General features: G+C 40.3%; 1 long non-coding RNA gene across 1 annotated transcript; it reads left to right on the top strand.

Annotated features, from left to right (window-relative positions):
- Positions 1-26481: 26481 nt before the first annotated feature.
- On the top strand, positions 26482-56373 carry LOC134471268 (uncharacterized). Its single transcript, XR_010040567.1, has 2 exons — positions 26482-26614; positions 52109-56373. It is a non-coding gene; the product is annotated as an uncharacterized LOC134471268 (long non-coding RNA).
- Positions 56374-72089: the final 15716 nt, after the last annotated feature.

Here is a 72089-nt window from a genome sequence, read left to right as displayed (position 1 = left end):
GCTAAATACAGTGATGCATTTAAGGTGCTTTGGAATGATAAAGGGAATGCAAGTTTTGTTACTGTTTTGTTCTTGAAATGTATTGACACAGACCATTATTCCTAGAAGGAAGTCAGAGTGCTTCAGTGCCTTACCCAAGATGATTTAGCAGAAGGATGCAATGTGTCTTAGGGGTGCTGTGGGACTCCCACTCACCCCCCTGCAGCATGTGTATCTGATTGTTTTCTCATCAGGAACAGGCATCTGCCTTTAGTTTGTAGGTTTTTTTGTCTACTTAGTGGAACTGTGAGGATCTGGGCTCTGTGTTGGATTTGGTGTCTTCCATGTTTAATAACAGATTAATTTGTGACTCAAATGATTAGCCCTGTCTCAGAGTAAATTTTGAAAATAAAGACAACTAAATGACTAAAGTTAAAATTACTTTTTGTGGCATTTCTACTATGGATTACAATCATGATTATGTGCACAGACTCCTGGATCAGATTGCTTGAGTGTAACTCATAGCTTTGACACTGATTATGAAATCATTTAATCTCTTTAAGCCCTCACTTTTCTCATCTATAAAATGAGGACTGTAATAGTAAATTAGTGTTTTTGGAAGGATTAAATAGCTTAGTAATGTAAAGAGCTTCAAAATGTATCAGGTTTATGTGGGTACTCTGTAGGTGTTAGCACCTAGTAGTTAGACATGTTCTTTTGAATGAAAGACTTCTACAATATAAATCAATGCAGAAATGTTTGACAACCTTTGGTTCCTGTTTTTCTTTAGTATTTTCCTTCAGGTCACTGGCAAGTTGAAAACTGGCCAAGCACTAGCACTCTGTGTATAGGTGGAGAAAATAGTGTTTACAGCTAAATCCTCCTAATAACAATCCTTCTCAAATCATCTCTTCCTAGACCCTAAAAACCAAATTTATACTTATGTGAACTTAAAAGGGGGGGGGAAAAAAGGACTTTTAAAGGACAGGAAACACATCCAATAATTTGTTCTTATAGCCTCACAATTGAGGTCTCTGTCCACGGTCTAGCACAGATGGCCAAGCTTGTCTACAAAGTTGACCAGATGCTTCTACATTTTGTTTATAAGGCGCTTGCTTTTTATGTGCTGAGAGAGTTGCTGTCCCTCCTGTAAGCTGTTCTTTCAATTGTAATGGAAGTAAGCAACTTCTTATTTTTTAAACTGGGAGCCTGAGACCATAGATGGGTTTATTGATCATCTTCACTACTGGTATCAATAACTGTTGTGTGGTAGGGATAATTTTGGATACTTGATACATAGGGATCCTGCTTGAAGGAACTTTGGAAGGTTTCCTGGGAAGTATGTTGGCCTGGTTTAGGAAGGTTCAGTTGTCCATTGTGACTGTTTTCAAGAAAATTCAACTTATGAGACTTTTCCGGCCATAGCACCATCCAATGAATACCAATGTTTTTGCAATTGGACACAGAATATTCACTTTAGATTCCTTTGGTTCTGGCTCTGCATATCTTATCTGAGCCCAGAAAGATGTAGAACAGACTCAGGTGAGTAGGACACCAGGGACTCTCTCCCTGTGTGACTGCTGGCTGAGTTACAGAACTACGGGAATGTGTCCTGGGAAGTTTGTGTCTGATGGGCAAGAAGATTCCCAAGAAAGATTTTCATTGTCCTAGCCTCTCTCTTAGAACTGTTTTTAGGACTCTTCATAAAGAAAATAAGGGACTTGTTTGTTTATTTCCCTTTCCAAACAAAAAGGAAAATTTGCCTGATTGACTTCAACACTCCGGACCAAAGGGGAGGGGAATGTCGTCCTGCTCACTTCTCACTGGCATCTTTTAGTTGAGGCAAGGTGGGTGTTCCCAGTAGGCCTAGAACATTATTCTTGGAGACTGTGGGAACACTGGGGCTAGGGCATGGCATTTCAGCTCCAGGAGCGATGTCAGCATTGGGATGGTGGCATTCTCCCATGGTTCACTCAGCAAACCTCATCTCTCTTGATATTCGCTCTACATCCTTTGTAGAAGAGGTGCTATTTTCTGAGAGGATGTTTTGAAACATCCGAGGAACTTACTCGCCCTGCTGCTGAGACAGTGTTGGCTGCTGTGATTCACAGCTGGATTTGCTTCAGAACCTACTCCGGCAGGAGGAAGCTGCCTCACCCAATCTCATGCTCCTCCAGGAGCAACCTACATCCAACGAGCTGGTGTGAGAGTAGGAAACATGGCTCCTTTCCTTCACTATAGCCAGTTCAGAGGAGCCTCTGCTCCTCAGTACTCCCCTTGGGGCTGGCCCAAACCTTTGGGGCTCACCTCTGACTCCCACCTCAACTGCTGTCCCCTCTTACAGCTGATGTTCCTGAGAATTCACCCCACTCAGTTTACTCTAGTGGGACATTAAAGTAGCAGCAGAAGAGGCTGGAGGGCTAGGGTGGGTGTTTGCTAAGGAGAGCTGGGCAAACCCTCGCCTCTCCTGCTTCCCACCGTTTGCTGTTTGGGGCTCAGCCAGGTTAATGAATTTGGTTATACAAGGCAGACCTAATGTAAATTTCAGACAGTCATCAATGAAATAAATGGTTTATGTACTTTAAATAAGCTTCTAAAATAAATATATTCCCAGAGGTCAAATGCTACAGTGCAGTATTGCCATGATCAATAGATGTGGATAAAAAGAGGTTACTTTGCTTTGGGGGGCTGTTTTCCAAACTATGTTTAGAGGAACCCTAAGCCCAAAAGCTGTTGCTTTGAAAGGTAGCTGTGTATGCGTATGTGTGTGCATATGTGTGTATGTTTTTATGTTGTCTACTTGTTTGGAAATTATGCATACAAATTTAGGCAAAGGAGGCTATGAAAATAAATTCTTAAATAGGTGAGAATAAATAATAAATTATATGGTTATTAAAAGCACTGAAAAATGCCACAAATATGACAAAATCTGGAAAATGAATGTAATATTTTTACTTATTGGGTACTTGACACATTTCTATCATATCTTTCTTCCTATATTTTGTAACTGTATTCTTATTTTACCTCTTCATATGATGACAATTTTGTAACATTTTCTTTCTTTCTTTCTTTCTTTCTTTTTTTTTGGTCTTTTTCCTTTTTATCGGTACCAGGGATCGAACTCACGACTGCCTGCTTCCAAGGCAGGCGCTTATGCCGCTGAGCTAAATCTCCAGCCCCAATTTTGTAACATTTTCTATAGACAGGATAGTTAGTCTTTATCTAACATGGTTGATAGAAATTTGCCTTTTATCATGGATAATTAAGAATATATCTTGCTTTTGACTAATAATATCATGTAAGTTTTTAGGATTGTTGACAAATTCAAAAAACTTTGACCCAAATTTCCTTTATGTATGAACTGTAAATTTTCAGGATGTTGCGAGCTTCTGGGTACAGAATTAATCTTTCTCTCCTTAAACTGATGATGCTCATTCACCAAACCTTGAAAGGACCTCACCTAGTAGGGGCCCTTGATATTTAAACTTTATTTCCTTCAAGGTAAATTTGCCCCTGTAGAAGGCCTTCCCTTCTATTCCTAAAGTATTTATTTAGAGAAATTCCAAGCCTGAGGAAAAGTTGAAATGAGCACTTGCAGACCATTAGCTAACATTTACCAATGAACATTTTGTTACACATGCTTCACTTCTGTCTTTCTCAATCTCTTTCTCTTCTCCTCCCCTCTCTTCCATCTAAACACACACACACACACACACACACACACACACACACACACACACACACTGTTACACTCATACACACGTGCTGATTATTGGTTTGGGAATCAAGGACATTTCCCAAATAGTCACAACACTATTATGAGGCCTCATAAATTTAATATCAATATAGCAATATTATGTAATATACACTCCAGACTAAGTTCCCAATTCCCAACTGTCATCAAAAGTTTCTATGTATTCCAATACTCTGGCAGGCTGATGCACAGGAATTACAAGTTTAAGACCAAAAAAGAAAAAGGAAAAAAGAAAGAAAAAACAATAAACAAACTAACAAGAATAAGTTTAAGGATAGCCTGTGCATCGTAGTGAGGCCTTGCTTCAAGGAAGAAAGAAAGAAAGAAAGACAGACAGACAGACCAGGGAGGTAGACCAGTGTGGAGGCTCTTGGGTCAAAGCAAAAACTTCTTGGAGATGTTGGGATGTCATGTTCAGCGGGCAAACATTATCCTGTTAAATTTAGATCATTGTTCTGCCCTCCTTTGTGAATTCAGTCATTAGGTTGGTGTTTAGGTTCCAGGGATGCTGGTGACACCTGCAGATTTTTTGTCGAGTACTTAAGAACTGTAGTTTGCTTTGGAAAAAGCCTCAGTTTGCACGTTCCCAGCTTTCTCTTGTCTCCTCCTCCTGTGGGTGGGTGAGTGGATGAGGAGAGAGTAGACCCTAGAGGCAGGCTAGAGGGAAGGGGGAGGCAATTTCTGAAGCTTTTCATGTTCAAACATTTCCCTGCCCCATACAATGGCTAAGCCGTGGTTTAGGGTCCAAGTCAGTGTCATTTCTTAATGCACTGGTGTCCCGTGTTTATGTAGCTAGGGGGCCATCGTATCTGTGTCTCTGGGCCAATTGTAAGAGCCCATGAAGAACAACTTGAAGCTTTGCCAAGGCTTTCAGCCATGAATTTGGACTTTTTCCTGGAAGAGCAGAAAGTTTCCCCTTTCTGCCCTTGGGAGAACCACCTTGGAGACTGAAGAACACAATCCAAAGAAGAATCAGAAGGCCTGGGCCCTAAGGGGGCAACTAAGCATGGCAACCCGGACTCTTTGCTCCGACCTGCTTCCCTGGAGTCACTGTAGAGTCATTAATAAGTTTCTTTTGAGAACTGTCCTTTGAAAGTGGAGGGAGTCTATTCTGTAAATATGTTGCTACTGGAAACCACCAGGCCAAGCAAGCTGGCAGAGGAGCTGTGGTGCTCCCGGGGACAACACTCTGGGTGCTATCGGTATGCTCCAGGAGAGGCCCTACGTGGACAGTGATGAGGTGGAACTGGAGGTGGCCACTCCTGAGAACTTCCTGTTTGATGAGGACAAAAGAAGGCACTCTTAGATGCTGTCACAGGGAGAAGCTTACACTGACACCCAGGAGTGTGGCACAGTCTTTCCATTAGAGACAGAATTTCCCATCTTTCTTTTTTTTTTTCCATCTTTCTTGATAGAGGCAGTTAGAAAGTCAGTTAAACTTCAGTGTGATCTCTTTACTTATAAACTAAGAGGTCAGAGGGCCAGTTTTCATGCTCTTGTCTTTTTTTCAAATAAGCAAATGGAACCCTTCTGTGGAAGCCCAGGTAGGCAGAAGTGTGGTTGCTTCCCTTGAAGAGTAAACAGGGGCCCTCAAACCTTCTGAGAAGCTCCCTCCCACCTTCCTCCACCTCTCAGTGGCCCTAGAAATAAGCCTGCTTTTCTACAAACAGATATCATCTGGGATAATAGACAAAGGTGTAAAAAGTTCATTTTAAACATGCACACTAAGGCAGAAAATAGATTATTTGAAATCTTGTGTGGACCATGCTTTTGAGTGCTGGGAATAAAACTCACGAAAGCCTTTGGAACTGTATATTTGTATGGCTTTGAGGAGAGCTGTAGAGGGATCCTGGAGTCATTAGGGCTCTGGGCTCTGACCAGGGCTAAGAGGAGCAGGTGCACCTGTGTTCTGTGGCTGGGGGAAGTCGATGGAGTCACAGAGTCCAAGTCTGGAAACATCTCCCTTCGACAATCTTCACTGTTTCTGTCCTGTTGCAGGTCCATGTCAATCCCACATACTGAGTGTGGTGATAGACTTCCTAGAAAATACAAGTCATTCTGGAGCTTTTGGAAAACTATCTTCTATCCAATTCTTATTTTAGAACAAGATCCACTTGTTCTATTTTTTCACAAGATCCATAAGGAATATAAGAATACTAAATAGGACTTTACATTTTGGAATGCTTTAATTTTCAGAGACTATCCCCAACCTCATTTGATTCTCTCAAATGAGAAAAACAGGTTGGTAGGCATTAGAGTCATTTTTCAGAAGCCTAAGAGAAGGCAGTCACCTTGTTCATATAGGTCAGCATTTGTAAAGCTGGAGCTAGATTTTCTGATTCTATTAAGCTCTAGCTACACTGTCCCTTTTAGATAGGGTATCAAACACAGGTACTTACAGAAAGGCTTCATCATTGTGGCTTCTGTGGGGAAAGTTACCCATAGGCGTTGCTGAAGGAGGAATTGTGACCCCTTACCAATTCCACCAGTGCCTGTTCCAGATTCCAAACTGCCCTGCACAGCTTAGAATCCACTGGAAAGAGCAGTACACATCCCCTTTCACTCCAAGTTCCAGTTGTTGTAATAACACTACTTGTAGATCCCTGGGGCAGCAGGGTGTAAAAATACGTGCCCCTGAATGTTCTCCTAAACTCTGCTGCCAATAGATTATGTGTCCTGCAACTTCATGCAGTCTCAGTGGTACCGGACTATATCAGTGTCTCCCAAAGTGTTATAATGCGACCATCTGTGACAGAGTCACATGTATGCACAAGCGTGCATGTATAGGCATGTATATATATGTTTCTAGGTTTCTCCTCAGCGACCGCATCGAGGTCTCGGGCTGGGTTATCATGCTATGTTGTGACTGAGAGACACTCAAGGTTGACCATCACTAAACTAGAGACTCTTTAGCCCGGACCCCCTTTCAGCAATAACCCCGACCCTTGATTGGGTCAGACTGAGGTTTCTTTAGGGAGAGCTGGCAGTTGATTTAACTGTGAATTTATAAAGCAGTTTCAGACAAAGACTTACAAACACCAGAGGGTTCAAGGGGGATGTTACAGAGGTAGAACAGGTCGGAGTGAGGAGTGGGAAGGTGGCCTATGTGCTTGTTTTGGAAATGATGTCTGCTGTCTAGCTCTGCTCATGCCTAGCAAATGTATGTGGATGGTTTTTGCCTCTTATTAAAGACAGACTGAGTAATTCTCCCAGAGAGATGCCTGTTTCCTTTCTTGTTCTCTGTCTGATTCTCCACGACTTAAGTGTTGTCTAGATCTTTCAGTCAAATGAAGAGCTCAGACTTCTATTTCCTCACCCAGAACACAACTAAAACAGCTTACACTATCCACCAAAGAAGTGGAGGAAAAAAGCACTGAGATGAGAAAGAGGCCAGAAAGAGTCACATTTTAAAATACTATGCGTGGTGCTTATAATTGTTCTGTGCAGTCCTGTGGTGTTTTAAAAGATTTCACGCTTTATAAGATCTAACTTCCAAATGGAATATGATATTGTCTTGTACTCAGGTTGCCTATAAAGGTAGCTGTGACATTCTAAAGAGCTAGTATTAGGGTCAGATTCACAGGTCATTGTTAGGTATTTTATGCTTATCTTGAATTTGGGTATTTTAATATACCAGGTTCCATAAAGTCATTAAATGTGTCATGGTAGGAGGCTAATTACTAAGAGGAAGTCACTGTTTTTTAAAATTATTAGCATTTATCACTATGTGGGAACATCAGTTCTGCTTACTCAAGACTATAGAGTAGGTGGCTTTTGTTACAGGAATGTGTGACTTGACAAATTTAATGTGAAGTACAGTGTAGCCAAGTAAGTGAGACATTGTGGGGTAAATGTTTGGTTATACAAGTCCTCCTTGTTAACTATTCAGGTTCGGTTGTTAACCAATGCCTAAATTTTTGCCAGCTGCCACACTTTTCTCTGTGGAATCCAAAGGCAGTAACTAGGAATTGGGTTCTCATAAAGAAGTGAGCATGATCCCCTTAAATAACGAGGGCCCTCTGTGGAACAAGGAAAAGAAATTGCACCTCTCTGTCTGTATTTTAAAAACTTCTTCTGAATGCACATTAGATATACATATTAATGAGTTTCAGTGTGATATTTCCACACATGCATGCAGATCATTAGTAGGTATTTGTAAGGCGGTAATCAATGAATAAATGTTGGGAAATAGCCTAATATGTTTGAAAAGTTAAATGACTTGGGTGGATAACTTATCTTTAGGTTATAGGTTATTGCACTTAGTTCTATTGCAGTTGTAAAGCTGATAACTGTTACTGTAAGGGCCAAAAGTTGCAGGTAGGCCAGTATGGTTATTTAGTAAATACTTGTAGGTGGAGGACTATTTGAAATAAAGAATCTTAGGAAGATACTGCCAATTGCTAAATGTTTAACAGAGTTAACCAAAATGGGTTTTTTTTCCACTATGATTGGTGAGAAAATAAATTGAGGGCTACCTAATAAGACAAAGAAAACGATACGTGTGCTCTAGATAGCTGCTAAGGGTGTAGAGATAAGGGGGAGGAGTAAGGCTCAGGCGTTGGTGTACAGTGTGGTGGTGGTTTCAATGATCAGGTCGTTAGCATAAAATCCTGTGAGAAATGGTACGCCCATGAGGTACACTGATCAAATTCAACCCTCCTTTTTCAACCCTTTTTGCAATCTCTAGAAAGTGATTTTACTTTCATGCAGACTTTTTTAAGCTTCCACAGATGAGAGAGAACGTGGGACACTTGACTTTCTGTGTCTGGCTTATTTTGCTTAATGCAAGGTCTTTCAGTTTCACCCCTTTTGCTGCTGAGGACAAGACTTCATTCTTCTTCATGGCTGAATAATACTCTGATGTGTTTATGCATACCATGTTTTCTTTATCCATTCATCTGTTGATGGACATCTAGTCTGACTCCATATCTCAGCTGTCATGCACCTCCCTACACACACACACACACACACACACACACACACACAATGTTCTGATTCTCTTACTCTCATTCTTGATTCTTCAAAGAGCACACATATTGAGTTTAATGCCAAAGCAGCAAGCTGTCTCAGAGTCCTGGGATCTTATGGAGCTGAACTGAGAAATTCAAGTTTATTTTAAATGCTAAGACTTATTATTCCTGGCTCCTTATCTCTTCTACATGGCTATTCTAAGGTCTACCCATAAACAGAGCCCCTGCAGCCCGATCTAAGAGCCAGACATTTGGACAACCTGCCTGTGTGGCTGGCAGGTGCTGACATTCCAGCTCTGCGTTTCTGCTGGTGCTGCTTCCTCCACCTGGTGATTCGGAAATAAACCGTTCAGGTGAAGTGAAAGTGTCCAGAAAGAGCCCTGGAGCTCCAAGACAATGCACGTCTGCAGAAAGGGAACTGGTGTGGCATGTGCCCTGGCAGCAGCGCACTTGGGGGGGACGCATCTTCCTACGGGGGGTGCTGTCGCTACTCAGAGCATCTTAATTTGGGCTGGCTATAGATAGAATACTTTGCATATTACTGTTCTTTATTTCAAGATTGTAACTAGCTTAACAATACTAATTCTTTAAAAAGTTGCTGGGCTTTCCACTGGTTTCTTGTTTTATAACAAAACATGTAGCATTATTGATAGCTTGAGAAATAAAGATAACAGACATCTTTATATGCTTTGTGCTACATAATCCCTAGCACCATTATTATTTTGCTTATTCACTTCCAGATTCTTTTTTTTTTAATTTAAGGAGAAAAAGAAACAAACAGAAAAAGGGTACAAGTAATACAAAATTTAAAAAAATAAACAGTAGGAAATCACTAGTTAATAGATTACATATTCTCATCTAAGAAATAGTTGTTCAAGTTACAAAATTGAAGCATATAAAGTGGACTTTCAAATAGTGAGAGTGCAAACAGTTTTGTTCAATGATCCAAAAAAACCTCAGTAATATGGTTATTTATCTTATACACTTAAACATATATGCAATTGTAACCTTTAGAGCACTTTCTTTTCTTTTCTTTTGTACAATGACAATTACACATTTTGGGTTTTATTACTCCCACAGTTCTTATTACTTTTTTTTGAAGAGAGTAAAACCAAATGTGACATAACAGAACAGAGTCAGTCAAATCAAAAGGATGGACATAATAGATAATGTAAAAACACAATACAAGGTGATCAACAATGGTTACCATACTGCCTCTTGCTATTTTAAGAAGAATTGCCAGTTATAATAAAATTGAACAAAACAGTAAAGAATAAAACCAAAACATTGGAGACATTACAGGACTTTGAAAGAAGATAATAGTCAACCAGAATGGGCGTCATAATGAATCTTATTGTCTTCACCGTTGTTGCCTATACTTTCGAACTGGGTACTATCAAGCAAAGCAGAATAGGGGAAAATCAATCAAAACAAGATGGTGAGGGCAATACAGGAGTTCAAATCAAGTTAATAGGAAATCAAAGTAGGTTACTATAATATATCCTGCTATTTAAAATTTATTTTTCCCTTAATTAAAAAGATAAAAAGAAAGTAAATAATTAAAAAAGGGGGATTGAGATAAAAGAGGGCATAACAACAGAACAGCGCAGGTCAAAACATAACCATTTAAGCAACATAGTGTTTCACCACAAGATATCCTGACATAAAAACAATTACCATAGTGTCTCTTTCCTTGAAATCTTTGAGTATAACTTCGTATACTGTAGCACCAGACATATCAAGACACTATAAAATCATTCAAGAGAATGACATTATTACAGGGTATTTAGAATCAATTAACAGAAAATGAACAATGGTTTCTGTATAATCTCCTTGTCTATAAAAGTTTTTACTTATATTATTATATGTAATAAAATCCAATAAGATACAACCTTTTAAGACTGATGGAGACAGAAGAATACAGGTTTGATGGGACTTCAAAACAAGATGATACTAAATCAGCACTAGCTATTATGATGTCTTGTTTTCTCCAAAATAGCTGTTCCTACCATCCAATCTTCTCTGCCTCATTTCTGTTGAGATCTTTTTCTGTCATTTGTTGTCAGTTTGTCTTCTTCATTTCACTTTCTGCTCCATTCATTGTGGCCTCTCTGCCACTATTTCTGAATTCTTGGTATTTTCCTTTTTTAGAATATCCTGCAGTATTCTCTGTAGAGTTGAATTGGTGGTTGCAAATTTCCCTAGTTCCTCTTTATCCTGGAAGCACCTTGTTTTTCCATCAATTTCTAGAGACAGTTGTGCAGGATATATCAATCTTGGCTGGAGGTTATTATCTTTCAAAGCTTGAATTATTTCCCCCCATGTTCTTCGTGATTTGATGGTTTGTGCCGAGAAATCTTCTGTAATTCTGATGGGTGTTCCCTTGTAAGTGATCTTGTAAGTTTCCCTTGTAAGTTTCTTGTCTCTGATGGCTTTTAATATTCTGTTCTTATATTGTATTTCTGGAATTTTGATTATTATATGCCTGGGTGTGACTCTGTTTGGGTTGTAGGTGGCTTGGGTCCTGTATGCCTCTTACATCTGAGTATCTTTACCATTTGCTAAATTAGGGAAATTCTCTTGGATTATTTCCGTGAATAGCTTTTGTAGTCCATTGTTTGTGTGTCCCTACTTCTTCTTTTATGTTCTTAATTCTTAAGTTATAGATCCTCTTATCATCTTGTAGCCTTTTGTACTGTTGCTGTTTGTTTTTTTGTTATTTTTAAGAAGTTTTTCATTTCATGCTCACATATTACAAATCTGTCCTCCAGTTCAGATAATCTATCCTTAGTTTGTTTCAGGCTGTTATGCCAGTTTTCAATAGAGTTTTTAGTTTCCTGGTAATCTCTTTGAACCTGCTTCACGTATTCTATGTTTTCTCTATTTTCTCCATCAAACAATTCTCCTCTTTTTTTCTGTTCTTCCATTCCACCATCTGTTTTTTCTCGGATGGTGTTTAGCATTTCTCTAACTATTCTACTTATATCTTGCTTCAGGTCGTTAATAACTTCATTCCTGAACTTGTCTATGAGGCTCTGGAGATAGTGCTTTATGTCTATTGGTGCTGTGTCTGATATTGCATGTTTCTCAGGATTGGGGGCCGAGGACCCTTTCTTGTTTCTCCCTCTTCCCATATTTTTTGTTCCTTTTATACAAGCGAATATAGGAGGCCCAATTTCTTTCTTTGTCAGTTACAGTTTGTTTGAATTGTGCTGGCTAGGTGTTCCTGCCCACTGCAGTGTACTAGGGAGACAGAGACCTGGGCAGCCTCTCCTGGGTCCACCTCTCCAGGTCAACCTACTGAAGGCTTCACTGCTAGGGTGCACCTCCAGGCGCTGGGACCTGGTTTGGGCTAGCCTACTGGGTCTTAGTCAGCAGCATCACGCAGGCCAGGCACTCCCCACCAATCCCGCTTGAGAGGGGAATATGTGACTGAAATCACTGCAACAACCTGTTCCAGCTAGTCTGCCCAGTCCCAGTATGTCCTTTGCTGAAGCCTCCTACTCTATGGAAGGGTCCCCAATCTGCTCACTCACCGCAGGTCGATGCAGGGCTCCGGGCCAGTCCCGCTCTCAACTCCATTCACCGCTTCCCATTCTCAGAGCTTTCACACCTCTCTCCTTGCTGTGCCGATTGGGATGCAGCAGTGGCTGCAGGAAATTCAAATCGCAGCTTCCAGTGGCGAGAGGTCCAGCTTCTGCGCTGAGACCTTATCTGTTCCTGTTAGATCACCGGGATTGCGTTTCCAGTTGGTTTCTCTTAGTTTAGTTCATTCCTGGGTTGGCAAAGTATATCTCTCCTTGCTTAGGATTTCTCACCCTGCACCATTCCTGGATTTTAAGTGCAGTTTCTCAGAGAACCTCCAAAGCTGCTGGTGTCTATCTACCATGTTCTCCTGGAAAGTCCTCCCCTTCCAGATTCTTTAAAGTACATTACAGTGCAATGTAATTTCCAGTTTTCTTCCCACTTAGCATGTGCCATTTGCAGTTTTCCATGTTGTTACATGATCTTTATCTTTCTAGTGACAGTGTGAGAGCCTATCGCTATGTATCATAATTTACTTAATTATTTACCTTCTGTTATCATTTCTATTGTTTCCAACTACCCATTGATATAAATTTTATTTTATATCATATTTGTGCTTTTCCCCTATATTTGCATTATTTGTTAAATGTTTAAAAAGATGTCATTTAGGACCTAAAATTTTGCTCAATAGTGAGTATTACATTGGAAGAAATGGGGAAATGGAGCATTAATAACTACAATGGGAAAATGGAACATTATTTTGCAATTTGATGGACATTTTTAAATAGAAAAAATTGCATATTGCATAAATGGAGTGGAAAATATAGCACTAAGGTATTAGCCCTCTCATAGATGTTTGGACACCTTAAAATTCTCTCTGATTCAGGCTGGGGTCTTGGAGTGTTGTCAGGGTTTTTATGCCCTTAGGAATATGAGTAAGTGCTTTGGACTGGTCTCCATTGCTTTATCTCAATTTCAGTGCTACTTGCAAATGTGTAAGGTACTATGTGCAAAGGTATAAAACCAGAAAGTCAGTATGTTCTTTGGTTAGAATCATCTAGGAAGGATATCAATGAAAAACTTGAGTATTTGCCTGGATTCACCTAAGATGCTGGTTTTGTGCCTGTAATAACACCACCATTCTGGTGTCTGTCTGTGTCAGTAATATGGTGCTTAATGACCAAAGTGAGGCTATGATCCTTTGCTTAATATTCCCAAGGCACTGATATGCTGGTCATCACATGCCACATACAGTCTTGTAACTACAATGACTTCTTTCATTTTTTTAAGGTTGCAAAGGTTTTATGTAATGAAACATGCTTAGACCAACTAGAATACCTTTCTATCTCTGTTGCTATTTCTTCCTCAACCGGATTTCATTCCCCCAGTGTAAAATTGAAAGGGTAAGTCTGGGATCAGGAACTAGGGTATCTAGCAGTGGATCTCTGTGAGCTAATAGCAGGGAAGAAAAATAAGCATTGCATTTTTTAAATGGGGGAAAAATCAGGAAAAAGGCATGCATAAAGGATTTATCCTTTCCATGAAAACATTGATTAATGAAATCTAGTATGAACGGGTGTCATGCCCTTTAAATATTAGATTTCATTATTTAGTGAATGGTAGGCTTCTGAAAGGGGATACTCTGTCTCTGCCGTCTCTTTACGGACACAAATGTTTCATGCCCTTGCGGTGATCAAAGATGCAAATGCCTTCAGTAACTGAATCACTGGACAGGGTGAAACATTGTGCTGGACAGATGTGTTGTCATGAAAGGGCTTTTGCTGATAAAAGGGACAGCTGCCCTCCGAGTGGGGGTGGGGAAGAGGGAAGGAAGTATGCAAGGGAAGGTGACCCAACCACACGGAGCCAGACCCTTGGGCCCCCAGGAGGGAAACTCCGCCAGCTTACTAGCTCTTTCGGTTCTAGCAGAGATGGCCAGACATCTGGCTTCTGTTCTAATTAAAGTGGGCAACCAGTTTGGTGACTCTGATGAAGAAAACGGCAGTGAAATCTTGATGGCTACAGAGTCGTAATAAGGCTTTATGTAACTCTTCAGACCTGAGGCTTTGCCAAATTATTTCCATCTCCTAAGGGCCGTTCAGTTCTACTCTACTTAGATTTATAGAGTGCCAGCTATATACAAAGCCCAGGCCCAGGCCCTCAGGAAACCCGTATCTAGTGGGGAACACAGACAGGAGACATCTGACTCTAGACTGAGTTAAAAAGTTCTATAGGATTGTGGCGAAGTAGCTTATTCTGATTGACACGATCTGGGAAGGCTTCTTGGTGAAGTTGACATTTGCTCTGAACCTTGAATCTTGGTCAAGTTCTAAACAAACATTCTGCAGGATCAACATGAGCAGAGAAACACAGTCTGAAATGAAATTTCTTCTTGGCATTCTCTCTTCTCCTTAAGGATAGAGGAAAGAAGCTCCTTGTAATGATAGTCACAGAATTTCCCACTTGGATGGGTGGCAGCTCAGCTCCTGTGGCTTCTAAGACCAGGAATTATACAGATGGAGCAAGCCAGGAGCCTGGCTTTTCACTGGACTTGAATGGTTGGAGAAGGATTAGTTTGGCCCCTGGGTAGTTAGCTTCTGTTCATGGTCCAATGGTGCATATGGTAACCTGTTTCTATCAGGAGCAATTAAGCCTCAATCTACCCAAGTTATCTCCTGCTAGGTAGTTAACCTGCACTTGGCACTATTGGTGGCATTGGCTACAGGCAAGGGAGAGCCCCTCTTCATGTAAATGAGCCAGCTGGAGCTTTTTGTCAACCATTTTCTTTCCATTCAGAGGTGCTCTGATGTCCCTCCTCCAGCTCCTCCTCTGTAAGGCCTCTCCAAGTGCCACATGATTGGCTGATAACTCTGGGCTAGAGACTGGAAAAACCTTGATTTTATTTTTATTTTTTTTAACTGAATGCAAAAGTGATCTCTTTCATTTACAAGAAAATGTGTTTTGTTTGTAGTTTTGTTGACAGCCTTTCCTCTCTGCCCCCTAATAAGCTCATGTCAGAGTTTGGAAGGAAGTTTGCCATAATGGTAGCCTAAAGGACATATTTTGTAAAAATGAAAAATGAACATATTATTTATGTATCAATAGTGTACAAAGCATTGATCAGGGCAAGCAAAGCCTGCTGTTTCGCGTCCATGTTTCTCTCCCTTGCCTTCTCCTGTGTCTCCTTCCCTTTTTGCCCCAGGTGTCTGCTCTACACTCCCACCTTTTAGAAAGAGAGTTCTGGTCTGTCCTGGTCAGTTTATGCAGGGATTTGGTCTTTAATATGGAGCCTTCAACGGCTGAGCTTCCAAAGTGACTCTCTGACAGCCAGCCATTAATTACCATCATCCGAGTCTAATTCATTCATCCCTCTCCCTCTCGTGTAGAGGGACAGCGAGGGCTGAGGGCACTCAGGGAAATGCAGGCACGATTCCATGTTCTTTATGCAGAGAGGGCTGCCGGAGACTTTGTTGGATGCAGGGGCTTTAATTGAATTGGCTTGCCAATAAAGCTGTTGTCATTCAGTGAGTGAATTTGTTGTACTACTCGAACCACAGCTGCTGCTGACAGCCCGGAATTTCCTGAAGGCAAGCCAGGGCCTCGGCTTGCCTGGGTTCAGCCTTCTCAACGGATCCCTGAGGCCAGGCAGAGGGTTTCCCTTCACGGCTTGGTTCTGGCACCCATTTGGATGCCAGTGAGTGGTAGCAGCAGACTGAGATTCAGCAGGAGCCTTGTGAGCCAGCGGGTGTGACTTCAGGGGACCTGGTGGGGAAGGGAACCCATAGAAAGTTAGGGCTGGTACCTGGTGGTGTTTCTTTCCATTTCTAGACAGGCGCTGCACGTGGCTCCATGAAAATAGTCTTAAGAGAATATCGCTTCCCATTGTAAAAAAAAGAAATGGAGACTATGACAGTTAATATATTTGTAGAACCTTGTTTAAGAGGTCGAGTAGTATTGAGAAAATACAGCAGCATTAGAACTGGCATTTGTTACCGGGAGATCGTTGGGGCAGGAACGCTCTACCTCTCCCCACAGTTTATAAAACACGGCAAGATTGGCAGGTTGTGTGATTTACGATGGCTTTAAAGTAACATCAAGATTAAGGAAAGTTTTTCAAGCAACTGCAGGGCAATTTTTATTTTCTGCCTCTAAGCACATGAGTGTAGTAGGCTCCAGTGAGTGAGGGCAGGACTGGGAGGCAGATTTGCAGAGTTTGGGTGTCTGCACTTTGAATAAATGGGAATCTCATTGAGTTCTTTGTTTAAGGAGCGCCCCCCTGATGCATATCTGACCTGCACTCACACCTTTTGGGGGAGCCTCCTCAGCAATTGTGCATAAAGTTCATGGAACAGTAGGATATCTGGTCTGTTTTCAATTATTCAAGGGTGGAGGATTTGCCAGCCCTTGACACCTGCTCTCCGTGGTCTACTGACCTTTTGGCTATGTTGTTGTTACCTTTACCAGTGAGGTAGAGAACAAAAGAAAGGCTCTGCAGGTCAAATATAGTTTATGTTTGAATCCTGGAGTTCTGACAATTCGGAAACTCTCTAAATTAGGGCTTTGTTATATTGTCTTTGCATTTGACTTGACAAGTGAGAGTCGAATTGATCCATCACACATGAGGCTCTACGTTTATAAAGCAGTATGGTGGGAACACAGGGAAGGAGGCTGGGCTGCCTTGTAGACTGTTCCCACAAGGCAAATCATGACCAAAGATGTAACCAAGGAAATACACTACTGTTTGGTTTCAAGAAGTGAAATGAATCACAATTCAAGTTGAAGGTCTATTTTCTGGCATTTCAAGCTTGGATTGTTTTTTTTTTTTTATCCTCCCAGTTTGTTCACTTTTAAAGTCCTGGCCAAATTTAAATTGCAGGAGTTGAAAGTGAGATCTTTTTCACTCCCGTCAAATGAGAAGTTGGTCTGTCTAAGCCACAGGTTTCTGAAATAGCAAGAAAAGAAAAAGAAACTCAAAAAACTAAGTGAAAACTGTTCCTCTCAGTGGCACAAGCATATGCCTCCAGTGTGGAGGATTTTGGTAGCTGACCTCCCTCCTGCTCCTCAAATCTGTCCTCTTTCTGTGCTTCCTCTTGTCCTTCTAAGCTTTGCATTCTTGCCGTGACCTCTTCCTCCTCCTCCCATGCAGAGCTCATTAGCTCCTTTCTCCTCTATCTAAACTCATTTTCCTGGTCTCATCTCCCGGTACATCAGATGCCATGATAATCATACCCACTGTAAAACTGTCTTTACACTCACGATTTCCTTAACCCGCTTCCTCAGGGAATGATTCTTCATGTTGGCACAGTGTGCAGGTGTGGCCTGGTAAAGAGGCTCCAGGACATGCTTTGTTTTGGGTTTCTGCTTTCCAAAATGCGTGCCTTTCTGTACTTTCCTTCCATAAGTAGAATTAATGTCTCCAAAAGGCTGAGTTGATGGCAGTGCCTGGAGGATTTTATGTCTTGCTCTGACACCTTTGGTGACTTCAGAGTTTAGGCATATTAAAGGATCAGGAGTTGGGATTATGTGTATGAAGTTCTCAAGGTGTTCTGAGAGCCTGTTCCTAAGCCAAGATTCCGAGGGTCCCCAGGGGAGGAAACTTTTCACACACAAAATGAGCACTGCTCAGGGTGAAAGCTCATGACAAGCCGGCACAATACTTTAATCGTTTTCTAGCAGTGGCGTGGTGGTTATGGAATATGGGTTATGGAAAATGTACAGTTGGTATCCATTTTCTTGTTTTGACTCTTCTTACTTGGTATCATTTTCATTAGTTTTTCCATATCCAGAATTCCACTTAGGTTCTTTTCTTTGCTTTCTTTTATTTTATATTCTCTCTCTCTCTCTCTCTCTCTCTCTCTCTCTCTCTCTCTCCAAGGTCTCTCTATATCATTCAGGCTGCCCTTGAGCTCCCTTTGTAGACCTCAAATTGGAGACAATCCTTCTAGCTCAGTCTCCTGAGTACTGCTGTCACAGGCATGCACCATCACATCCAGCTTACTTAGATATTCTTACTGTGTTTCTTTTCAAATTGAGGTCTTGATAGTATGCTGGAGGCACCCTGGGGTCTTTGGATAATGTTTCAGTATTCTTGGAGTGTTTATTTTATTTGAGTGTTTTTTTTGTACCGGGAATTGAACTCAGGATTTCGTACTTGCTAGGCAGGCACTTGTGCTGCTGAGCTAGATCCCTGGCCTATTTAAGGATTTTTGAGGAAAATTTAATGAACGTGAAGATCATTATTACATTATAAAGGTGAGTATAAAATTGTACTAATTTTAAATATAATTAGGAAACGTCAATCCTCTGATGTCAAATTCAGTCTTCCCTAATAATAGACACTGGCAGTTGTATTTTCTGCAACATACCATAGGGAGGACAAAGCTCTTCTGGTTTGTGAAGATGTTTAGATGCGTACAGAGTCATCTCACAGTCATGTGGAGATACATCATTTATGTATGGATTATTTCAGCTTCTTATTGCCTTAATTTCTAATCTACTTTCAGGCTTTTTTCCACTGATCAGGTGATTTGTGATGAATTAGAAAGTTATTTAACTTGCCTACGGCCATACCACCCTGAATGTGCCTGATCTCGTCTGATCTCGGAAGCTAAGCAGGGGTTGGGCCTGGTTAGTACTTGGGAGAAAGTTATTCAGTTAGGATCCCAAAAGCCAAATTCTTTGTTGGGATTAAGGGGAAAAAGCAGAGTGCGAACTTTTGGTAAGGCATTTTACTGTTGTCCCATTCCCAAGATGACACTCCTGTCCCTGCTGGACTCTGTGGCACCAAGCCTGGGTCATCAGGGCTCTGAAAGGCCCTGCTGCAAAGCATTCTACTGGTGCTCTCAGTCTTGCAGCCTAACACTGATTTCTGCCTCTCACACTTTCCTTTCTGAGATCAAAACAAGCCCAGATCCTACCGAAAGATCAGGCAAACGGGAAATTTCTTTTCACGGCCAAAGTAGAGTGGGCCTAAGATGCCCAGGCCTGGCCACCCACAGACGTGCTGGTTCTTGGCTCCTCCATCATGCCACTGAGTGCTATGGGTGGGGTGGACCGAAGAGCTGCGCCCCTGCCCTGGCACCTGTACTTTTCACCCTCACTCTTGGCATGGAGAAACTTAGGTGGGACAGGAGAGGGTTAAGGGAGGGGCAGTTAGGGAGAAGGAAAGTTAATGGCAGGGGTCAGGGTGCTCCTGAGGCTGCAGTGTGGACAGACACTTTGCCTCCTTACAAAAGTAGGCCATAGCTACAAAGAAGGGACACTGATTCCACACACAGCACCTCTGGCTTGTTTGTTTGTTTTGGTTCTGTTTTAGATTCTTGGGCATGGTACAGTGCCTGTGGGTGGTGGGAGCTGAGTTCTCGGCTCAAGGTATCCAAGCATTGATTGCCTGTGCACTTCCTGACACGGAGTCTGGAGCTGATGTTTGCCTGAGAGGTTTGCTCAGCAAATTAACAGTGTGAACAAGACTGCAGGAGGGATGTTTATCTACCTGAGAATAAACTGTTTTCTAGCACTTGAAGCATCATCACTTAAATACAATTTTAATGTGCTAATGGCAAGCGATTATTATCTAGTTAGTAAATCTACTTGAAAGAAATAAAATAGCCTTTACTGTCCCTTGGATGAGCCATCTCACTAAGCCAAGCTTGCCGGGTGCAGAGGTGTGACCAGAATGTTTGCTGGGATTTTTGTCCTGAGTGTATATACCAGCAGGCTGCCTTTGCTTCAGAAGAAAAATAAATGGTAACATTCTGATTTGGGTCTTGAAACTGCATGACTGAGATCATAAAAGTGAAAACTGTGATATGTTTTTTTTAATGAGGGCAGAAATGTCAAGAGAAACCAGCCTTCTAGGAACAAAACAATACTCTGTCAGGTACAATGGACTTAAGACCTTTTCTTGTCTTGGAATAATGTCCTCAAAAACAACCAAGATTTCCATTCAATAGAAAAATGTTCATACCTTCCACCCCATCAATATGAATTGTTGTCATTGAGTATGGGGCACTAGGAAGCCACACTGATTTTGGAAATTAAAATGGGAATGTTCAAGAACGTTTCCAAAGAATTATATGGGATTTTAGCCATCAGAATGGCTTTCTTTTTAGGGTCAGTGAGAGTATTCTTGCTAAAATGTAGCCCATTTCTTTGGAAATAGTTTCCTTAATGTCTTTCCTGTTGCCCCTGCTGGGGCTTTGCAGGAAATGTAAACCAACATACAATATGTGTGTTTATTGTCATGCCCCATTTTATGGGAAATTGGATGGGATATTCCACTGAGGCTCCGGCTATGATCTGTTGACTACAGAAGAGAAGTGGGGCAGACTACTGCTGAAGAAATTTGCAGGGGTCCAAGAGGGTTCTGTGACTTGCGAGAGCTGGGGAGAAGACCCGGTCTGCTTGTAGGAGTTTTTTACTTGAGGGCCTGGGAGGAGGTGGTCCATGATGGAACCTGCTGGTGAGCTGCTCCATTAAATGACACCTTCACTAGCACAGTAGGTCTGATGTGCCTCACCTCATCTTGTGGGTTGTTACGATGGACACTGTGTGGTCTTCCTGCCTCTGCTGATCACACGAAACTCAAGATACCCAACACCCAATCACAGCCAATCAAGGATCATTAACAGAGTAGATGGCAGAGTTACCCCCACGACCCCTGCAGGACTGGGGAGGCAATAGATTGTCAGACCAGACATATCCTGGCCATGTGCAGGTGGCTGAGTTAAACTCAGTCTTTTCCTGGGATCCTACTGGAAAAGCAATTTAAAAAGTATAGCATGGGGCCTGAACAGTGTGTGTGTGTGTGTGTGTGTGTGTGTGTGTGTGTGTGTTTCCTGTAGGAAGTTTGAAATCTCAGCCTTAGGCCCATGTAAGACGTAGGTATAAGTGAGTTTTTTCCTGCAGAAGAAAGGAGTTAGGATGTTTGCATTGTAAGCTCATAAACAGCTGCAGCCTGAACCATGCCTGCAAGCGCACTGGGGCTGGAGGTGCTGAGGGCTGCTGCTGGCCAGTGCTGTGCCTGGTCTCCAAGTCGCAGCTTGAAACACTGTATAAACTTCCAATTTGATTAGAGCTTCGCTTCATGTTTCTAAACAAGGAAATTGAAGAGTGTCAAATTAATTTTGTTGTCCTGGTCACTTTTTAATTCCAGTTGGCCATCCCAGCCTAGATTTGTACAAATCCAGATTCCAGCAAAAACTCGAAGTATTAAACTTGGTAAATAAATGTGTTTATTTTACAAATGGATTCAAGATGAAACACCCAGTGCTTCTCCAGGGCATTTCTGTCCTGCCTGTTCATTTTAGCAGCTTGACCAAACTAATTCTCTTCCTTTCGTGTAATATTTAAATGGACTTCTGGCGTCTGAGGCATTGCCTGCTGCTCCAATTCCCTAAGAGAGTCATTTAAATAGATTTTGACTATCTTGCATCTACTATGAAAGCCAATCAACTAAAAATCCTGGTCACTTCTCTCTAATTTTAGATGAGCCATGTGGAATTATTGGCTTTTCAGAAAACTCATCTTATCAGAGCTGAAAGTTTTGGATTTAATTTTTAACAGTCTTTTTTTTTCTTTTCCAGCAAGAAAAATGAACAAAAAGACAATTAAGAGAAGGTTGTCACGACAAGTTAGTAAGCTGTCAATGGAGATATCGCTACTAAATGAAACTCCACGTTAGCTTCCCTTCTAAGGTCCAACCTGCCCTTCTCTGTGAGGAAGGAAGAGAAGCTTCGAGAATGTTCTGCCCTCCAGGAATTTGCAGTCTTGTAGAGGACACGCGCGCCACCCTCGGAGGGGAAAGAATTATGGGGAGAAAGGGGTTGTACGTGAAAGGTAGGAAACTTAATATTCAGAGCCATTTTCTGCCACGGGAAGGTGGCTACTAACGCAGTGCTGGCTCGCACCTTGGTAGTCAAGATGTGTACATAAAAATACATTTGGCCTCCTAATTTACTTCCTGTTTCTTTTTTTCTTGTTTAAAATAGTAATTGATGCTTTAAAAAAACAGATGTTCTCATGTCTTAACACATTCAGGGGTTGCAGAGCATGTGTGGGGCGACAGCTGGTAATAATACTCTTATTTTTTATTTTCTAGTGTGGGCTAAATTAGGATCAGGATTTAGAAATGAGGAAGCTGTGGCTTGAGGTCTTGCATCCTGACATCTTACATACGTCTCAGGTAGCCGGTGTCCTGCCGGCTTACTGGCAAATAGGTGCATTTGTGTCTTACATAAGTTGTCCCTGCTTATGTGTATGTGGATTTTCTTTTTCTCCTAATTCCTCTTTCTAGAGGAAACAACTCTAATGGCTTAGTCTGTATACTTTGAGGGTTTTTTTTGGTCCTGGTAGATAAAAACACCCATAACAACTAACCTTTTTTCTTATAACTAGGTATCAAAGTTGAGGTTTCACACATGGTTGATTAAGTGCTCTATCATATGCTACACCCCAAGCCTAACAACTCACTTTTATTTTTTATTTTCATTTTTGGCGGAGTTTGGACCCAGGGTCTCACATGTGCTTGGCAATGCTCTACCATTGAGCTCTAGCCCTAGACTTTTTTATTTTGAGACAGTGTCTTACTAAGTTTCCAGGCTGTCCTCAAGTTTGGGATTCTCCTGCCTCGACCTCCTGAGTAGCTGGAATGGCAGGCTTGTACCACTGTGCCTGCTGGAGTTCACTTCTTACTGGAGGTTCTGTCTGTTCTGCAGCACTCTAAGCACTTTGAATTCACAGCATGATCTCCTTTAGTCCAAGCGTTAGCCTGTGAGGCAGGTATGCTTATCTTCCCATTTCACAGGAGACGAAACTGAAGTACAAGAAGTTAAGTAACTCACTTGAGATCACACAGGTGGTAACAAGGGGAGCCAGGATTCCAATCCAAGCTTTGAGCCTCACGTTTTTGTTTTAGTTATAACTTTAGACTTCCATAAATGTATATAATATATACACACCCAGTTAAATAAATATCTAGTCTTTCTTTCAAAAGATAAAATCATATTATATATGTTCTAAAGTTTGATTTCTTATAAATATGAGTAGTGTGGAGATTTTCTTATACTGGTATATAAAAATCCACTTTATTATTTTTAAAATCTGCATAGAGTCATAATAATGTAACATAAATAATGTACATAAAAATGTAGTTTTTAAAAAGTGGTTTTCCTATTGAGCCATTTGGGTCCTTCACAGATTTTTGCTTTCAGAAGCGGCAGTGAACATCCTCACAAGAAAAGCAGCTACTACTAAGCCTGAACATTGCCTGCTAAGTGCAGGGTCTTTTCCAAACTTTTTTCATGTATGAATCCAAGTAGGCCCAAACTCATATTTCTATACATCGGATGCCTAGATGGGGTCGATGGGTGGGAGGCTAAATGCATTCAAAGTTTTGGTTATAGCTGCCCTCTTTCCCTTCAAAAAAGGGCAGGTAATTTACTGAACGTCACTGCTGAGTTCCACATTCTGTTATGCATTCTTTTAGAATGCAGAGACACATAGATAGGGACCCGCTTGGAGGGTGACAAGGGTTGATAGACAAGCTGGTCCCAGTTGCCAGGTGAGTTACACAGTGGTAAAAGTGATGGCAAATGCTGGGGCACTAATGCATGTGGAGAGATCGGAGGTCTTCGAGGGGTGCAAGGTACGGGGAAGCTTCAGAGAGCAGGTAGAGCTGACCAGGCAGGGAAGGATAAAAGGACTTGGCAAGGTCGGGGTGAGGGGTGTCCTCTCCAGAAGGGAACAAGACAAACAAGGCTGGGAGTGGCGGCCTATGTGATCTGAGGAAGAGACAGTGCATGAGTGAGGCTGAGGTCCTGGTGGAACACAGTGTGTGTGTCAGGACATGGCCAGCCATGCAATTGTCAAGGAAGAGTGGATAGGACAGGAAGGGCAGCTCAGCTGTCATCTATTTAAATTTACAAATAAAGCTAATCAGTTGCCAAACTGTCCTATGCTTTTCTCCCACATATGAATATCATGAGGACCCGAAACAGGTTGGAATTTGGAATTCTTGACTCCATGGATACTCGCACTGAAAGATGGTGGATGATGCTTCCAAATCAGACCGTGCAACAAGAGAACGGGCTCATCAGCTATCTGTGCCCTAGTCACTTTGATTTTTTTCTCTTCTGTCATTGCTGAAGAGAACGGGCCGTGGCATGGTTCTTTTTAAGGGAAGGGATTCAGTGCAGAAACGGTGAGTACATGTCCTGTTTGCACAGAGCCTGCATCTCCCATCTCTAGCCTGGAGCCGAGACCCTGAAGTGTAAGTACTTCTCTTTCTCTTTTCTCCTCTCCCCACCCCCAGCCTACAAAGAGAGGCACGCAGGTGCTTGCTGTGACTTTCTGTTCTGCAATGGAAGGAGCCTTCTCTGTTTTGTTTCACAAGCACAATTAAAGTCTGATTTCAATGCTGCAATAATAGGGAAGCAAGGGTTATGGTAAGAAACCCAAAAGTTGGATGCAAATGACTGAGCCATTTTTAATTTGTTCAGTGTAATCAGGTAGGGGAAATTCTGGATTTAAATATAACTTACCACTTTGAACCCTGCATGGAAGTAGCTGTAAGCCATGTTTGGTAATGCACTTCACAGTTGTGAAATTTGTGCCTCTCAAAATACAGATATTCAAAAGTTAAGTTTCTCATGGTGATGCTAATCCATCTGCATCACATTGCACATACTGTACAAGTCTGCATCATAAATAATGGATTTACAAGCTTAACTACTACTCAGGAATATTGCATGTGTGGAATGTGGCTGAGTTAAAGTCACCATGAGACCCTTTGCTATTGCCAAGGACATTTCCTCAGCCTGAGGCTGGGGCCTTGTTGGGGCAGGAGAGAAAAAGTCTTGGTGGCCTGAGCCTGCTACCTCGATTAATGAGCAAAAGTGCCATTTTGGACTTAGGGATCTTGAGCCCCACAGTCACGAATCACAAGAAAGAGAAATCAAGCATTAAGGTTCCCCCCAGATTATTATTGAGCACAACGGTCTGGAAATAGGAGGGTCTTTTAAGTGTGGGCAGGGAGCTCTGCACCAGGGAAGGTCAGGCCACACAGTGGGGTGCATTTGGACTGCTGCTCTTTCCCCATTTTTAGATTAACTCGTTCTGATCCCTCCCCACACCAGCACCGTGTGGAAAGCTGTGCTCATGTAGCTTTTCCCAGAACTAGAGGGAGCCCTTGGGGGAGGAGTTGGTGACAGGAGATGTGTGTAGGGGGCAGAATTTCTACTTAAGTTCCTAAGGACCCTGGGATAAATTACACGCAGCCTAAGACTTCCTAGGTATCAGAGGAGTGAAAATATAGGACACTGTGTGCCTGTACACAAGCACACGTGCGTGCACGCATGCGTGTGTGGCCGTAACCATGAGGGGGACGATGGAAGGGGGCTTCAGGTCCTGGTATGTAACACTAGGTTGTACAGTGCTGCGGAGTCTACTAAAACTGGCTCCAGGTGGCTGCAGTTGCCTGAGCCCCTGGGTCGGTGCTGGTGTCTCACTGCTTTGCCTCTGGGTCTGCCTGGGCATTGGCATGGAACACAAGGGCAACTGACAGGAGAGACAAGCATTTCAGGATGATGTGGTTGGTTTTACTTTCTTTCAGTAGGAGGAACTGGAATTGGTGGACCAGCAAGGTGTTACGATGCAGCTTTTGTGCATTCAGCTGTGCTGAGGGCTGCGTAGATGCCAGAAGGCAGAGCAGAGCATTAACTTCCTTCTGAGGATTCCTAGTCTTTGGCCGTACAATCATAGTCTAAAAAGCAGTCCAGGCCACTCCAGGACTTTGTTGTTTGATGCCACCTGAAGGAAATGCAGCAAGGCATTCAGAGGACAGAGACCTCAGTGGCAGTGTCTGTAGTCGGGGAGGGCTTCTAGAAAGAAGCAGCTGAGCTGCTTTTCCAGGGCGTGAGAGCAGCATGGAGAGGTGGGATCGCTTACAGAGGAAGTCAGTTCCACAAGGTTTGGGGCTTTCTATTCAATCTACAGGGAGTGGCGCTACTTTTTGACTGGGACTCAGTCCCAGTCCCAGTTCGATGCCCCGTTCCAGCCTGAATGTGGATCAGTTGAAGATATGTTGGTCACCTTGCTCTCCTTTGTGCCTGTTTACCTGTCTTCTCAACCCAGAAGCAGCCAGCTTCCAGCTATGGTACAGAGAACTGAATCACTTAAGTGAAGTTCCTGCCAGAACAGGAAACAGCGCACAGCATCTGCCTGGCTGTGTCCCCCGAGACAGATGCCTTCCCTGAGACGATGGCCGACCGGGCACCTGCCTGGCTGTAGGAGGCCTCTAGAAGGGAGGAGAAAGTCCTGGCAGTCTTTGTTGAGACTGTTGAGTGCCATGTCCTTCAAGACTGTCCCTCTTAGGCAGCTGTGTGCCCTGGTGAGTGACTTTTTCCCGTCGGTTTCTGAATCTGCAGATTAATGAGGGAGCAGATGGCCCTAGAGCTCCCTTCAGGTCAGAGTGCTCCTGTGCCTAAATGTAGGTGGAGGGAGCGTGGGTGCGGGGGCAGTGGGCAGAGAGGAATGTAGAGGAGTTCCCCAGCAGAGGCCATCAGGAAACAGTTCCCCATTCTGGTGCCACCTGCTTGCAGGCTGTGGGCGAGGAGGGAGCTGCCCTCGAAGGCTGCAAGACAGGTGCCTGGCCTACCCAGTGGTGTCCCACTGGATTCTTGGGGTCCATATCTGAGGAAGCACGAAGCCCTTATTTGGGCCTCTCCTGATTCACCAATAAAAGCTTCATCTTGCTTTGGGCAGACAGTGACTTCGGGGACCGGGGAAGTAACTCTGGCCCACAAGTGTTCACACTGTCTTATGACCTCAGCAAGGGCTGCGTCTACGTGGCTAAGACCAGCAGACCAGCAGACCCAGACCCAGATATGTGCCAGGTGCCCACACATGATGAGCACACATCTTCGTTCCCCAGATGAGCCCAGGGAAGCCTAAAAGAGCTGATGCTGGCAGCTTGCACACCATTTGCTCCTTTCTTCATTTTGTATAACCAAAGAATGAGGCTAAGAGAGGGGAGGCGACTTGTGCAGGGTTCCACAGCCAGCTGGGCACAGAGCCACCGCTCAGTCCATCTCCTGACTCATCTCCCACCAGAGAAAATGGCTGAAGTGGCCGCAGTGTCGCATCACCATGGAGATGTGTGGCACCCCTGAAACTCAGGTTTTTCTGTACAAGTGTGTGTGAGGAAGTGAGAGTTTAGGCCTCCCTCCATTCACATGTTGGGCTGTAGGTGGGACGTGTGTTGTCTGCTCAGGGCAGGTGTGGAAGAGCAGCCAACCAAGAAGCACGGTTTTAAGCATTTCAGTGTGCCTAGCCCTGGGCACGGTTTAGGGGAGCATAAAGGGGCTTTGAAGCACGCTTCTCACCCCAGCACCTCAGTGAAAACACCAGGCACATTTAACAGACAAATCTGTGGCCACAACGACTGAATGTGAGCTACTGTTTAGATGGTGCAATGTAAGAATATGCATTTATCCTAAAGCTAATGACAGTATTAACTGAGACGAGAATGAAATATTTGTCTTTTCTACCCTTTAATGACAAATTTTTTAAACTATGTGAATGTATTGTCTTTTTAAAACCTTTAAGATTAATAATAATAATAAAACTCCAGACAACTAAATGCTGAGGTGGATGACCAAGGAGTGTAGATTTCAGAAAACTTTCTTCAGCTTTTCCACGTTCTTAGAAAACTGGAACTGAAAGGCTTCCGAGTGTTACTTTGTCTGACTTCTCCGAGCTGGCTGGTCTTCTGCAGCTGCCTAGACCTGGACCTTCTAGATCTTAGGTCATGCGTGGACCGTGTTGAGCTGGGATGGGGTCCACAATGCACAGGGGGATTGGTGCCTGTCCTCAGTGGTGGTGTGTTCTCCAAGAGCATCCTTGTCTGAAAAATCAAAGCAGTCTAAGAGTCTGAGGAAAAAATAAGGTGCTAAGGTGCTTAAAAGGAGGAGAACTCAGACAGTGGCAGAGGTAAGATAGCATTTGAAATAATCACAATGTGTGAGTCTTCTTTTGACCATCAGTAGCTAAGAAGAACTGGTGGAGAGAACATGAATGAAGAGATGGAAATCTGGGCAAGGATGTGTAGTAGATTTTGTTGAATGTCTGCTGGGGGTATGTCTTTTTAATTCAGCAGTACATGGAGAACAATAAAGATTCATGGGCACGTGTTTGGGTTATTTGTGAGGTTCTCCAGTGGGTGAGCATCCTGTGTCTCACCAGCAAATGTGGGGGGAGGTTTGCTGGAGGCCATAGGAATGGAACCAGGGCCTCAGAAATCAAAAGAAGCTTGGAGGCTTTCTGGGTGGGAGTAGGATGGCAGATCCATGCTGATGGCACCAGGGCAGGGTTGGAACATGACAGTGCATGGTGTGAATGGGGAAGACAACGCTGCCTATGCTATTATGGATAGAATGGAGGAAGGGTTTCCTGAAACAGGGTGACAAGTTGGAAAACTTCAATAGTTCCAAGGCAACACTCAGGTAGAAACAGGAATGGAAAGAGTCATTAGTTTCCTATCACTAAGACTGTCTTTACTTGAATTTGCAAAATGAGACATTGACTTATTGGCAGTCTGAAAGGAAGAGGCTATCCGTAGTTTCACAGTCCAAGATCTCTGTTTTCCAAGGTTGTTTCTTCATTCTCTGTGTCACTGGCAGGGAGTGGCATCTCTGGTCATTCTGGCCCTTCTGTCCACTGGCATCTTACTGCAGTCTGTATTGCATTTATAATAGGATAAGCATTTCCAGTCTTGGACGTTACTTGCCAGGCCAGACGAGAAAATGCCTGATGACAATGAAGCCATAGAAACAGCTAAATTTAACCTTCTCATTTTTCATATAAGGAAATGGATGTCCAGAAAATTAAAGGGCATGCTTTAATCATAAGTAGGACTTTAAGTCTTGGATGTTTGCCTTTAGTGTACCTTATAGTCATTGTTGAGCGATCCCAATCTTTACTGAGCACACATTGTATGTCAGGCAATACTACATGTCATGCACTGTATCAAAATCTTCATTGACATGAACGTTAACCTTTGATGATCCTCTGTGGTAGACTATCATTATCTCTATTTCTTTAGATAAAACAGGTTGGGTACGGGTACCAGCCTGTAATCTCAGCATCCTGGGAGGTTAAGGTAGGAGGATCTCAAATTCAAGCTCAGCCTGGGCAATTTAGCAACTCAGCAAGACCCTGTCTCAAAACAAAAACAAAACAAAGTGGGAATGTAACTCATTGTGAAGGTCCTAGATTCAAACTCCAGTACCACAAACACACACACACACACACACACACACACACACACCACACAAAACCGAGGGTCAGAGAGATAAAGTAATTTTCTTGAGGTCACATAATTTGATGTTACAGAATCAGATTTTGAGTCAAAAGAAATTTCCTTAAAATATTTATTAAAAATACCAGTGATACCCCCAATAGAAGTTTTACTTTTAATACTTACTATTTGACTAGATATAAAACAAAGTCAGTGGTAGTTTTAAGTGAATTTATATTTTAATAATCTGTGTCTATAAGCATTATAGAAAATATACTATTGGGAAATAATTTAGGTATACACGCAAGATATGGTGGGGTTGAGTTTCAGAACTCAGCTGCGGGTGGTAGAGTGCCAGGTGAGATGTGGATGCCTTGGGAGGTGTGCACAGTAAGGGCGGACTGCAGTGAGTTTTTCATGCTTTTTGGAATTCTTTTCCTTTCCACAGCACTGAGGATTGAAGCCAGGCCTTTGTACTGTGCCACATCCCCAGCCCTATTTTAGTTTTTATTCTGAGACAGGGTCTCACTAAATTGCCCAGACTGAGCTTGCTTTTAAATAACTAATGTGAAGAAAATCATGCATACGTCCACCTTTGTAACTCACGATTCCAGATTCCTGCAAAATTTCCCACTACACTAGCATTTCTGGGCTCCTTTGAGACAAGCAGGTCAACAAGCTTGTACCTGGGGAAGGCTCTGGATATTTGTTGTGCATTTTACTGCTCTCTCTGGTCTCCTGTTTGTGCGTCTTTGCTCCCCCAGGCTGCCTTCCTGGAGGCTGATGGTCTGTGGGAAAGTGAGGCGGGCGGGCCAGGGAGGCCCTAGTCTTCTTTGTTAGAGGCATTTGGGAGGGTGGGTCCCACAGAAGGACTGCTTGAGCACCCATATGTTACAGCACTCAGAGAAACAGCTCTTTCCCAATTTTGAGTGTAATTCATATTCAATAAAGTGCACAATCTTTAGTGTTCAGTTAAATTAGTTTTGACAATTACTTACTTCTGTGTTATCAAAAAAGATACAGAAATCCCTAGCAATTTCTCATGTATTCCTTTAGAGTCAGTGCCCTAGTCCCCTAAATGTGACCACTTTCTTACATTTACCACCGTAGATTTTCTGTAACTTTATCTAAATGACTGGCTTGTTTCACTTAAAACAAAAATTTCAAGCATTGCCTAAGTTTTTGTGTGTATCTTTAGTTCATTCTTTTTAACATTCTATTTTTTATTCAGATGGATTAATAGTAAACAACAGTTCATTCTTTATACTACTAAATTGTACTCCATTGTATAGATGTGCCACAATTTGTTCTTCTAGCCGCCTTTATGTGGATACTTGGGTGGTGTCTGTATTTTGCCTATTATGAATACACCTGCTATTAACAGTCTTATACCAATTTTTTTTTGTGGTAACGTTTTCATTTTTCTTTGGTAAGTGTCTAGTAGTGAATTGTTTGGCCATATTTATTTCATTTCATAACAAATACCCAAAATTTTCTCCAAAGCGGTTATATCATTTTATTCTTGCACTAAGAAATATGTGAGTCTTACTCCACATCGTTTTCAGCGTTTGGAATTGCCCATGTTTTCCATTTTAATCACATCGGTAGGTGTGAAATTATGGTTTTAATTTGCATCTTCATGATGTTGAGCCTCTTTCACATTGAATTGGTCATTTGTATATCTTATTTTGTGAGGTGTTTCTAGAAGATTTTTCCCTGTTTCTGAAATAGTGCTGGTCTTAAAAGCTTTGATTTGTAGACATTCTTTGTCTATGCTGGGTACCTCTCCTTGTCATATATATGCATTGCATATATTTTTTTCCAATCTGTCAATTGTCAATTCAATTTTTTAGTGGTGTCTTTTGATGTATAAGATTACTTTTTATTAAAAAATTTTGACTTATAATGGTAATATTTATTTTGCTTATGAGCCTATAGCTTTGACAGAACTCAAGAAAGATAGTTTGTCTTTGCTTTCTTTTTTTAGTGTCATCTAGGGTTGGCTTCAAGACTGCAGAGTGAAATCGTCTAAAGGCTTTATATGGCTGGCAAATAAGTCTTTAGGGGGGACTTTGGACAAGAATACCTACCATAGCTTCTCCATATACCTGGGCTCAAAGAGTGAAGAGAGAGAGAGAGAGAGAGAGAGAGAGAGAGAGAGAGAGAGAGAGAGAGAGAAGAGATCCTGTGTCCCTTTTGGGATGTAGCCTCAAAATAGTATCACATGTGCTCTCCTACAAAAGTTGGAGCAGTTACAAGTTCACCCTGGGTCTGGGTGATGGTTATTAGACTATTAGACTCCATTTTTTGGTGGGGGAGTGGCATAGTTTTGGAGGAGCACATGGGAATGGGATGGAAATATTGCTGTAGTTTTGGAAAATATAATCTGCTCTAGACTAAATATAATGTATTGGTTTATTCCTTATTCATGATTTTGCAAAGCACCTGAAACATCCTTTGTCTGCCTTGAACTTTTTCCATGTTATCTTCTAGAAGCTACCTGATTTGTTTTATGTTGAGTATGTGATTCAGATTTCTTGAATCAATTTTTGGATAAGAAGCCCACTATCATTTGTTAGATTTTCCTTTTTAACTAAAGTTGAAATCAATGAACTACATGTACGTGTTGACTTAAGGATTCTCTGCCTGCTGCTATTGGTCTATGAGTCTATTCTTACACCAACATCATGCCATAACTTTATGGTAAATCTTAAAATATGTAATTTAAGTCCTCCAAATGTGTTATTATTTTTCAAATGGATTTTGATATTCCATGACTGTGTAACTTTCAGATTTAGCTTACACATTTTTCAGAAGGACTTGCTAGAATTTTCTTTTGTCTTTCTGAGACAGAGTCTCATTATATGATTCAGGCTGGCCTTGGGTTCACTTTGTAGCCTGGTCTTGAACTTGCAAAGATCCTCCTACCTCAGCCTCCCGAGTGCTGGGATTACAGGAGTGCACCACCATGCCTGACTTTGCAAGAATTTTGATTAGATTGATATTGAATTTTTAGGCCCGAGTATAATATGCATTTAACACTATTTTATGTTCTGGTTCATGCACATGGTAGATCTATTTAGTTACCTTTTAATTTCTCTCTTCAAATTTTTTGCCCTGTGCATTTTTCCATGGATTAATTTCTAAGTAATTTTTTCATGATGTTGCAAATGAAACTTAAAGATTATTTTCCAATTTTCATTGGTACTATATAGAAATTAAATTGCTTTTTGTACATTAGGCCTTGCTAAATTTATTTCATAGTTTTGTATACCTGCAATAAGTCACATATCTGTAAATAAAAATGGTTTTGTTATTTATTTAACTAGATAAGACTGCTAACATAATAGTGAATGAAGTAGTGAGAATGGATAGCATTTCCTTGTGTTTTATTTTAAGGGAAAGATCTTAATGTTTTGTCATTAAGCAAGATATTAAAAGTAGACATAGATTTCTTTTAATTGAAAGTTCTTCTTTCTTTCTAGTTCACTGAGAGTTTCCTTTTTCCCCATGAAGGAATGTTGAATTTTGCCAACTTGCTTTTTTTTAATGAATAAAAAGGATGATACAGAATTTCAAAACAAAATAATAGGAGATTAACAATGGTTAATATGTTGTATGTTGTTATTATCAAAGTGATTATTCAGATATAGGCTTGAATTGAAGCACAAACTGTTCTTTTGATGAACTAACAGAGATTAGTAATATAGCTATCTATCTTATATATACATATACACCTATAAAAGCCTCACTGTGATCCTTCTTTATAGCTGAGTAGTACTCCATTGTATAAACTTACCACACATTTTTTTATTCATTCCATAGTTGATAGACATTTGGGTTGTTCCCAAAATTTAGCTACTACAAATTGTGCTGCTGTAAACATGGGTGTGCATATATCACTATGATATGATGTTTTCAATTCTCCTGGGAAAATACCCAAAAGGAGAAAAGCTGGATTGAAGGGGACCTCTAATCCTAGTTTTATTTTAAGTTTAAAAAAACTAATTTAAAGAGAAAAACTTTTGAGGACTTTTCACAATGATTTCCACAGTGATTGTATCAGTCTGTACCCCTACCAGCAGTGGAGAAGCATCCCTTTTTTCCCCACAGCCCTGCCAGCATTTGTTATTGGTTGATTTCTTCCTGATAGTCATTCTTTCTGGAGTAAGATAGAATCTCAGTGTTGTTGTAATTTGCATTTCTCGATTGCAGTGTCAAGCATTTTGTCATATATTTCTTTGCGTTTTGTATTTCTTCATCTGAGAAGTGTATATTCATCTTAGATGCCCATTTTTTGATTGGGTCTTTGAACTTGAGAGATCTGATGTTTTTCCATCTTTAATAAGTTTTAGATATAAGTCCTTTGTCTGAGGGACAGCTGGGTAAAATTCTTTCCCATTCTGTGGGTTTTCTTTAACTTTGCTGATGATTTCTCTTGAAGCACAAAAACTTTAATAGAGTAAGATTCCAGTTGTTGATTCTTTGAAGTACTTCCATGCGGTTTGGGTTTTGTTCATGAAGTCTCTGCTTACCCCTATGTCTTCAAGATTTCTACCTATCTTGTTTTTCATTGGATTTAGTGTTTCTGTGTTAATATTTAGACCTTTGACCCTTTTTTATTGTAGTTTAGTGCATGGCAATAGACATGTGTCTAGTTTTAGTCTTTGTCATGTGGAAAGCTAATTTTTCCAGCAACACTGGTTAAAAAAGTTTTCTTCTAGTGAACATGTTTGTCTCCTTTGTCAAAGATAGGGTGCATTTGTAGCTGTGTTTGCATCTTCTAACCTATTCCACTGATCTTCAGGGTTTTTTTTTTTTGTGCCAGTACTGTGCTGATTTCATCACAGTAGCTTTATAGTACAATTTCGAGTCCGGGGTTGTGATGCCTCCTGTCTTACCTTTATTGATCAGGGTTGCGTTTGGTATTCTGGGTCTCTTCTGTTTCCAAATGAATTTTAGCAATGTTTTCTCTAGATCTGTGAGGTATGGTAATGGCATTTTAATTGAGATTGCATTAAATCTATATAACAATTTTGAGAGTATGGCCATTTTTACAATGTTTATTCTTTTTATCTATGAGCAAAGGATGTCTTTCCAGTTTCTGATATCTTCTTCAACTTTCCTTTTCAGATTACTGTAATTTTCAATATATGGATCTTTTATATCTTTCATTAGATTGATTCCTAAGTATTTCATTTTTTGGATGATATTATGAAAAGCGATTTCCCCCTTAATTTCTCTCTCAGGGACTTTGTTGTTTGTGTACAGGAATGTAATTGATTTTTGAGTGCTGACTTTATATTCAACTATGCTGAAGAATTTGCTTATTAACTCTTGTAGTCTTTTGATGGAGTTTTGGGGGTCTTCTATGTAGAGTATCATGTCATCTGCAAATAATAATAATTTAAGAAGCCTTTCCTATCCTGATTCCTTTTATTTCCCTCTCTTGTCTAGTTGCCCTGGATATCATTTCCAAAATTATATTAAGTAGGAGTTGTGATAGTGGCCACCCTTTTCTTGTTCCCAATTTTAGAGTGAAAGCTTTCAGTTTTTGTCCATTTAGTATGATATTGGCCTTTGGTTTGTCATAGATAGCTTTCATCAGCTTGAGGTAGAGAGCTCTGTTTTGATTTTCTGTAGAGTTTTTTTTTTTTTTGTCATCAATGAGTGTCAGACTTTATCAAAAGCTTTTTCCTCATCTATTGAGATGTTCACTTGATTTTTGCCTTTGGCTGTGTTGATATGGTGTATTGCTGTCGTGGATTAAAACCAATGGCCAACTTAAACATTGGCTGAACTGAATCAGCATGGTACTGGGTGCAGATGCCCAATGTGAAGATTGTTGCTAGCACAAAAAGAAGACCTGGAGAGGGAGAGTTGTTGTTTGGTACTGTTAGTTCTCCTGTTGCCATGGATTCTCCTAGAGGAACTTGCTAATCTTCTTTCCTGATATGAACTTGGCTGTTCTCATCATCAGAGGAGCTCAGGGACCTTGTTTTGTGAGAATGGCTGTGGCTCACTTTGAGAGAGTTATGATCCTTACGTTGAGTATTACTTCTTGGCTCTAGAGTGGAAGATGGTGTGTTACTCAATTTCCAGGAGAAGATTGTCATGCTGGATTTCTGATATGAACTCAGCTGTTCTCATCATTGAAGGAGATCAGGACCTCATTGTTGAGAGGATGGATATTGTAATTTTGGGGGGAGCTCTGGTTCTTACTTTGAGTGTTGCTTCCTGGCTCCAATGCAGAACCCTCAACCTACTGGCACAGATCCTTCATCCCACTGGCACGGACTTTCTATTTTCTACCTCTGAACTTTAGGCCTTCTTCCCAGAGCAGATCTGTGAAAGAGACTTTCATGAGTCATTGTTGTGGGCTCTAGGCCTCCAGTTGGACTCATGGAGCTGACTGTCATGGGTTCTAGGTCTTCAGCTGGACTCAGCAGGACATTGCTGTGGGGTCCAGGCTCTTAGCTGAATTCTCTAGGTCTTAAGTGTGTGAACAGATTTCATGTATGTTTATTGTATTTGATTCCTTGGGTGACAATTAGAAATAATAATATAAATTATATGTCCTGTATGTGAGCATTTTCCTTGCAATCCCTGACTACAACAAATATGTTTATTGATTTGTGTATATTGAACTATCCCTGAATTCCTGGGATGAATTCCACTTGGTCATGGTGTATAATCTTCTTAATGACTTGCTGCATTCTGCTTGTTAACTATTTTAGTGAGGATTTTTGCATCTATGTTCATTAGAAAGATTAGCCTATAGTTCTCCTTTTGGTTAGGTCTTTCTCTGGTTTTGGTATCAGAATAATATTTGCCTCCAGGAATGAGTTAGGGAGAACTGCTTCCTTTTTAATTGCATTAAAGAGTTTGAGGATTATTGATGTTAAATCTTCTTTAAATTTCTTGTAGAATTCAGTTGTGAATCCATCAGGACATGGGCTTTTCTTTGTTGGCAAGTTTTTATATTTTCAATTTAATTAACTGGTATTGGGTTATTCAAAATTTTTATATCTTCTTGATTCACCTTTTGTAATTCATAAATTTCTAGGAATCTGTCCATTTCTTCTGTGTTTTCCAGCTACTTTACTTTATATGAGTAAAGATTTTTGAAGTAGGTATTGATGATACTCTGAATTTCCACAGAATCTATAGTAATTTTACCCTTTTCATTCCTCACTGCATGAATTTGAATTTTTATTTCTTTTTTTGATAAAATTGGCTAAGAGTTGATCGATTTTTTTTCATTCTTCCAAAGAACCAACTCTTCAGTTCATAATTCTTTGTTTTCTTAGTCTCAGTTGCATGAATGTTTACTCTGATCTTTATAATTTCCTGCCTTCTATGAGCTTTGGACTTCATTTGCTCTTGCATTTCTAGAAGCTTGATTATTTGTGCTCTTTCTATTTTCTTTATGTGAGAATTCATTGCTATATATTTCTTTTTAGGATCACTTTCATTGCATCACACAGGTTCTGGTATGCTGTATCTGCATTTTCATTGAATTGTAGACATTGTTTAATTTATTCTTTATTTTCATCTGTAACCCATTGGTTACAGGAGGTTATTTAATTTTCATGTATTTATATAGTCTTTGCAGTTTCTTTTGCCATTTATTTCCAATTTTAGTGCATTATGGTCAGATAATATGCATGGGATAATTTCAATTCCCTTGCATTTACTTAGGCATGTTGTAATGGCCAGTATATGGTGGATTTTATTTTATTTTTTAATATGATCTATTTTAGAGAAGTCTTATATGCAGCTGAGAATGTATATTCTGATGTTGGGTGGAACACTCTGTAAATGTCTATTAAGTCCACTTGTTTACAAGTTTGTTTGAGGTCTGTTTTGTCTTTGTTGACTTTTTGTCTAGTTGATCTATATTTTTGTGACAATGGGGCATTACATTCCCTATTACAATTAACTTGATACTTGATTTTCATGTCTATTAATATTTGTCTTATTTTATTCAGGGCTCCTGTGATAGTATATGATAGTTGTCTCTTCTTGAATTTTTCTCCTAACAAGTAGGTAGTGATATTCTTTATCTCTATTGATCACTTTTGTTTGAAGTCCCCTTTGTCTGCAAACAGAAAATCTACCCTTTTTTTGCATGGAATATTGTTTTCCACCCTTTGTCTTTCTGTGTATGAGTTTCTTTTTGAGCTAAATGTGTTTCTTGTATACAGCATATTGTTGGATCTTTTTTCATGATCCATTCTGCGAATCTGTTTCTTTTGATTGGTGAATTGAGACCGTTTATATTGATGATTATAACCAATATGCATTGACTTATCTTTTTCGTATTATTTTCCTGTTATTGTTCCTTGCTTTTCCCCTTTGTTTAATTGCTTGCCTTGCCTTGTGGTTTCTTTCAGTTATTCTGGGAATTGTGGTCATTTTTATTTCTATCTAGAATATCTTTCAATACTCTTTCTAGAATTGGTTTGGTGGACACGAACTTCTTTAGTTGTTCTTTGCCATGGAAGGATCCTACTCATCCATTAATTTTGAAAGATCATGTTGCAGGGTATATCAGTGTGGTGGAAGTTATTTTCTTTAAAGACTTGAAATACTTCACTCTATGCTCTTTTTGACTTTAGGGCTTGTGTTGAGAAATGGGTTGTGATTCTAATGAGCTTTCCTTGATAGGTTATCTGTTTGTTTTCACTAACAGCTTTTAATACTCTGTTTTTGTGCTGAATTTCTTGGATCTTGATTATTATATATCTGGGCGATTTATTCTCATTATGTCTGTTTGGAGTTCTATATGCCTTACTTACCTGCATATGAGATTCTGTTCTTATGGTTGGGAAATTTTCTGCTACTACTTCAGCAAAAAGGTTTTTTAAAAATACAGTTTGCACTGACTGCTGTTTTTTCATTGACACCTATCAGTCTTATATTGTTTTACTTTGCATCATTTCAGAGCTGTTGAATTGTTATTTCTTGGACCCTTGCTATTTTTTTAAATTTTATTTAAAGAGAAAAAGAAAAAAAAACAGAAAAAGGGTACAAGTTATACCAAATTTCAGAAAGAATAAGCAGTAGGGAATCACTAGTTAATAGATTACATATTGTTATCTTAGAAGTAGTTGTTCAAGTTACAAAATTAAAGCATATGAAGTGGACTTTCAAACAGTGAGACTGCAAACAGTTTTGTTCAGTGATCCAAGAAAATTCAGTAATATGGTTATCTATCTTATACACTTAAATATATATGCAGTTATATCCTTTAAAGCACTTTCTTTTCCTCTCTTTTGTACAATGACAATTACACATTTTGAGTTTTATTACTCCCACTGTTCTTATTACTTTTTTTTGAAGAGAGTAAAACCAAATGTGCCATAACAGAACAGAGTCAGTCAAATCAAAAGGATGGACATAATAGATAATGTAAAAACACAATACAAGGGGATCAACAGTGGTTACCATAATGCCTCTTGCTATCTTAAAAAGAATTGCCTATATCATCAGTTATAATAAAATTGAACAAAACAGTAAAGAACAAAACCAATAAAACCAAAACATTGGAGACATTAGAGGACTTTGGAAGAAGATAATAGTCAACCAGAATGGGCATCATAATGAATCTTATTGTCTTCATAGTTGTTGCCTATACTTTCGAACTTGGTACTATCAAGCAAAACAGAATAGAGGAACATCAGTCAAAACAAGATGGTGAGGGCAATACAGGAGTTCAAATCAAGTTAATAGGAAATCAAAGTAGGTTACTATAATGTATCCTGCTATTTTTTATTTTCCCCTTAATTAAAAAGATAAAAATAAAAAGTAAATAATTAAAAAAAAAGGAGATTGAGATAAAAGAGGGCATAACAACAGAACAGTGCAGGTCAAAACATAACCATTTAAGCAAAATAGTGTTTCACCACAAGATATCCTGACATAAAAACAGTTACCATAGTGTCTCTTTTCTTGAAATCTTTGAATATAACTTCATATACTGTAGCACCAAACATATCAAGACCATGTAAAACCATTCAAGAGAATGACAATATTACAGGGTATTTAGAACCAACTATGAGAAAATAAACAATGGTTTTTGTATAATCTCCTTATTTATAAAAGTTTTTACTTATATTATCATATATAATAAAATCCAATAAGATATAACCTGTTAAGACTGATGGAGACAGAAGAATCCAAGTTTGATGGGACTTCAAAACAAGATGATATTAAATCAGCACTAGCTATTATGATGTCTTGTTTTCTCCAAAATAGCTGTTCCTACCATCCAATCTTCTCTGCCTCATTTCTGTTGAGCTCTTTTTCTGTTGTTTGTTGTCAGTTTGTCTTCTTCATTTCACTTTCTGCTCCATTCATTGTGGCCTCTCTGCCACTGTTTCTGGAATCTTGGTGTTTTCCTTTTTTAGAATATCCTGCACTATTCTCTGTAGAGTTGAATTGGTGGTTGCAAATTCCCCTAGTTCCTCTTTATCCTGGAAGCATCTTGTTTTTCCATCAATTTCTAGGGACAGTTGTGCAGGATATATCAATAACCTCCTTGGCTGGAGGTTATTCTTTCAAAGCTTGAGTTATTTCCTCCCATGCTCTTCGTGATTTGATGGTTTGTGCCCAGAAATCTGCTGTAATTCTGATGGGTGTTCCCTTGTAAGTGATCTGTTTCTTGTCTCTGATGGCTTTTAATATTCTGTTCTTATATTGTATTTCTGGAATTTTGATTATTACATGCCTGGTTGTGGCTCTGTTTGGGTTGTAGGTGGCTGGGGTCCTGGATGCTTCATACATCTGAGTATCTTTACCTTTTGGTAAATTAAGGAAATTCTCCTGGGTTATTTCTGTGAATAGCTTTTGTAGTCTATTTGTTTGTGTCCCTACTTCTTTTATGTTCTTAATTCTTAACTTATAGATCCTCTTATCATCTTGTAGCCTTTGTATTATTGCTGTTTGTTTTCTTGTTATTTTTAAGAAGTTTATCATTTCATGCTCCCACATTACAAATCTGCCCTCCAGTTCAGATAATCTATCCTTGGTTTGTTTCAAGCTGTTATGCCAGTTTTCAATAGAGTTTTTATTTTCCTGGTAATCTCTTTGAACCTGCTTCATGTATTCTATGTTATCTCTATTTTCTCCATCAAACAAGTCTCCCCTTTTTTTCTGTTCTTCCATTCCACCATCTGGTTTTTCTTGGGCAGTGCTTAGCATTTCTCTAACTATTCTACTTATATCTCGCTTTATTTCATTAAATACTTTGCTTTTGAACTCATCTATGTGGCTCTGGAGATATTGCTTTATGTCTATTGGTGCCATGTCTGATATTGCATGTTTTCTGTCTTCCTTTGTGTTTCCCTTTCCTGGATCAGTGTTCTCAGGATTGGGGACTGAGGACCATTTCTTTTTGCTTCCTCTTCCCATACTTTTTGTTCCTTCTATACAAGCGAATATAGGAGGCCCAGTTTTTTATCTCTTTGTCTGTTACAGTTTGTTTGAATTGCGCCGGCTAGGTGTTCCCACCTACTGCAGTGTACTAGGTACTAGGGAGACACAGACCTGGGCAGCCTCTGCCAGGCTCACCCCTCCAGGTCAACCTACCAAAGGCTTCACCGCTAGGGTGCACCTCCAGGTGCTGGGACCTGGTTTGGGATAGCTTACTGTGTCTTAGTCAGCGGCATCACCCAGGCCAGGCACTCCCTACCAATCCCACTTGAGAGGGGAATATGCGACTAAAGTCACTGCAGCGTCCTGTTCTGGCAAGTCTGCCTGGTCTCAGTATGTCCTTTGCTGAAGCCTCCTACTCTATGGAAGGGTCCCCGATTTGCTCACTCACCTTAGGTCAATGCAGGGGTCCTTGCCAGTCCCACTCTCAACTCCGTTCACTGGTTCTCACTCTCAGAGTTTTCACGTGTCTCTCTCATTGCCATGCCAATTGAGACACAGCAGCGGCAGCAGGAAATTCAAATTGCAGCTTCCAGCAGCACGGGCTCCAGCTTCCACGCTGAGACCTTATCTGTTCCTGTTATAGCACTGGGATTGCATTTCCAGTTGGTTTCTCTTAGCTTAGTTCATCCCTGGGTTGGCAGGGTACATCTCCCCCTGTTTAGGACTCCTCACACTGCCTCATTCCTGGACTCTAAGCAGGGTATCTCAGAGAGCCTCCATAGCTGCTGCTATCTATCCGCCATGTTCTCCTGGAAGTCCGGTCCCAATATCTGAAAGTCTATCTTTAGTTTTGTTCAAACCAAGTTTTGCCAACTTTCAGTGGAATTTTTAATTTCCTGAAATCTCTTTGAATCTGTTTCATGCATTGTATTTCTTTCCTATATTGTTCATTCAAAGTTTCTATCATTTTCCTATGTTTCTGTGTTTTAAAAAATCTGTATCTTCTCTAGCTGTGCTGAACAATTCCTTCATTAACATTGCCTTTTCTTTTCTTTTTTTTTTAACCTGAGAGATTATTTCTGATCTGATTTCCTCTATAGCCTCATGGATTTGTTTTTTTACTTCATTTGCTATCTTTTCAGAAATTTCAGATGTGTGTTTTCCAGTGGGTTCTGTTCTTGATGTCTCCTGTTCCATTTTGCATTTTGCTTTTTATCTTGTCATTTTCACTTCTTGGTTCCAATTTGGTGTTTTCAATCCTGCTAGTCTTGCCTGTCTGTCATGTGTGTCTTAGAGTCCTACTGTGTGTCTTGTGTTCACCTAGTTGCTGGATCCCACAGTGTAGGAGAGGAGCCAGTCACCCGAATTCCTCCTGCAGTGCCAGTTGGGTGAGGCCTGGCTTCTTCCTGGGTTGACTGGCCTAGGAACATTGATGGGAACCAACCTTTAGCTTATGTTGTTAGTGCAGCTTCAGACTTTTAAAGGCTGCCAGACCCACCTGAACATGGGTCCTGTTGTGTTATAGAGGGTCTCTCAGGCCCATCAGGTTCTTCCAGGTAGGAGAGCTCACTGGCATTCTCAGAGGCCCACCCAGGTTCCTTCTTGTGGACAGAGGGCTCACCCACACTCTTGCTAGCCTGCCAAGGTCCTCTGGGTGTGAGGGAGGGGTCGCTGATGCTCTTGACAGTTGCTGAGCTCCTGAAGGTTGGAGGAGGGATGAATTAGGCTCCCACTAGCTGCTGCATTCCTTTGGGTGGACCCAACATCTTTTTTGAGAATTTAATGAAATGATTGTATAACCCGTTCTTCTTTCATTACATGAAACAATTTCAAACATTAAACCAGTCTTGCTTTTCTGGTATGCTCTCTAGCCTATCTACCTTTCTATATTTCTTATTAGACATAGGGCAAGTTAGACATTCTATTTCTTCTTATTTTAGTTCTGGTAAGTATTACTTCAAGACTTTTTTCTATCTTATAAAATTATTGATATTTTGGCATCCATTTATTTATTATATATTCGTGTTTTGTCTTTTAATTTCTTTAGGATTTACAGTGAAGTCTCTTCTTTCACTTGCTTTTTTTTTGGTAATTATTTTTTCCTCTTTAAGCAGTTTCATGAAAGATTTGTTAGTTTTGTTCATTGTTTCAAATATCCAAATTTTGACTCTTGATTTGTTGTCAATTTTCTATTTAATAAAATTTTTTCTGCTTCATGTTGATTTGAATTTTCTTCCCCTTTTAGTTAGCTTTTTACTGTGAAAATTTAGGTCTTTGATTTCTTTTCTTATATGGACATTTACAAGCTCTAACCTCAGACAAATGTGGTGGTGCATGCTTATAACCCAGCACTCCAAAAGTTGAGGCAGGAGGATTGCCAAGAGTTTGAAGCCATCTTTGCCTACATAAAAGGCTCTAAAGTTTCCTCTCAGGTCAGGTTTATTTGCATCTCTGAAATTTTATTATGTTGTGCTTTAAAAAATTCTTCAGTTAGGCATTTAAAAATTTCCCTTGACTCCTTTTATGCTTTATTTAGAATGGGATATTTAAATTTTGAAATATTTTAGGACTTCGTAGGAATTGTATTATAAATATAATGTAATTTAATTCTATTTTGATTTGAGAATATTATTTTAATTCTTTGAAATGACTTTGAGTCTTCTATTTATTTTTCAATTTATTTTATGGCCTATCATGCACTCTGCCTTGGTGAATGATTCAGGTTCAGTAGAAATTAATCAGTATTTGCTGGTGCGGGGTATAGTGTTTTATAAATGCCAAAAATGTCAAATTGGTAAAAGTAGTATTCAGCTCGTTCATAGCCTTATTGATTTTTTGGGTCTATTTGTTATATTATTTGCTGGAAAAGGGGTTTTAAAATTGTTAACTGTTAATGTGAATTTTTCTGTATTTGTCTATTAAGTTCTTGAAAATTTTGCAAGACTGTTATGATTTTATACACAGGATTGCTAGGACTTTTAGAGAATTAAAAAAATATTCATGATTATAAAATGCTTACCTTATCTGGGATGATTGTTTGTCTTGAAGTTCACTTTGTCTTTTTTAAAATTTTATTTTAAAGAGAATAAAACAAAAGAGAACAGAATAAAGCAAATCAGAACAGAACAATTCAAGCAACCTAGCACTTCACAACAAGACAACTGGATATTAACAGTAGCTACCATAATGTCTCTTTTCTTTAAACAGTTGAGCATACCTTTGCACACAATAATATTAAACAAAACAAAATAGTATAAAAACATTCAGGAGAATGAAAGTATTACAGGACATTCAAAACCAAATAACAGAAAATGAACAATGGCTACTATAATATCTCATTTTCCTCAAAAAATTGTTTATACTATCATACATATTGAAATCCAATATGACACATGATAGAACCAATGGAAACAGAAGAACAAAAGTATAGTAGGACTTTAAAGCAAGATAATATTAAATCAGCAATGGCTGCCATAATGCCTTGTTTTCTTCAAAGTAGCTGTTCATACCATCACAGATAATAAAATCAAACAAAACAATAAAGACATTCCAACCAATGAATGAAAACATTATAAGATTTCAAAGCAATATAAGGGGGAGCCATGATTGCCTTATGTACTCTTACCATTAAATCTTATGTAGTCTTACCATTTCCTATACTATGGAGACTATACAGTATTTATATATGCGAATTTGATTTATTTCACTTATGAGTATGGTCTCAAGTTGTGTCCATTTATTTATAAATATCTCAATGTAATCATTTATAGCTGAGTAGTACTCTATTGTATAAAAATACCACATCTTTTTAAATGTTTTTTTATTATTTTGAAGGTAATAAAATACAACCACAGGGCTGGGGATTTGGCTCAGTAGCATAGGCACTTTCCTGGCAGGTACAGGGTCATGAGTTTGATCCCCAGCACCAAAAAAAACCAAAAAAACAAAACAAAACAAAAAAACCAGAACAAGATGGGACAAAGCCAATTTAGACTAGTGAAATTGGTACAGAACTTCACAGAAAGTTACTGGGATAGCAGTAATAGGTACCACAGTATATCTCATTATCTTCACAATAGTTGCTCTTTCAATCAGGTATAGCAAAATAAAATGAAATACAGAACATTATAGAACTTACCAAAACAGAATATTGAATAGAGCAATACCATTAATCAGAATAAAGCAAAACAGTGGTAAAAATACTTGCCTTCAGAAAGATGGTAGAAGGAAATCCCCTTTATTTGCTATATTACATATGGTCAGCCACCCAAGAGATGCTCAGATCTCTGGCTTCCATTTGCTAATGGGGGGAGGGGAGGTGGGATGTTTGATTCTCAGCCCCTGCACCAGTAGGCTTACTGGTGTACTGCTTAGCAGGGACGTGAGCTGGTTGCTTGGTTTTCAGCACCCTAAGTTCCAACATGGTGAAGATCTCAGGGGACGCTGGTGGTTCTCACCCTGGGGTGGCCTCAGCTTGGCAAGCTACAGCCGCTTACCAGGGGCAAGCTGATTGCTTGGTTTCCAGCATGATAAGTTCCAACATGGTGCAGATCTCAGGAGTCGCTGGTGGTTCTCCCCTCAGGGTTGCTGCAGCCTGCCACACCCCAACACGCTTATCAGGGAGGCGAGCTGGTTGCTTGGTTTCCCAGCACCCTAAGTTCCAGCATGGTGCAAATCTCAGGAGATGCTGGTGGTTCTCACCCTGGGGTGGCTGCAGCCTACCACATCTTTTTTTTTTTTTTTTTTTTTTATCCATTTCTCAATTGATGGGCACTTAGGTTGTTTCCAAGATCCGGCTATTACAATTGTGCTGCTATAAACATGGGTGCACATATAATGTTTTCAGTTCTTCTGGGAATATGCCCAGAAGTAGAATAGCTAGGTCAAATGGGACTTCCAATCCCAGCTTTTTGAGGAATCTCCAGTCTGACCTCCACAATGATTGCACCAGTCTACACTCCCACCAACAATGCTGAAGAGTTCCTTTTCTCCCAATTTGTTGTTGGTAGTTTTCTTGATCCTGGCCATTCTTTTTGGAGTAAGATGAAATCTCAGTGTGGTTTTAATTTGCACTTCCTTAATGATGCCCTAATGATGCTGAACATTTTTTCATGTATTTATTTGCCATTTGTATTTCTTCATCTGAGAACTGTGTATTTATCTCAGATGCTAGTTTTTGGATTGGGTCTTTGAGTTTTGGGGGTCTGATTTTTTAAAATTCTTTATATGTTCTAGACAGAAGTCCTTTGTCTGAGGGACAGTTCACTAAGATTTTTTCCCCCAATTTTTGGGTTTTCTTTTCACTATGCTGAAGATTTCTTTTGACATGCAGAAACTTTATAAGGTGTGATCTTAGCTATTGATACTGGGAAGTATTTCCCATGTGGTTTGATTCTTGTTCATGAATTCTCTACCTACCCCTATGTCTTCAAGATTTTTACCTACTTTGTCTTTCAATAGATTTAGTGTTTCTGTTTTAATATTTAGATCTTTGATCCATTTAGATGTTAGTTTAGTACTTGGTGATAGGCATGGGTCTAGTTATGGTTTTTGGCATATGGAGAGCCAATTTTTCCAGCACCATTTATTAAAGAGACTATCTTTCTTCCAGTGAATGTTTGGCTCCTTTATCAAAGATAAAGTGTCTGAGGGTGTTTGTAGTTGTAGCTGTATCTTCTAATCTAGTCCATTGATCTTCAGGTCTGTTTTTATTCCAGTACCATGTTGATTTTGTTACAAGAGCTTTATTGTATAGCTTCAAGTCAGGGAGTGTGATGCCTCCTGCCTTGCCTTTGTTGCTTAGAATTCTATTCTACGTATCTTATGGTTCCCGATGAATTTTAGGAGTGATTTCTCTAGATCTATGAGGTATGTTGATGATATTTTCATTGGGATTGCATTGAATCTGTATAACAGTTTTGGTAGAATGGCCATTTTTCACAATATTTACTCTTCCTATCCATGAACAAGGGATGTCTTTCCATTTTCTGAGATCATCTTCAATTTATTTTTCAAGGTATTATAATTTTTCCTAAATAGAACTTGAACTTCTTTCATTAGATTGATTCCTAAGTATTTCATTTTTTTGGGATGCTATTGTGAAGGGTGTGGCTTCTCTTATTTCTCTTTCAGTGATTTTGTTGTTAGTGTATAGGAATGCTATTGATTTTTGAGTGTTGACTTTGTATCCAGCTACATTACTGAATTTATTTATTATATCTAGGAGTCTTGCAACGGAGTTTTGGGGGTCTTCTATGTAGAGTACCATGTCATCTGCAAGTAATGATAATTTAACTTCCTCTTTTCCTATGCTTACTCCTTTTATTTCTGTCTGTTTTCTAATTGCTCTGGCTAGTATTTCCAGCACTATGTTGAATAGGAGTGGTGATAATGGACCATTCTTGTCTTGTGCTTGATTTTAAGGTAAAGGCTTTCAGTTTTTGGCCACTTAATATGATAGAATAAAGCAAAACAGTGGTAAAAATACTTACCTGCTGGCTGATGGTTTGTCAAAAATGGTCTTTATCATATTGAGGTAAAGACCATCTATTCCAATTCTCTGTAAGCTTCTTATCATGAATAAGTGTTGGATCTTATCAAAAGGTTTTTCTGCATCTATAGAAATGATCATGTGATTCTTATTTTTGGTCCTATTGATATGGTAGATTACATTTACTGATTTATGTATGTTGGTCCATCCCTGCATTCCTGAGATGAATCCCACTTGGCATTGGTATATAATCTTCTTGATGATTTGCTACATCCTGTTTGCCAATATTTTATTGAGAAATTTTGCATCTATGTTCATTAGGGAGATTGGCCTGTAGTTCTCTTTTTCAGTTGGGTCTTTCTCAGGTTTTGGTACTAGAGTAATATTTGCTTCCAGAATGAATTAGGAAGAATTGCATCCCTTTCAATTTCGTTGAAGACTTTGAGGAGTGTCGACATTAAGTCTTCTTTGAATTTCTTGTAGAATTTGCAGTGAATCCATCTGGGCCTGGGCTCTTCTTTATTGGTAAGGATTTAATTGCATTTTCAATTTCATTAATAGAAATTGGGTTATTCAGCAGTTTTACATCTTCTTGACCCAGCTTTGGTATTTCATATGTTTCTAGGAATCTGTCCATTTCTTCTGTTATTGAACGTATGAGAGTAAAGGTTTTCAAAATAGGTGTTGATGATCTTTGTATTTCCACAGAGACTGTAGTGATTTCACCTTTTTCATTCCTTATTGCATGAATATGAGTTTTTCCTTTCCTTTTTAAAGTAAGGTTGCCTTGGGGCTTATCAACTTTATTTATTCTTTCAAAGAACCAACTCTTTGATTCACTGATTCTTTGTATTGTTTTCTTAGTCTCTATTGCATTAATTTCTGCTCTGATCTTTATAATTTATTTCCTTCTTTTGGCTTTGAGCTTGACATGTCCTTCTTTTTCTAGGTGTTTGAGGTGCAGAATTAGGTTATTTATTTGTGTTTGTTGTGTTTTCCTGATGTGGGAATTCACTCCAATAAATTTTCCTCTGAGGACCGCTTTCATTGCATTCAACAGATTCCGGTAAGTTGTATTTGTATTTTTATTTGCTTGTAGATATTGTTTAATTTCTTCTGTGACCCACTGATTGCTCAAGAGTGTATTATTCAATTTACATGTGTTTGTGGAGTTTTTGCAGTTTATTTTATCATTAATTTCTAGATTCATGGCACTATGATCCAATAACATGCATGGGATAATTTCAGTTCTTTTGCATTTACTTAAGTATGTTCTGTGGACTATTATATGGTCTATTTTAGAAAATGTCCCATGTACTGCTGAGAAGAATGTATATTCTGATGTTGGATGGAACACTCTGTATACATCTAATCAAGTCCATATGATCACAGGTGTGATTCAGTTCTGTTATTTCTTTGCTGATTTTTTATCTGATTGATCTGTCCCTTTGTGTCAATAGTGTGTTAAGGTCTCCTGTTATAATTGTGTTATTGCTTATTTGATTTTCCATTTATGTTAATACTTGTTTTGTATAGCTGGGTGTTCCTGAATTTGGTGCATATATATTTAAGATTGTTATCTCTTCCTCTTGAAGTTTTCCCCTAACTAGTATGTAGTGACCTTCTTTATCTCTTTGGATCATTCGTTGTTTGAAGTTCACATTGTCTGCAAACAGAATAGCTACCCCGATTTTTTTTTTTTTTTTTTAGTTCCTGTTGCATGAAGTATTGTTTTCCATCCTTTGACTTTCAGTCTATAGTTTCCTTTTGGGTTAGATGGGTTTCTTGTAAACAGCATATGGTTGGATGTTGTTTCTGGATCCATTCTGCCAGTCTATTTCTTTTAATTGGTGCATTGAGGCCATTTACCTTAATGACTGTAACTGTTATATATGGTTTATTTTTTACATGTTATCTTTCTGCTGTTGCTTCTTTATCTTTCAACTCTGTTTAAATGTCTGCCTTGCTTCGTGGTTTTTTCCTATGTCTATCTAGAATGTCTTTCAGTGTTCTTTGCAGTGTTGGTTTGGTGGTCATGAAGTTCTTCAGCTGTTTTTTGTCATAGAAGTATCTTATTTCTCCATCCATTTTGAAGGACAGTTTTGCAGGTACATCAGTCTGGGTTGGAAGTCATTTTCCTTTAGGATCTGCAATACTTCACTCCATGCTCTTCTTGACTTCATTGTTTGTGTTGAGAATTCTGCTGTGATTCTGATAGGTTTTTCTTTATAATTGATCTGTTTTTTCTCTTTAATAGCTTTTAATATTCTGTTCTTATGTTGGATTTCTGGGATGTTGATTATTATACGTCTGGGTGTAGTTTTATTTTGGTTATGGCTATTTGGAGTTCTATATGCTTCACTGATCCATATGTCAGTTTCCATTCTCATGTTTGGGAAATTTTCAGCTATTACTTCTGTAAATAGCCTCTTGATATCATTTGTGCTATCCCCTTCTGTTTCATTTATCCCTATCAATCTTACATTGTTTTTCTTTGCATCATCTTACAACTGTTGAAGTGTTATTTTCTGATTCCCTTTTTTTTTTTTGTTTTTGTTTTTGTCTTTTTCCTTTTTATCGGTACTGGAGATCGAACTCACGACTGCCTGCTTGCAAGGCAGGCACTTATGCTGCTGATCTAAATCCTCAGCCCCTTTCCTTGTTATTTTTAAAAGATCTTTCTTTTCCTGTTCACTAGGTGCAATTTTGTTTTCAAGGTCTGAAATTATATCTTCACTTTTTTTGAAGTTGTTTTACCAACTTTCAATGGAAATTTTGATTTCCTGTATATCTCTTTGAATCTGCTTCATACATCTGTTTGCTTCTTATATTGTTCATTCAGGGTTTCCATTTTTTTGCATTGTTCCTCTAATTTTTTAACTATGTCTTCTTTAGATGTGTTCAGCATTTCTTTCATTACATTTATCACTTCTCCTTTTATCTGGGTGATTATTTCTGATTTGAGTTCTTCATAGCTTCCCAGAATTGTTTCTTTATTTCAGTTGTTATCATTTCAGAAAAAATATGGCTTATATTTTCCTCTATGTACATGGCTCCTAGGCTTGCTTGGTGCTAGGTGGGGTCCAAGCCACTGGGAGCAATGGTCCAAAGCTCTCCCCAAGTGAGAGCAAGGGCACTGGAACTCACCTTGCTGGCTCTCAGCTTCTGGGGCTCAATGGAGGTCCCTAGGTATGGCCCAGTCAGGTCTGCATTACCTCCTGTGCCTCCTCTTGTGGTTCAGAAAGCTGGGCAGGGTCCTAACTGCTGGGAGTGATGATGCAAAGCTTTCCGCAAATGAATGCAAGTATGTTGGAAGTCACTTCCCAGGCCCTCAACTCCTGGGGCTCTGACGTTCACTTTGTCTAATCATAGCATAGTGCAGATTTCTTGTTTATTGTTTGTATGGAGATTTTTTTCTAAAATTTTTTAATTCATAGAGAATTTTTTCTTTCAAGTTTTTTGTTTCTTTATATTTAACTAGGTGCTTTAGGTTATATTTTACTTTTATTCAATCTGATCATTTCTGCTTTATAGCTATGTTTAAGTACAACATTCAGTGTAGTTAGATATATGGTTAGGTACTAAAAGTCTACCATGTTATTATTTGTCAGGTGTGTTTTGTACTTTGCTTAATTTTTTTTCATATGCTTTTTGGGGGTTAGGTAAGTGATTTTTACTGTTTTACTTTGCCTTTTCTATTGACTCCATAGCTACACTTTTTTGTGTTATTTTTAATGTTTAGTCTTTAGAAATTAAATTAGAGTTTAAATGACAATAATCTACCTTCAAATACATTTATTCTATTTTGAGGTCCATGTCAGAAACTTATCTCAACATAATTCCATTTACCTGGCTCTTGCCCTTTGAGCTATTGCTTTCTTATATTTTACTTCTGTTTATGCTATAAACCCCACAACATGTTATTATTACTTTAATTTTCTCAGCCAATCAGCAGTCTTTTTTAGAGGTTAAAATACAAATGTGTATGTGGAAGCAAGAGTGGGGGAGATATTTTATCTACTTGATTCACTAACTTCTTGGATCTATGATGTTATGGACTGCACCTAAATGAAGCTCCAAAGCCTCATGCAATCCTAGGAGGGGCTGTTTGGAGGTGGCTGAATTTAGGCTGGGTGAATGCGGATTAAAAGTGTGATACTGGGATTAAAGGAGAGTGGCACTGGATTACTACCCTGATTGGTTCTGAGTGTAGATAGTGGGAAGGCCCAACTGCCTAAGGGTAGCTGTACCCAAAAGACTACTAGCCTGAGGGATAAAAGGGAAAGGGAGGCTTATGGCTGCTCACCTGCATCCTGCCCACACGGCCATGGACTATTCCTTCTCTACTGTGCCCCCTGCCATGACACCCTCCTTTGGAGACAGCCAACTATGGACTGAGACCTATAAAAACTGCGAGCTGAAATAAATCTTTTTTTTCTTTAACTTATGGGTGTTGGGTATTTTGTTTCAGCCACAAGAAATGTAACTAAGGAGGGGGGGATTTAGCTCAGCATTTAGCATAAGCGCCTGCCTTGCAAGCAGGCGGTCGTGAGTTCGATCCCCGGTATTGATTAAAAAAAAAAAAAAAAAAGACAAAAAAAAAAAAAAAAAAAAGAAATGTAACTAAGACATTGATTTTGAAAAGTACTTGGTAATTATGTTTTAAAAAGAACAAAAGAGATTTTAAATTTCCGTTATCTCTTGGTTTTCTTTTTTAGATGTATTTTGCCACTGGGGCTCAAACAATTTGAGGAAAGGATCAAGCTTTCCTGTAAGCAGAGTTCAGAATACGAGCATGGATGAGAATCCAGAAAATTCTACATGCCATCAATCGGACAGTCAGCCAGCTTATTGTTTTGTTCACCGAGGCACTGTCTTTGCTCTATGGACTTCTGCATCTTGAGATTCTCCACCTAGAGGTCCTGCCTGCAACTTTTGGAGGATGGAGGATGAAGAGCCAGGGCCATATTCCTGGAAGAGGCTGTGTGTTTCTGAAGGAGTTCTCTAGGCTTTCCTTGCCTTACCTTGCTTTAACCTTGCACCTGGAGAAGGAGATGACACCTGGGCCATCACTCCCCGTGTCTCCTACTCCAACCCTCTGCATAATGCTCCTGTGTCCTGGAGAGCGGTGGAGAGGGTGGCTGGGCTTTGTCAGGAATTCTTCAGGGTACTACATGTCAGGGAAACCCACTCACTCTTAGAGATTTTCTCCTTACTCTAATCCATGGAAGATTTATCTTTCTTTGCTCTTTTACTAGTGATGAAAGTATCACAACTTCTTGCGAGGAAGAGAACATCACCTTCTGAAATTTAGTTCATTTTCCTTCTTCCCAGCCTCAGCAGAAGCACTGTGACTTTGTGGCTTATCTGACTTCTCATGGTGAAAGTGGAAACAACGGGCTTTGTGATTTTCTGCATCCTAATTGCAAATAGAGCTCAGTTCTATTTTTTATTTACTTTATCACTTCAGTTTCTGGATATCTATCCATGCAGTTGAGATGGGGATAGATTTGTGTGAGTACAATTTAAAGTCCCTGGTCTCTTCCTGTATTGACAGCTTCGTTTTGGGCAATGCTCATGATTTCTGACACCTAACGGATTTTCTCTCAATTAGCTTTACAGAACCCTACGATTTTTCCATTGTGCAGGAATATGCACTGTTTCTCAGCAAGTGCATCTTTTATTGTTGCAGTGAGAATATCTTTGTGTAGGAGGAGACACAATATTTTAAGAGCAGTTTTAGGTTGGTGACATCGTAAAAAAAGAGGGGCTGGAGAGTTGGGGTAGGTGCCAGAGATGCCATCTCTTAACATCTATATGGTGTCTGCTTTGAGCCACTTTTTTCACAGTTAATCTTGGGGACAACCCCATGAGATAAATACTCTCATGTAACACATAAGGAAGCTGACACTTAGCAAAGGAATTTGAACTCACTCCAGGCCAGAATGGAGGCAGTGAGAGGCCCATTCCTGCCATTCACCTTGCCTTCCTCTGGACTAATAAAGAAATGGCAGAGAAGAAAAAAGCCTAGTGTTTAAGTGGAGAGTTTTGGAGTGAGGATCCCCAGTAGATTTTTAGAGAAGTGTTTCCAAAGGATGGAAAAACTCCAAATTTCAGAAAATTGCTGATATTCAGAAAAATAATTAAGTGACCTACTCAAGGTGACCAAAAAATACATGGTTTGATTGTGAAGTAGGGTCCTGATGGAAAAAATATTGGTCTCAGAAACCAGAGCGTCCCTGAGACTGTGCACTGGGGATCCTCCACAGGATTTTCTCCATTCACTGGATTTATAGCAGAGAATGGACAGTGGGGCGCTGGCCACACACACACTTTCTCCATGCCAGAGGTCATCTGACACTCAGACTCTTTTTCCCAGCCTCTGTAGCATACACAGGAAAAGCCAAAATGTAATTAGTTAATAGCAGATTTCCTTTGTTAGTGGAAAGGGCATTTCAAACTTACTTACGTGAACTGATACTGTGGGATTTGTCAGAAACCATCAATACGATGCAACAGAAAGAATTCACAGGTCACTTGTCAGGGGGGACAAAGCTTGTCTTGCTGAAGCTTTGAGATCCAGAGTGGCTCTGCATATCACTACCTCACTAGAATACAGGAGTAACCAGAAAAAAAAGCTGGCACTCCCTTCTGAGTTCCATCCCCATAATAATAGCAATGTATCCAGGTTCCTTTACACCTGTAGGTATTATCTCAGCCACTCCTCACTATAACTGTAGATATTAATTCTGACCCTATTTATATAGACTTAGGCCAACAGGCAGTCGGAGTTGAGCCTGGGATTTGGCCTAGGACTGCCTGAATTGTAGGTCTCAGAGGTGAACTACTTTGTTCAGGGACTTTCCACTTAGCATTTGGGGTACTGAAACCCCTAAGAGAAGCTGCTGCTTAGATCTAAATGCAGATGTTCAATCATCAACCTCTTTTCTTCCTGGACTCACAGGAACAGTACATTTCCCAGACTCCCTTGCAGCTGGGAATAGCTATTTGACTGAGTGACAACCAATGTACAGTGAGAAGAAGGGCTGCCTTAACTCTTTCATAGTGTGATCCTCACGCTGGTTAAATGACAGTGATTCCCTGAAAGCCGTTTGTTGAGGGTGGCTGATCCACAGGTTAGAAGGAGCTTGGGTTTCTATTATTATTATTATTATTATTTTGGTCTTTTTCGTTTTATCGGTACCAGGGATCAAACTCACGACTGCCTGCTTGCAAGGCAGGCGCTTATGCCACTGAGCTAAATCCCCAGCCCCTCTATTCTTACTATGAACACCCACATCATATTCTTTTACTGGTTTAATCTACTTAGATAGGAAGCTTTTCAGTGGTAGCAACTAGTGCTATACTAAACAATATAAGTACAATCTAGCAGGCAGGTCACTGAGGTTACCGAGGAGCTAGCAAGTGGGTTTTAGAGCCCAGGGATTTAGCTCAGCAGTGCAAACGCTTGCCTGGTAAACGTGAGGTCATGTGTTCAATCTCTGGTACAAAAAAAAGTCCTTCATTTATGGGCCAGGGATATAGCTCAGAGGTGTAAGTGCCTGCCTGGCAAGCATGAGGTCTTGAGTTCAATCCCTGATACCAAAAAAAAAAAAAAAAAAAAGAAAAGAAAAAAAAGGAAGTGGGCCTTAGTGTTTTCTGTGGTTAACCTGCCTTGCATGGTAAGGGTGGGTGAGTAAGCTTGGTCCCCATTGTTGTACAGATTCAGGTTTAGATATAGGCTTAGTCACAAGTTCACTGGGAGATCTAAAATAATTAAATTTTTCCAAATATTTCTATTTTCCTAAAGGTTGGAATAATATATCATTCTGCATGAATTTAATTTATTCAGAAAAATTTATTAAACATTTACTCCATGCTAGGAAAAAAAGGCAGTGAAGAATGATGAGATCTCTGCCTTTTTAGCAGTTACATTATGACAGCAATGATGTTTAGGGGGGTATGAGCAATAAATGAGTAAGTAAGGCTGTCATGAGTGACTAGTACATGGAGAACTAATACAGTAGAGTAAGGGGAACATGACTTTAGGTGACTGGGAGCTGTCTTTTCCTAAGGATGTTTGAACAGAGATCTGAAGACTGGAAGGGGGTGGCCACGCAGGTGTCTGGTAAAGTGTGGCTGGGCAGAAGGAAGATTAGCAACGTGGCTGGTGGGAGCAGAGCCACGAGGGCCAGGGAAGTGGGATGATGTTGGAGAAAGCACCCAGCATTCTGCCTGCGTGGATGCGGGCTTTCCATAAATGTGAAGGTCCTTCCTGGTTGATGGCCTCCTGGTTTCCTGGGAAATTCTCACTGCTAACAAGAATAAGAACGACAACAACAATGAAAAGCAAACCAAGCATAAAGTTCTCTCATGTCTGAAATGGCACCAGAATGCATGGTCTTTTAGCCTGAAGCTCAGTTCCTGTATCGCACAGATCTTCCTGTTAAAGGACACTGTTCTAAGCTAGCTCAGTTATTATATCTGAGTAGGTTGATGGCAAATTTGACAGAGCTTAGTAAGGGAGAAAGGGCAGATGGATTTGAGTGTCTAGACAGGTATAAAAATGGAGATACAGTCAGGGGAAGGAGAGGAAAGAGGGTGCGAGGAAGCTTAAGCCAGCCCTGAGGTCACATTTTGAAGCTCCTCTGTATTGTAGTTTTAGGTGCCCATCAAAGGAACTTCATCTGCAGACAGTATTGATTCAAAGAAAGGCTTGCCCATCACACACAAGGTTGTCTTGTATTGAAAGAATGAGTTCCCTGTCACCCCAAGAAGGGATGACCCCCACCCTTAACCCTGTTGCTAAAGACCAACAGAGGAGAGAGCCCCCACAAAGCGCCAACAAGAGTCAAAGGTCCACTTGCCTCTAGGCTACTGTTCTCTCAGCTTTCCAAACATCCTTTGTCAGAATTCTTGGTTTTAAGCAACAACAACAACAAAAAAAACTCTGTTTCAAGAATAAAGTGGATTTATTAGATAATATTTAGTCATCATTAGAATCACCGGAAATGGTGGGGGACAAGTTCATGGTTAAGCTTCCAGGAAAAATGCTCCAACCATGCTGTATAGTTGGTTTGAAGATGAAACCATCATTGCAGCTCCTAAGAACTGAATGATAAGAAATTGACTCCACTTCATGGACAGCTGTCTCCCAAGACTGAACATCCTAGCTGCTATCTATGTTAGTGAAATGGATTTCCTTGCAAGAGCCTGGTTTGGTTCCTTGCATTGCCCACACTGTCTCTTCTAAGACAAAACCTTATATGCAGGTGTATGAAGGCTGAGCTTGGTCACAGTCGTGCGCTGTGGTCACAGAAGAAGAGGCCAAGTGTTCAAGTTGTGAATACCCTGGGGAGGCGGGACTGATATCATTGGAATTTGCCTCAGTACATCTGGCCAATCCCAGCACTAGACAACCAATCACAAACTACAGATTTGGTTGCCTCTAAAAAGCCAATCCCCCTTATAACTGTATGAGGCTTTGGGGGGACATCCAGACACAAATCATAGCATTCTGTCCCTGGAATGCTGAAGACTCATGTACAACCCTTTATGCAAAAGACATTTAGTCCATCTCTAACAGTTGTCAAAGTCCTAACAGTTTCAGCACTGCTGAAAAGTCCAAGTTCCAAATGTCCTCTGAGATATAAGGTGAACTCTTAGCTGCAAGACCCTGTACAATAAAATGTTAAGTACATCCAGCATTCAGTGGCACAGGATAAATATTTCCATTCCAAAAGCTACAAATAGGAATACAAAAGAATGGAACCAAAGCAAGTCCAACATCCACCAGAGCAACTGAATTGAAACAGAGATTCCTTGGGGCAAGGAATGTCTCTTGGCAGTGCCCCCTGAGGAACAATCACCTCAAAGAGAGGTTTGGATCCTATAATCTAGCCCCCTGTAGTTCCATGTGGAACATCCAAAGCAATCTGTGTGAAACTTAGTTCCAAAGGGTTTGCATGACTCTGCACCTACGGCACTTCCAGTGGTTAGAGCTCCCATGGCTTCTCTTTCAGGCCCACTTTGCTCCTTGCTGGTTTCCCCAGAATCCACATTCCTGGCTTCTCCAACCTTCTGGGGTCTCCACTGCACCTTTGGCTTCACACTTACAGCTTTGCATACTGCTCTCTCAGGGGAACACTTCCTGGTCTCATAAGGCTTCTGAAATCTTAGTGGGAGCCTTTATAATCCCATAACTCTTATATTTTGCATGCACCTAAAACCACTGTCACGTGGATGATGCCAAGGTCTGCTGCCAGTAGGAGCAGTAACTAGGCTTTCTTCTTTTTGGGGTTTAGGGGCTGAGTACCTGGATCCCTAGGACTCTGCATCCAGAGTTCAGCAGCCAGTACAGTCTTGCCCAGCAGAAATTTCCTGAGCCTGGTCTTTAATGGCAGGATTTCTGACCAGAATCTTCCATAATGAACAGCCTAAGGCATTCTAGCCCTTCTCTCTCCCTTCTTTTTAAAAATTTTATTTTGAAAGTATACAACAGAACAAGTCAGAATGAAGCCAACTAAGATCATACGGTGAAATTGGTACAGACTTCACAGCAGGTTACCGGGATAACAGTAATAGGTATCACAGTATATTTTGTTATCTTTATAATAGTTGTTCTTTCAATCATGTATATCAAAATGAGATGAAATATAGAACACTATAGAACTTATCGAAACAGAATATTGAATAAAGCAGTACCATTAATCACAAAAGAGCAAAATAGTAATAAAAATATTTGCCTTCAAAGAAATGGTATAAGGAAGTCCCCCATTATTTGCTATGGTCAACCTCCCAGGAGACGCTCAGATTTCTGATTCCCATTTGCTAATGGGTGGGGGGGGGAGGGGAGGAGAAGGAGGATAAGGGAAGTGGGATATTTGACTCTAGGCCATGTAGCAGTAGGTTCACTATTGCTTAGCAGGGAGGCAGGATGGTCATTTGGTTTCACAGGATCCTCAGTTCCAACATGGCACAGATCTCAGGAGCTGCTGCTGGTTCTCCTCCAGGAAGGGCTACAGTCTGCCACACTGCCTCTGGTTACCAGGGAGGGGAGGTGCTTGCTTGGCTTCCCAGGGTCCTAAGTTCCAACATGGCATGGATCTCAGCAGACACTGTTGGTTCTCTCCTTGGAAGGGCTGCAGTCTGCCCCACTGCCTCCACTTACCAGGGAGGGGAGGTGCTTGCTTGTCTAATACTTCTCTTTCAGGAGACAACTCTGAAACTGTCCACTCTCTTCCCACAAACCATTCTCAAAGACTATTGAACTGCTTTGTGAAGTAATCACAGCAACGACCCCACTCCTGGTATCAAATTGTGCCTTAGTTACTTCTTACTATTGGGACACAATGCCTGATGACCAAATTAAAGAAGGAAAGGTTTATTTAGTTCAGTATGTAGAGGTTTCAATCCATAATCTGCTGGCTCCAAGGCAGAATAGCATGGCTGGGGACAACCCTTCATGGTGGTAGAAGGCAGCAAAAGCAACAAGAACACACGGGGTAAAAAGGGAGGAGCCAGTCTCTTTCCCTCCTTATACTGTATATAGGTTATCTGTCCCATTGTGGGTGTGGCACTTGCATTGCTAATCCCAGCACTAAGCAATGAACCAATCACAAACCCAAGATTTGGCTGCCTCTGAAAAAGCCCACACCCTCATGGTTGTATGCAGCTTTGGGTGGACATCTAGGCACAAATCATAACAATAGGCAATGCACTGGAACCTCTATCTTAAGCCATTAATGAGAGAGCTCCAAGATAACTCGGTAGTGATTCTCACAACACAGGTGCAGTTGTCCTTGTTACCCTCAAAATCACTTTTCCACAAAGGGCAAGTTTCTTGGAAAGGTGAGGGATGGTCAGAAAGGTGGCCATTGGCACCTGCTTTAGAATGAGCTTCTGGTTTCAGGCAGTCCCTTATCCCACCCTTTCTCATACCACCACACCTTCTCTACTGCCAGTTTTCAGCCTGGCTTGACATGCTGCCAGGCAGGCCACATCCTTCCCTCCATGTGGAATTCTCATGGCAACATTGTGCAGCCAACACTAGGCTTCCTGATGAGACGGGATGCTGCACAGAGTTTCACTGGTTCACTGTCTAGTGCTGGCATTGGTGGCATGAGTTCTACTTTGGAAGTTTTGGAGAGAAGACACTGAAAGTTCTGACTTTTAGACTGCACAAGCCCTGAAAAGCCTGGTTCTTTAAAGATATGACTGGAGCCTAACTTGTTTTTAATTTTCCTGCTAAGTTTCTGTTCTCCAGCAACATATAACCCCCTTTTTCTAGTTCACTAACCCCAGTGGTATCCCTCCCCATGTTAAACAACGGTCTGATTTGGCATGGAAAAAAGCAGCCGATTGTTTCTTTTAAATCTTAATGTTTTAGGCCCCAGGAAGACTTGAAGTCCTATTTAATGAGAAGATGTCTGGTGAAGCATAGGTAGGATCTTCAAGGCTCTAATTGCTCCCCAGAGAAAGCTGTCAGGCTGAAGTAACCTCGTTCAGGTTGTGTACTCAGAGCAGGAGAGCAAAACAAGCCAGGAGTGAGGGGCAGAGGCCACGCGGGCTGATGTCACCGAGACTTCTTGGCATTTTGAGTATTTCCAGAGTCATGCGTCGCGCAGTCTCCAGTGCCTACCTGCTGGCTGACCGCTGACCGCTTGCCCCTAAGTGGTCAAACAAATGACTTACTCTTTTGGGGCTTAGTTGCCTTTTAATTTAGAACCCAAATTACAGATGTTTTTTCTTCTCCTTCATTTAAATATAAAACCAAAGCAAAGCAAACCCCAAACTCTATTTTCCCTTCTAACCCCCTTCCCTGGAACTGAATTTATTTGTATAACATTCATTTGTTTATTCACTACCCAAATATTTCCCAAGTGCCTTCTGGCTTCAGGCACCGCCCTAGTCACTGGGGATGAGCCCAGTTGTTCACTGTAGATTTAATGGCAGTCAGGACTTTCTGCAGGAGGAGCAGGAGAGCCGTGGGATACCACAACTGCTGGCAGGGCACCTTCTCAAGTGGAACCCACTAGAACGCTGGCACTGGGAGCAAGCCAGTAGGTGCCGTGCCAAGCTCTGGCTGTGCATGGCAGGGCTGTGGGGAGCGGGGGTGTTTGGTTCTGTCATGTTATAGTAATAATAATAACAACAATAACAATAATGCTCACTGTGTGCCCAAGGCAAGTGGATTGCAAGACTTGGGAAGCACGGCTCAAAACGACTTCTCACTGAATTGAGACAAAAACCCTTTGTGTGGACTGTGCTCCCTCCAGGCGGCAAGAGGCAGTAGTCTCTCTGTCCCTGCCCCAGCCACCCAGAGTGGCTGCAGGTAAAAGTGCTTCCCGGCTGCCAGTGGCCGCCAGCCTGTGATCTTTACATGGGCCTAAGAGGATTTGGGAGCCATACCTTTGGAGTTAAGTAAGAAAAATGAAGGTACAAACAGGGCACGCTGAAGCTCAGACAATTCAGTCTCCTCTTGATGTGACTGAGCCCTAAACTGGGAAGTATTTGGCTGATGGTGAGGGTAAGATAAACGTTACGGATTTGATGTAATCCCAGACCTCAGACTTGAAACCAGGCTTGACCCTTCCCTTTGAGCACTTTTGTGCAATACTACTGGACATGCAGTAACAAGAAAGGAAGCAGAGGAAGGATATCAGTTCAGCGATATGTCAAGTTGGGAGAAAAAAACAACGACAGTAAGAGCACGGAAGGGGATGTGCTGTGAGTTGGGTTGGAGCAACACAAGAAAATTCTATAAAGTTAGAACTGATAGGTCCTTTAGGAAGCAGACAGGCTGATGTCAGTGTGAGGATATTCATGACAGGGTTAGGGGAGAGGCCTGGGAATGTCATCTGGCTGATTAGAAACCCAACATAACCATGTGGCCTGGAGTGAAATTATAATAGTTATAAACTGAACTAATGTATCCTTGTAGGCCCCAGTATTGGGGAGATTGGAGCAGTTATCACCAAGCTTGTGTTTCACAAAAGGAAACTGAGGCACTAGAAGTTGATATGACTTTCTCTGAGTCATGCAACTGTTGGCTAGATTTTTCCACCAGTATATAGTGTGTGTATCCTGTCCTTCCGTTGGGATGACACCCTGAATTTGTTAAGCGGACTTGAGTTACTGCCTCTCTGGATCAGCCTAACAACCCTGCAAGGTGTAGAATGGATGAGAATGTGGAGGACTTGAGAGAGGTCAACAATAGGCTGGAATTTTCACTTTTCAAGCACTTACTCTGTGCTTTGGGCTTTATGTATGCTGTCTCGGAAAATACACCATTTTTAAAGAGAGGGCTCACTGTGTAGTCCAGGCTGTATTTGAATTCATTGTATAGCTCAGGGTGGCCTCAAACTCACAATCCTTCAGCCTTCCCAGAGCTGGGATTATAGGCATAGACCATCATGCCATGCAGAAAGTACATTGTAAAGATTGTGTCATTTGTCCCTTCTTTAGAGATGGGGAGGTTGAATTATGAGAAAGACAAGAAATATGCCCAAGGTTACCCAATAAAATAAATGATAGGGAAAAAAAAAATAAATGGCAGACTCCAGGCTCAGGAGTCTGATATGGGCTGTTCCATAGCAGAGGACTCTGCCACCTTCTGCCTGCCTGTAGAGGGCCTGAAGCCAGTCTGAGCAGTTAGCATTCAGCTCTTATGCCCTCCACTCCTAATATTTACCTGGATCAAGATGTTTTCACAATAACAGTTTTGTGGTATGATGTCAGGGAGGCCTCAGTTTGGATCTAGCCTCTTCCACATACCAGAGGAAGATCAAGGCTAATTGCTTAGTGTCTCTTAGGCCCAGCTGCCATGTTTGTAAAATAAAGACAATTTCCTCCCCTGGAAGGCTTGCAGTGAGAGTTAATGAAGAGTTCACTTCTTGCTGTGACACCCAAGGTATAGTGAGTGCTCAGTATGGCAGCTGGGATACCCGCTTCCTGACTTGGTCCAATCTGGTTTCCTTACTCTGGTCCTTTGTAGCGTAGCAGTTTGTCTCCCCTTCCCCCACTGTCTCTCCTGTCCTGAGTTTTCATCCTGGATGGAACAGTGTAACTTCTTTCTTCTTCTGTGTGTCACAGCCAATCTGTAAGGGTGTAGAATAGACCGTCAGCTCATTTTCCCCCACGTCCTTCCTTGGCTTCTGCATCCATCAGGACCTTCAGGCAGCCCTGGGTGCAGGCTGGTAGGCTGGGAACTCCCAGGAGGAAGGTAGGGTTGCAGTTTGTGGCAGGGCTCTTCTTTCTTTGGAGATCCTCTATTTAGCTCTTAAAGCCTTCCTACTGATTGGATGAGGTCTACCTGAATATTGAGAATGTCTACTTAAAATGAACTGATAATAGATATTGACCACACCTACACTATATTATATTAGTATTGGGTTGAGTAACTGGTAGGACAACTCAGTCAAATGGGCACAAACTCACCATCGTAACTCTCATAGTCGTTCTTGGGCAAGGACCCCATCAAGGCCACTTTCTTCTTTCTACATTTGGTATGCTGGCTTTGTTCATTCTGCCTGTTGCTTAATTGTTGGAGGTCTTAAAAAGTCTGTTTTTGGCACTTTTCTCATTCTTGATTCTCTCTAGTCTTTTTCCTTCCCACCCTATTTCCTACTCCAGCCTGTTCACCCTTCTGAATTCTGCTTTCCCCATTGCCACCTTGCCCCACCCGATTCCTGCCCTGCCATCCTCCCCCGGTCCACTCTGAAAATATCTCCTGATCACCTACACACAGCATTGCTCAACACTGACACTATGGTCAGTGGGTCAGGTCACTGTCTGCTGTGGATAATGTCCTGTGCATTGTATGGATGGTGTCTCGCCATGTCCGTATTGGACTAGTTTGCTGGTTATCATAATAGGCTATCACAGACTGGGGGTGAAATTCACGGGAATTTGTTTTCTCATGGTTTTGGAGGTTGGAAATCAAAAATCAAAGTGCCAACAGAGTCGGTCTCTCTTGAGGCCTTTCTCCCTGGTTTGTGGATGGCAGCTTTCTTGTTCTTTCATGGCCTTTCCTCTGTCTGAATGTTTTTCTGCTTCAAAAACATTTCTTACAAATATACCAGTCATATTGGATGAAGGCTCCATCCTAAAGGTCTCATTTGAACTTTATCCCTTCTTGAAAGACCTTCTCTTCAAATAGTGAAATTCTGAGCATCTTAGTTTTGAGACTTCAGTGTATGAGCTTTTTTCATGATGTGGGGAAGCATGATTCTGATCATATGGCTTGCTCTGCACTCACTGGGATGGCGGTGGTTTCTTCCGTTACGGGACGGAGTGACGAGAAAAATGTCCTCAGATACTGCCAGTGTCCTCCGGTGACAAAATGGATCACATTGAGAATCACTGATCTGTCCAAAATTATCATCATTTGGAGAAGTTAAAACCAAAACCAAAAAAGTACCCATAGAAATTCCGTTTTAATTTGGTTTGGGATGGGGCCCAGGCAGTGATATTTTGTAAAAACCTTCCAAACAATTCTAACTTACTGCCTAGGATAAGAACCCTGCAGGAGTGTTGGTGTGAACAAGACTGACATTAAACAACAAATTTCATGATTAAAATTTTAAGATATAGTAAGATTATATTGTACATACTGTTTGGTAACATTTTCTTTGAGTGTATCTGTAACATTTTCTGTGCCATTAGATTATCCACAATAGAAATTTTTTATGAATGTGTATTTGTGTACATTGTAAGTTATATAGCTAAGGCTCTAGGATAGATATAGTCTATGGAGTTCAGCCTCTTCTCTGTTAAAGAAATACAGCAAAGAATATTCTTGTACGCATATCTTTGTGAGTAGCAGCAATCATTTCCTTAGGATAAACTTCAAGATGAAGAAAACTTGTCCAAGGGGTAAATATTTGTGTGGTTTTTGATATACATGACTAAATCGCCCTTTCAGAGGTGTTATATTAATTTAGGACTCTGCCAACAGAATCCCTAAAAAGAGTATTGCCCAATCTTGTCACCAGCCTTGGGTATTTTAATATTTGAGATGAAATAAAAGGTGATATCTTGTTTTAAGTTCAAAATCTTTGGTTAATTTTGAAACTAAATATTTTTAAACACTGTATTATCTGGATTTTTCCATTTTTAAATCGATTACTCATGACATTTATCTTTCTAAAGTTTAACTTTCTAAACTGATGTACCGGAGATGGTTATGAAAGTATTATGTACTACATGTTGCAAATAGTTTGTTGCCAATTACTATTTGCTTTTAGTGCAGTCATTTTTATTTCTTGAAGTAGTTTTGATGGAGTTAATTCTATGAATCTTCCCTGCTTTCTTTCCTGTCTGTCCTTCTCATTCTTCATAATTTGATGTATAGAAAAATTTTCCACAACCACGATCAGATCAATATTCACCTGTAGTTTAGTCCTCTGACTCGAACATTTGATTTTTAAAGTCCACTTGGCATTTTTGCATGCCATACAAAATAAGGGTTCCAAGCAGTTATTTACAGACCTGACAGTCTCATTTTCTTGTGGATTCAAAATGTTACTGTTTTAGGCTAAATTCTGATCTAATTGGACCCATTTTGGTGCTTTCTGTTCTGTTTATTGTTTTACTTACTACATTTGTTATTTGTTTTGGCAGATGATGTTTAAGTTCTCTTTATTCTTGATTCTTCAAAATAATTTTTAAAATTCTGAATCTATTTTTTTCAGATTTCAGAACTTTCTTTTTTTTTTTTTTTTTAATCGGTACCAGGGATTGAACTCACGACTGCCTGCTTACAAGGCAGGCGCTTATGCCGCTAAGCTAAATCCCCAGACCCCAGAACTTTCCATTATTATTTTGAGTAAATGTCATTAACTCGGGGAGAATTTATAGCTTTTTAACGTAACCTTACTTTTCTGACATGTGCTGTCTTAAATATTCTCTATGAACCTTTGCAAAGTATGCCATTTTTAAAAACAAATGTCTGAGAATTCCTTGTTAAATCTGTTAAGAAGGCCCTTTTATTTTTGTTATTAGAAATGAAACTCTTCACTCATTATACTTACTAGGTTGTTATTGTAGCTATTTTAATAAGCTACTGTTTTAGATATACTGAGTAATTGCCAAGTTACTGGGTAATTACTTCCAGTGGATGATTAGCTTAACTTTTCTGGATATGACCATAGGTATATAAATAAAACTAATTTGCTCTCCTTTTTAATATTTGCATTTCTTATTTCTTCTTGTCTTATTGCATTGGCTAAATGTCTAGGGAAAGAAGATTCAACTGTACTAATAATATATAGATTATATAATATATATAGATTATAATATATATAGTTATAATATATATAGATTACAGTAACTTTCCCTTGACATGTTTTGATCTTTTTACATATACCAACATGTGACTGACTGAAGTTTTATAAGATTATTTATTTGGCTAACTTTGTCAGATTTTTATATTACAATTATACTAACTTCACAAAACAAGTAAGGAGTTAAAAAAAATTGTATTGTCCAGAACATGTTATCTAACAATAGAATATCTAACAATAGACTAGAATAACAACAGAATTTTCCCATTAAGATCTCTGTATCTAGTTGCTTGGCAGGCTTTTCCAATTTCTTCATGGTAGTTATTTGTTCAATTTCTTTTGGATATAATTCTGGGAATATTAGTTTTTTTGGAAATTATCTACTTTATAGTGAATGTTTATTTGTTGTAATATGGCACACAGGATCCATATCTAAGTAAAATAATTTTGTACTTTGAATATTTTCAGTTTGGCTTTATTCATGAACTCTACTTTTTTCTTTTAAATATTTTAACTTACGTTTGTTAATTATTCTTCCAAAATCATTTCATTTGAAATTTTTAAATCATTTTTAAAATTAGTGATGAAAATATAAAGGCTGTATATTTTCCCACTGATTCTAAATTTGAAAGTATCTCATAAATTTATATATAAGATTTTTTCTTATGGTCCAGAACTGTAGTCCCCACCCCCCCTTTTTAATAGCATGTTATTTACAAGTGAATTTTAAGAATTCTAAGGAGAAAGAAATATTTTGACGATTTTATAATTTTTGTTAATAACTTCTAGATCTGTTCTAGAGTGCATTAAGGATGTGATTTAAGCAACTTTCATGTTTTGGAACTAGTTCTAATTTTGATAGAAGTTTTTCTAAACTAGAAAATAAGCCTCTTTCCTACATAAAATTCCTCAGATCGTCCTTGTTGCTCTCAGGGCATAATTTTAAGTCTGTTGTTGCAAAGCAAGTCTTTCAAAATTCAGCCTTTTGCAATTTTTCTAGCTTTGTCTTTTGCCACAACTCCCCTCTTGCCCAGAACTTGTCACCTCCACCACCCTCCCCATCACAGGTACCTTCAGAGGGGATGACCCTGCTTTGTATCTCCATTTTGTGCTCCCTTCTAGTTCAACATTTTTATATTTCTACAGTGATGTGTTTAGATGTCTATCATTCCCTTAACTGCTGGGGTCGTGGTCACTCCGTATTGTCAGTGTTGAAAGTAGCAGTTCGTGTATGTATCAGGCATCAATCAGTGTTGGCCAGATTGACCTCAAATGGCAGAAGGGAGCCTCACGTGAGCTCCACGTGGCTGAGGGGACTGAGGCTGTGGGCCTCCTTTCTAGATGAACCAGTTGGCATTACTGATCCTTAGCAAAAGACTTGGTACAAAGGGGTGTTTGCAAAACAAGATGAAATACGTGTTCCATGTAGGTAACAAATAATTGTCATCTATCGATAGGATTAAAGTTAATTGTAACTTCCTGGTTGCCATACTACATGGGAGTGTACACTGTCTTAAAGTTATGAGAAGTCATCTGCACAGTGGGACTCCTGCAGTGCCTCTAACCTGCAGCCGGGCCATGGCTCGCTCTGTGCCTTACGCTGTCTCTTAGGCATTCAGCTTCCACATCTGTCAAGAGAGGACATTAGATTTCTTGTGGCTAAAAAGGCATCTCTGGGAAGTGGCCAGGAGAAAATAACTCACAACACCAAAAGACGTACATGTTTATATTTCAGGATTAATTTTTAAACTGCTTATATTCTTGAAACAGAACATGGAATTTTATGTGCTGCTTTTTTTCTGCAGAGAACTTCTAATTATGTAACTTTTCAAAATATAGGTGACCCAGAAAAGTGCCAGAAGCATGTTCTTAGAGGAATTCCAAACCTGAGGGTCACAAGTCCTAATGAAATAGGGAAGAAGTTTTGTTTCCTTTTCTTTTCCTACATCCTCATCAGAGCATATGCTCAACCGTCAGTCAATTGAATACTTATAGAGTGGCTTTCATATTGAGAGCATTCTGCTCTTCCAATGAGGAGGATCAGAAAAGGGAACAATCCCCTCCCTGATTTTAGAAGACTAAAGTATAATTGAAGAAAGAGAAAAAATAAGTGAGCAAAGTTACTAAGACTTCTGGAACAAGGCAAATACACTGTCCATAGGCTCAGGCCCCCCCTTTATACCTTGAACAGTTATAAATGATAATAAAAGTCATTTAACAATCACATAGTTATGCTTAAAACAAAAGAGGAAATTTCCATCAGTCAGGTATGGAAGTTTCCACAAAACAATTTAACACTTGTATTGTCCTGGGATTTGGAGGCCTTACCTGGTAGGCGCAAGCGGACTCTGGATTGGAACTAGATTAATCAATGGGCTTGGCTTGAATTCCACTCTGCTGAATACCTAAGGCTGGAGTTACAAGGCCCCTAGAGAGCTAAGACCAGGAAACACAGTCGGGGGTGGCGTTGGGGTAGGGGCAGGGACTGCAAAGATACCTTCCTTTCTCGGACTGTGGCTAAATGTCTGAGGAGTTCTAGCTAGCATGATAGGATCCTGGGGCCATGCTATATGCCAGGCCAGATTATTTCATGAACAAAAATTGCACAGTTTTGCCCAGAAAATCCAAAACTATGAAAACAAATAACCTCAACAAACGAATGAACGACTAGCCGAGAAAACGAAATAGTAGATCAGTCTGAAAAAAAAAAAAACCTCTTCAAATTTAATTTAATTTAGATGTTTTCAATTATAAGAAAGGGTTTAAATTAATAAAATAAGAATAGAAGGCAATAAAAAAGAACAGATGATATTGAAGAGATTAAAAAATTTCAGAAATGAAGAAAAATTACTGGAATAAAGAAAAGTATGATATGAGAGTACAACACGCAATCCCTTCATCTCAGAAATTCAGAAGTGGCTAAACTGGTTGATTTTAGTTGAAGGTATCTGCTGAGGTTATAATTAAGACATCAGCCAAGATTCAGTCATCTGGAAGCCTGAGAGGTGCTACAGAACGTGTTCCTAAAGCATCTCACTCACAGGGCCGTTGGCAGAAGAATTTCAGCTCTTCCCCGTGGACTGCTCTGTACCATTCTTTCATGTGTCCTTACATCATGGCACTGGCTTCCTGAGGAGCGAGTGATCCTCGAGAGAGAAAGGAGTAAGCAAGCCTCAAGGTTTTGATGACCAAGTCTCCGAATTCACACACTGTCACGTCTATCACATTTGAGTCATTTTATGAAAGCCATTAAAGTGAATTCTAACTCAAGGGGAGATGAATCAGACTCCATCTTCTGGATGAAGGATTATCAAAGAGTTTGCAGATATATTTTAAACTGTACAATGAACCCAAAAATATCTTGTACACAGTAAAAGATGAAATTGGAAGACTGAGCTAAGGAACTGTCCCAAAATGTGACAAAAAAAGCTAGAAGAATGAAAAGCATGAGAAGGAAATTAAGTGGTGTTGAAGCAGAAGGCGATGGTGTGCTCACACGTCGGAGTGAGTGGACTTCATCTACCAGTTACAAGGATCCCGCACACAAACGCAGACGAGTTTCTAAGCCCTGCACCTGGGACCAATTAGAAAGTGCTCTCCCTAGTTCTTCTGGCGTGAAATCAAGCAGGTTTTTGGTAGGATGGCCCAGATCTGACGTCGGTCTGAAGAATGGGTGTTTCAAAAGACATCTATTACTTACCTCGTGGCCAGTGTGAACCCGCCGAGTGGCCTGCGTTTGCTCTACAAAGTGTATTTCTTTTCTTACCTTCCATCGGCCTACACTCACTCTGCCGAGCATACTTCTTTTTGTACCTTTAATAAATGTAAAACTTCATTACCTTTTTGCCCATCTTGTCCAATTCTTTGTTCATGACACTAAGAACCTGGAAAGAGGTCCTAAAAAGAGCTTATAGGACCCCAAAACCTAGTAACATGAATCTCTGGAATCTTACTGCTTTGGGAGACTGAGGCAGGAGGATTACTAGTCTGAGCCCAGTCTAGGCAAGCTTACGACTTAGAGATACATCAAAAGCCCCAACACAGCTTCACAGGAGTTCCAAGAGGAGGAAGCTGGGAAGATGACATGGAAGCAATATTTGAGGGCAGCATGACTGAGAATTCCCAGGAATAAAGATTGATTTTCCAGATTAAAAATTTGCATCAGGATAGTGTAAACGAAAGCCAACTGTACAAAGAAGTCACTTTGGCAAAACAGTGATAGGAAAAAGTGCTTCATCGGAGTGAAAGGTAAGAGATTATTAGGGTGAGACCAGTCAGAAAACTCTTCAGTGGTCGTGAGAAGGTGAGATCTGAGGCAGAGGTGCAACTTTGGGCTCAAAGAGCCAGCTGTGCTCAGTAGAAAGGGACCAGAGTGTTGCATCGTCTGGTGCCATGTGCCTTCTCCTGGCCTATCAGTAACTCTGGGTTGACATCCTTCCATCTCTTCCATGAACAAAAAATCACCAAAGCCAGCTGCCTGAAACCAGGATATAATAGCAAGACCCAAGGACACTGCTTATCTGCCGAGAGAAAGTTCCTTTCTGCCTGGCTCTTTTCTCTAGCTCTTGGGACTGAAATGTCAAGATGCTGCAACCAAATGAAGACATTTTTATTTTGTACCAAGGCCTTGACTTGCTACAGGCTTGCTTATTTTCACCCCAAAAGCTGTAATTAGTGGTCAGGCTTGGTTTTCCCTGCAGACTCATGGATAGGAAGAAGTGTTAATTTGAACATTTGCAGCTAACAAATGCCTTCCCACTGGCCCCACGCAACCCAGCAGTTTTGAAAGAGGTTGGATCCCTTGAGGAAGGCCTGGGCTGGAGGGCATGAGGCAGGTGGGGAGGTTGCAGGAGGCAGGAGCTGGTGCTGTCCAGCCCTGGGTGCATGGTCATCATCACTGGGCAATGATCTGGGGAAGAAGCAGCAACAACCAAGTACTGGTGTTGATAGGAAGTGGTGGAACATACATAGATAGATAGATGTCTATACGCCAAAAAGGGGTGTATTGTTCCTTGCATCGGAGTAAAAGTTTGACTGGGAAAAATCAGTCTCTCTAAGAGAAAACATCATCAGGGAAAAGAGAATCTTTTCCCTGTGTGTGATTTGACCCCATGAGAAATTTTTCTTAAGGTCAATCCTTTGCCCTTTGCATCCTGGTCTTTTGCCTCAGGCTGAGACTGCCCATGCATTGCTCTCCAGAGGTCACTATTGTTTAAGGTTCATAAAGCAGAGTCTAAAAGAGAAGTTTAGAGGAGAAAAAGGAAAAAAAGCAGCAAAAAGAAATCCTAGTCCTAAAAACCCAACTGAATCTGCTGTCCAGACTTGGGCAGATCCCGGATCACTCAGGCTCCTGTTTCTTCTCACGTTGCTGCTGTTGTAGAGTCTCCAATGTTTTTTTTAGCTCTCCTGTAAACTATTTAAAAATTGGACAAAGAAAAGACATTATCCACATTTCGTCTCTTCACGGGAGTACCGAAGTTTCCAATATCTCTACCTTACTACTCATGTGGGTTTCATTGCCAGTCCCTGGGAATTAACAAGAGGGCACCACTTTGTCTCTGCCCTTTGTCTTATCGTTGCTCATTCTGTCTCTCTCCACTCATCACATTCTCAGCCTCTCTGCTGATCTCTTGCTCTCTGCTGTTTGGATCTTTCTTTTCAGCTGGAGTTTCTATGTAACCAACCTGTGCCCAATGTACCAGCCAGGCATTCAGCATCCTGGGCCAGCCACAGTCTAATAACCCACTTGGCAGTCACATACAGCTTGTGTTTCCAGCCTTGTTTCAGTACCCTTAGGCATTGTTCACGCTGAGTGACTGCTTCTTCTCGATTTCTGGATGATCTCTTATTTTAGTGACCCTGGGCAGACCACAGACTGGGCTCAGGCTGCAGACCGAGACCTGACCTCTTTTTATGTAGTTATGTCAAAGGGATAACTGGGGGAGAGCCCAGTTTTCAGGCCAATGGCTTTGGGAGGGGGTGTGTGTGTGCACATGGCACTATGGTGGGCCTTATTGTTTTGGGGATGCTATTTGACTCCTGTGAAGTAGTGAGAAAGCTTTTAATTTTTTTCCTGTTTTCTGTTTTATGGGAGAAGGAAATTAGTGAGACTTCCAGCAATTGGGAAATGGCCTTCCTTGAAGAGGGCCAGTGCCAGAGCTGCACATGGCACAATGCAGGTAGAGGGTTTATCAAAGACTGGGCTTTTGAGTAAAGGAATCAGGGCTCCAGGAGAGGGTCCAGAAATAGCACCATGGCACAGAGGCAGCCCAACTTTCTCTCTTGAAACTAGACACATTGCTGGATGCCTCAGGCTCAAGCAGGGCCATCTGGGTGGCTTGAGGACTCTGAATGACTCTCAGTGACCAGGGGAACATATGCCATGTTGAGATGACACTTGTGACTTCCTTGAATG

The sequence above is a fragment of the Cavia porcellus genome, unplaced genomic scaffold (assembly GCF_034190915.1).
Source record: "Cavia porcellus strain 051 isolate PalLab524CR breed Dunkin Hartley unplaced genomic scaffold, mCavPor4.1 scaffold_18, whole genome shotgun sequence".
Taxonomy (NCBI): Eukaryota; Metazoa; Chordata; class Mammalia; order Rodentia; family Caviidae; genus Cavia; species Cavia porcellus.
The sequence above is the reverse complement of the archived record's forward strand: the minus strand, read 5'-3'. Positions and strand labels throughout refer to the sequence as shown.